Source organism: Crocuta crocuta, unplaced genomic scaffold (genome assembly GCF_008692635.1).
Source record: "Crocuta crocuta isolate KB4526 unplaced genomic scaffold, BGI_CrCroc_1.0 scaffold2023, whole genome shotgun sequence".
NCBI classification, from domain to species: Eukaryota; Metazoa; Chordata; class Mammalia; order Carnivora; family Hyaenidae; genus Crocuta; species Crocuta crocuta.
The window spans coordinates 1-58651 of record NW_027529701.1 but is presented as its reverse complement, the minus strand read 5'-3'; the positions used below and the strand labels follow the sequence as shown (position 1 = coordinate 58651).

Here is a 58651-nt window from a genome sequence, read left to right as displayed (position 1 = left end):
CAAGTACGGAGCTCCTTACTTCTCTGCCATCTTGCCCCCTCCCTCAAGATATCTCTTGATTGATGCCATTATTTGTACTTAGAAGGAAGAATTGAGCCTGGAGAATGTGCACTCAATATTATTTCAGCTTCAAGTTTTGAAATGACAGAAGGAGTGGTGATTTTAACACATGTTAAAGGGTCTGGACTCTGTATGGAAGATAATGAATTCAGTAAACAGTGCAAGTCTAAGTGATTACCTTGATATCTAAGGTGAATGTATTAAAGATAAACTTGAGAAGATAGTTTTTAAAATATTTATTAAGTAATATCTATACCCAGTATGGGACTTGAACTCACAACCCCAGAATCAAGAGCTGCACACTCTTCCAACCGACCTAATCCAGCAACTCAAATTTGAGAAGTTCTCAGAAGAATTTCTTCTTGGAACTTGGTGACTTTGTGATGAATTAGGGCAAATGGGGTTAATGGAAAAGAGGCACTTATGGATGATGTCTAGGTTTAAGATTCATTATACTGGGGTCATTGATTGTTAACACTTTCTGAGAGGAACAGGTTTGGAGGTGGAGACATTGAATTCAGTTGTGGTCATGTTAATATAGGTCATACTGAGGTTGGTATATATTTGGTATTCAACTGAGTATTTAAGTTTTAACTCAGGGGGAAAGTCATGATTTTAAGTGTGTTTTAGGAAATTATCCAGACAGAGAAAGAAAGAGTGAGATGGGAAGTTCATAAGGAGTGAGAAGAGCTATTTGCTAAGGATGGGTTCTTGGAGAACAAGAATATCTAAAGAGAAGAAATAGAAAAGGGATCCTGTGGACAATATTGAGAAAGAAGACTCAGAAAAGACAGGATGTGATAACATAAAGAAGAGAGCAATTGAAGAGTTTATTGACATCACCAGGATGGACATGTGTCAGAACTGAAAAGAACCTATTGTATTTGTAGCAAGAACATTAGAAAACATGTTTCCAGAAAACGAACAAACAAAACCCAGACAGTTTCTATGAGTGATTAAGGGGAGAAAAAATGAGCTTGTCTTATCAGTGACAGAAAAGATGGAAACAGCTAATGTAGTCTAGTCTATCCAATAAACATTAATTCGAAGGAGAAGGAACAGAAGAAATTATACAGAATCCAGGAAGCAACTTTTAGAGGAGGGAGGGACTTGAACAGATGTGGCAAACATCACTTTTCTCCGACTGTTGTGGGCTGAATTGTGTGCCTCAAATTTGGTATGCTGAAGCCCTAACCGCAGTACATCACAATGTGACTCTATTTGGAGATAAGGTATTTAAAGGAGCAATGAAGGGGTGCCTGATTGGCTCAGTTGGTTGTGTCTGACTCCTGATTTCGGCTCAGGTCACAATCCCAGGGCCTTGGGATTGAGCCATGCATAAACTCTGTGCTGAGCATGGAGCCTGCTTAAGATTCTCTTTCTCTCCATCTGCCATTCTCCCTGGCTCATTCTCTCTGTCTCTGTTTCTCTCTCTCTCTCTCTCTCTCTCTCTCCTTATATCTCTCATTTTAATAAAAAAATTAAAGATGCAATTAGGTTAAAAGGAGGGCATTAGAGAGGGCTTTCACCTAACATGTTTGGTATCTTCAAAAGAAGAGCAGAGAACACACAAATACCAGAGGTGCACACATAGACAGACGACCATGTGAAAAGATAGCAAGAGAGTGGCCATCTGCAAGCCAAGAGGAAGCCAACCCTGCCAGCACTATGATTTGGACTTCAGCCTCCAGAATTGTGAGAATATAAATGTCTGTTGTTTAAACGACCCAGTGTATAGTGTTTTGTTTAGCAGGGGACCAATACACCCACTCAGTGGCCTTCCACAAAATCACCTCTACACCACCTTGTTCCTTACTAAAGGAATCCTGTTTTTGGCCAGAACCAGAGTCAGCTCACTCTTTCCGTTTCTCTTCAACTAAGTCAATTCGAGGGTCTCAGTTTCTGAGACACATGAAAAGATGGTCAACATCGCTCATCATCAGGGAAATATAAATAAAACCACAATGAGATACCACCTTATGCTAGTCAAAATGGCGAAAATTAACAACTCGGGAAACAACAGATGCTGGTGAGGATGTGGAGAAAAGTGAACCCTGTTGCCCTCTTGGTGGGAATGCAAACTGGTGCAGCTGCTCTGGAAACCTGTGGAGGTTCCTCAAAAAACTAAAAACCAACCTGCTCTATGACCCAGCAATTCTGCTACTAGGAATTTATCCAAAGGATGCAAAAATGCTGATTTGAGGTGGCACATGCACCCCAATGTTTATAGCAGCACTATCCGCAATAGCCAAATTATGGAAAGAGCTCAAATGTCCATCAGCTAATAAATGGATAAAGAAGATGTGGGGTACATATACAATGGAACACTACTTGGTGTTGAAAAAGAATGAACTCTTGCTATTTGCAATAACGTGGATGGAACAGGAGGGTTTTATGCTAAGTAAAGCAAGTCAGTCAGAAGAAGACATCATATAATTTCACTCATATGTGGAATTTGAGAAACTTAACAGATAATGATAGGGGAAGAGAAGGAAAAATAAGAAAAACAGAGAGGGAGGCTAATTCCAGAGACTCTTAAATACAGAGAACAACCTGAGGGTTGATGGGGTGGGGGCAGTGGGTAATGGGATTTAAGAAGGGCACTTGTTGGGATGAGCACTGGATGTTATATGTAAGTGACGAAGCATTGGGTTCTATTCCTAAAGCCAAGAGTACACTATAGATTAACTACCTTGAGAATAAAAATATAAATAAAAATGAAAAAATAAAGACATAGGAAGATTGATTAATTAATTAATTTTAAAAAGGGAAGGCCCCAGTTTGCTACTTCTCTGTCCACTACTACTTTGTAGTACGGTAGGTTTATTACTCAGCAAAAATTTATTCTCTATTCATCCCGTACCCCTACATCCCCTATTTAGGAAGCACATAGTTCTGTGTGTAATTAGGTTGAGATTGTTCCTTTGACTTGCTTTGGCCAATTGAACATTGAAAGAAAAGACGCAAACAGTAATTTTAAATGTGTTTACTGGGTTTGGCTTGATTTTTGGGTGCTTCAGCTATCCACTGGTCTGAGACTAGAGAGAGGAATAAAAGTGTGTTAAATGAATGTGTTCCAGTGTTTATTATGTAGTAGTATCATAGCAATAAATAACTGATCATAATATCCCTTTATTGACAAAAAGAGAACAAGACTGGTATCAAATATTTGGCAGGGAACCCTGCATTGGAAATGGGGTTTAATAACAACAACAAGTTTTGCTTTCATTGAATTCATTTTTAGTTTCCTGCTTGTGACACCTAAATAATCCCTCCTCATCAGGGAAATACAAGTCAAAACCACACTGAGATACCACCTCACGCCAGTCAGAGTGGCTAAAATGAGCAAATCAGAGAACTCTAGATGCTGGCGAGGATGTGGAGAAACGGGCACCCTCCTACACTGTTGGTGGGAATGTAAACTGGTACAGCCTCTCTGGAAAACAGTGTGGAGGTTCCTCAAAAAATTACAATAGAACTCCTGTATGACCCAAGAATCNGGGGAAAGGGAGAGAGGCAAACCATGAGAGACTCTTGAATGCTGAGAACAGAGGACTGATGGATGTCGGGGAGAGGGGGGAGATGGGCATGGAGAAGGGCACTTGTGGGGATGAGCACTGGGTGTTATATGGAAACCAACTAAATAATAAACTATTTGTGAAAAAATAAAAATATAAAAATATGAGAAAACAAAGAAAAAAATAATTTCTTAATTATAGAGTTTCATTTGGATTACTATGGGGTTTTTTTCTGTTTATTTAATTTTTAAAGGGAATTGATGTAAAGAAGAATGTTGAATAAATAAGAATACAGGTAATAATGCATGGTTTCTAGTAAACAAGAAGGAATAAATAAAAGAGGGAAGGAAGGAAGGAAAGAAAGAAACAAAGAAGTTAAGAAAGAGAAAAGAGGGGCGCCTGGGTGGCTTAGTCGGTTAAGCGTCCGACTTTCGCTTAGGTCATGATCTCGCGGTTCGTGGGTTCGAGCCCCGCGTCGGGCTCTGTGCTGACAGCCAGCTCAGAGCCTAGAGCCTGTTTCAGTCTGTGACTCCCTCTCTCTCTGACCCTCCGCTGCTCACACTGTCTCTCTCTATCTCTCCTAGAAATTAAAAAAAAAAAAAAAAAAGAGAAAAGAAAGGAAGGCAATATCTGGCTGACTAAGACTGAGAAACAGTAACAATGGGGCAGGATTACAGAGAAGACAGGGATGAGACCAAAATTTAAACTTGAAAGAAAAGGCAAGTAGTGTCACCTACCTAAAAGGCAGTAGCTAGCCAAGGATCGGTTGAGAAAGGAGCCAAATTTTATTTTCTATTTGAAGAATATGTTCTTAAGTTTTTCTTTTTTTTTCTTTTTTTTTTTTCAGTGTTTATTGTCAAGTTGGTTTCCATATAACACCCAGGACTCATCCCCACAAGTGCCCTCCTCCATGCCCATTACCCCCTTCCCCTCCCCCACACACTTATCAGTCCTCAGTTCTCAGCATTCAAGAGTCTCTCATGGTGTGCCTCCCTCCCTCTCCCCCACTAATTCCCCCCTTCTCTCCTCCATGGTTCTCCATTATGTTCCTCCTAATCCTCTGATACGTGCAAACATATGGTAGCTGTCCTTCTCTGCCTGACTTATTTCACTCAGCATAACACCCTCAAGTTCCATCCATGTTGCTACACATGGCCCAATGTTCATAGATGCACTCTCAACAATAGCCAAAACATGAAAAGAGCCTAAGTGTCCATCAACAGACAAATGGATCAGGAGATGTGGTTTATCTACACAATGGAATACTACATGGCAATGAGGAATAATAGAATGTTCTTAAGTTTTTCAATTAATATTCCAGTTAGTCATCATGCATTGTAATATTAGTTGCAGGTGTATGATATAGCAATTCATCATTTATTTAAAACAACAGGTTTCCCTTACAACAAGGGACCTCCTTAATCTCCATCATCTATTTCACCCATCACCCTCCCCAACAAGAAAGGGACTCTTAACTATCGAGACCTAACTGATGGTTACCAGAAAGGAGCCAGCCTTTAGAGTTGAAGGTACCAGTGTGAGTTTAGTTTCCTGACTGCAGAGGACTCATCAGGAACCGGTTGTACTCCAATATTGCCACACATGTGTGCAGTAGAGACCCGTGGAGATGAGGCACCTGGTGGACTTGGAGGCATTCACGCAAACCACCAGGAGAGNTCTGGGCGTCTCCAGCAATCTTTGTGGTGACTTCAAGCAGAGGTACTTTTGTCCTTGGTTCATTGGAAGGTGGGAGGGAAAAGGGTCTGGGAGTGTTGGGTCAGTGTCCTGGAGACCTCCGTCCCCCCAACACCACAAAAATATCTCTAGTTGAAAGCTGACAGTACAAGCCACGTTATGCAGCAGTCTGGGCTTATTCAGTGCAGCATCAACATCAACCCAGGCATCTACATGCCTGAGCCAATCGCTGTACAAACTTTACCAGGTGCAGTCCTTTTGAAGGACAAATCTGATTAACAACCCCACGCCTCTGTTTTCCAGATGAGAACATCAAGTGTTAGAAGACGCAAATGACTTCTCCATTTTGTAAGTCATTGAGCCAGCATTTAAGCCCAAGGCCTTGGTATTCTAAAGTCCCTGCATTTTGCTAGTACGCCAAACTATTTTTCTCCAAATCCCAAATTAATAAGAGCAGCCACTATTGATTATGCCAAGCACTGTGCTACATGCTCACCATAAATTATTCCTTCTAATCCTAACAAAGGCAACAAAGACAAGACAACCAGAAGAGACAGGTCTCCTTATTAGCATTCCCATTTTGCACATATAGGTGGCAGATTGGAGACTTAAACTCAGACCTTTCTGCTTCCAGAGCACAGGCTGTAACTCTGAGGCTACACTGCCACTGGGCTGTCACTTAAATGTGAATGTTGGAGGTACAGGGCTGGGAAAGAGAGAAGGTTAGCCGCAGAGAGCTAGTGAGTGTTCTCCATTTGACTTTATTTATTTATTCCCACCACAGGTCATCATCCCACAAGAACTGGGATGATGTTGTATAGTTTGTTTATCCAGCTGATTATCTATCCATGGAGGGCTGTGATTGTATTCTGCCCTTTTCTTTCTGAGCATCTCCTCCTACTTCTAAACCATCCAACTCTTGCCAAGTTCTCTGTCCCAAGGGGCGGGAAGTTCTTTTGTGTATATAGTTCTGAGGACTTTTCTCATCAGAGAGAACTGAATATGCCAAGTTCCCATTTCTCTACCCGTCTAAGACCAAGCCCAGCTCTTGCCTAGACAGTACCAGGTAAGACAGGTGAATGACAGCTTCTTTGTGAGGTATGTGCGTGTGTATCTAGCCAATTCCAAGTTCTGACTGTGTCACTTATAGGTTGGCTGACTTTGGGCAAGGCTCTTAACTCTTTTGGCCCTTTGTTACCTTAATTGCAAGAGGAGAATGGTGATATTGACCGAAAAGTTTAAATGAGAATATACATGTGATACAAAATGTGCAGTAGCCGACATAGAGGGTGATCTGTTTCATCTTAGACAGCACTGAATGTGATGAGCTGTGGAGGAGGGAGAGAGGGAAATAAGAATGACCCAGAGAGCAAACCCTTGAAAGAAAACTCCACTATGCAGATGTTAGTTCCTATTATATAAAGGGAATATCTTTCATTAAAAAATATTTTTAATAGCTAATTGGGGGAGTTGACTTCAAAATTTGCTGTGATTTAGAGAGCACTTTAGTATATATTGACCCCTTATTGTATATTAGACACAATGCTGACAACATATTTATACAGATTATCTCACTAATCCTTGCAGGAAGCCCTATAGTAGACACTACTAGTGTGCTCTTAAAAGTTTATTTTTATTATTTGTTAATGTTTAGTTTTGAGAGTGTGTATGTGGGGGAGGAGCAGGGAGAGAGGGGACAGAGGATCTGAAGTGACCTGACAGCAGAACCTGATGTGAGGCTCAAACTCATGAACCATGAAGTCCTGTCGTGAGCTGAAGTCCAGCCCTCAACTGACTGAGGCTCCCAGGTGCCCCACTAGTGTGCTCTTAGTTCCAGAGACATAAAAACAGTGGCCAAGGGTACTCAGCTAGTATGAGGTAAAAATAAACTTGGCTCTGTAACCCCAAGTCCCTAGTGCCACACTGTGTTGCCTAATAAAATAGCTTTTTGAGTCCACAGCCTTGTGAAATCAGCTCTGTTGGTCGAACTCTTCAAGGCACTGTGTACGTGGGCAAATATGGTGAGCTTAGCCACGTCTCAAAGCCACAACTCCATAGTGACTTCAAAATATACTTGAAAGCACTTCAAAAGGTGTTTCTTTAATTTATTCCTGTTCCTTGTCTTTACACTCTAATCCCAAAGATTAATCAAGTGAGAGTTTCCCCAGAGAGAGTGACAACTAATAATAAGCTCCTGTTTCTGGATCTCTCAACTGCACTGAGTCCTGCCTAACTGCTTTCAGTGGGATGTCATCATTTATCACCACACCTGTAGGAAACAGGTGCTGCCAATATTTCCATATTTTAGAGAGAGGTTAAGAAAATTGCCCAGTTACCTAGGTGATGAGTGAACGGGCTGGAATATGAAGCCATCATGTTTGACTCCTAAGGACACACTCTCAGCTACCACAGTCCTCAGCTGGGCACTGTGTTTGGTCTTCCCATGTGGACATTAATTAGAATTCCAAACACATTTCTAAGGTGATGCCAAAGTCATTTCTTTCTTATTTGATTATGAGAGATATATTCATTTGCTAGGAAATACCATAACAACGTACCACAGACTGTGAGGGCTCCAAAACAGAAATGTCTTTTCTCATAGTTCTGGAGGTGAGAAGTGTGAGATGAAGCTGTCAGCAGTGTTGGTTTCTTCTGAGGCCTCACTCCATGGCTTGTGGATACCTATTTTCACATGTGCATGTCATTTCCCCCCTACTCGGGTCTGTGTCCTAATCTCTTCTTGTAAGGACACAGGTCATATAGGATTTGGGTCCATTTAATGGCTTCATTTTAACTTCATCACCTCTGTAAAGATTCTATCTCCAAACAGAGTCACATTCTGAGGTACTGGGGGTTAGGAATTCAGCATATGAATTTTGAGGGGATGCAATCCAGCCCCTAATAAAGGCTTAACTAATTTCGTCATCATTTCTCTTCCTTGTATTTTTGTCTTCAGCCACTTACTCAGGGGTTCTTAGCACTGACCTGGAGTATTTTAAGGAAGTCTTGAGGCCATTTATATACCTGTGCATAAATATCTTAAAAGAGTCTGGTATTCCTGCTCTGAATCAGTTCATGTTTGTGGAGGCAGGTATGTGTTGGACAAAAGAACAAGGAAGGCAGACTTCTAGAACCAGCTCTGCCACTATAATTTCCTTGCATTTTTTTGAGGAAATCCCTGTCCCTTTGTAAATGTGGGCCTAAATCAACAAATTTAAGCTCAAAATGCAGAGAGGCTTGACAAGTACACTAAGTGGAGAAGCAACCAGGTGTAATAAAATAAGGTATAGTAGAAGCCATGTGAAATTGGAAAACATTTCATTTAAATGAAGTATACAATTATCAGCTTCAGTTAGGTATTGCCAGTTTGAACTCAAGACCCAGTTTTGCCTGATCTCCTACATTTTCATCAGTAACCTTCAAGGCTTTTAAATGAAACCTCCCAAGGTTTAAAAGTTGAGCATTTAAAGCTTCCCTCCAGGGACGCTTTGTCACTTAAGCATCTAGCTCTTGGTTTTACCTCAGGTGATGATCTCACAGCTCACAGCTCACAAGTTGAAACCCCATAACAGGGTTGGGCTCTGTGCTGATAGTGAGGAGCCTGCTTGGAATTCTCTCTGTGCTCCTTCCTCACTCAAGCTCAGTCATTCCTCCCCCACACTCTCTCTCAAATAAATAAGTAAATAAAATAAAATTTTTAAAAAACTGTTAAAAATTCCCTACAAAATCAGAAGCCAACAGGAGTATGTGTAAGGGCCAGGTCTGGGCCAGCTATTCTCTTAGGGTCTTTCTAGTCCTAAAGTGCTCTGATAAAACAAAAGATGGTACTGTTGATTGACAGGAGCTAAAAACAAATGAGACATACTTTATTTAGTTCATGTGGCCCAAGAATCCATGCAGACAAGCAAACTCTAGGGGAAGAACTTTTGAAGTTCCTCTTTTCTGCAGACAGTCATTCAATTGCATATTTAGCAACACCTCCCCTACTATGGTTCTAGGGGCAGCATCAAAATTGGGGTTAGATTATTATTTGTCTAAAGTGCCTGAAAGTAAATTGACCCAGGTTTTATTGATCTATTCTTTGGACTGTCACCATGCAGGTATTATCTGATAGCTGAAACCAAGGGGGAGGAGACTATTGTTTACAGACATAAAGTGCTTACATCGCAAAGCTGTTTGTGAAATGGTTTCCTTCAGTCAGCATTCTCCTGGATAGATAGTCTAGCTTAAGCCAATTTTCACAATCATCTATAATAACAAGTGAACTTTCTGCTCCCATGTAAGGGGTCTTTGTTGGGATCTGGAGTGGCAAACAGTTTAGTTTCATGGGACAACTCTGATGGGTTGGTGATAGCTGCCTGTTGTCCTGGGAATGATTCCTGCCTCTGCCTGGCCAGATCTAAGTCCACTATCACAGGTGTTGTGATATTACCCTCATCAGTTCTGAGTATGGTGCTGTATATTTGTCAATATCCTCATAGTCTCAAGTGACAGGAAACCAATCTCGGGCAGGAAAAATTATTGGCTCATGGAATCCAGGAGAGGATATTAACAAGAGAGGGGTAGAGATGCTGATGGGTCTTGTCTTGTTCATATTCTAGTGAGCTGAAAGAAACCTATTACTCTAACAAAGTCATTGTCTTCATTTTATGGAGAAAATTACTATTCCATGACCAATCTAGTAGCCATCTCTTCCCAGGGCAGGTGACCTGAGAATTCTGTGCCTGCTTCTTGACACCTGCAACACCATGCAGAGGCTGATGAGGCTCCAAGTCCTCTGGGGCATCCGCCATTCCTACAATGGCATTCACCCTTCCCGTTGGTACATTTGCTGCAGGTCTTTATCAAGAGCAGGAGCCCTGAGATGGAATGACGACAATAGACCCGAGGGATTTAACTTTGCAAGTGATGTCCTGGACTATTGGACTCAAATGGAGCAGGTAAGGAGGCACTCACGATGGGAGGTGAGAACAGGATTGGCCTTCCTGACCTTATCATGATCTTAGTAGATTGAGGGGCACAGAACCAGTAATGGCTTCTGCCTCAGCTTAGCAGTGTTGTGGGAAAACCTTACATTTGGGGGTTCGATTCTCAGCGTAGACACTTTCTCAGTCCTGTGAGCCTCAGTGGTTTTACCTATGAAATGGTGATAGTCTCATTTCAAAGACAGGATAGCAGGTGAAAATATCTGGTATACAGTCATATACTTATGACCAAATTTTCTAATGACAAGGTCGGCATGTTGGCCTCAGTTGGAATTCTTACCTTCAACTAATGAGATTATGAACCTAACTGGAATTTGTCTCATTTCATTTGTGCTTAACCTCAGGCTACATTCAGAGGGAAGAGACAGATCACCTGATTGTACACATGAGCATTTGACACATGTAGGTAAATCATGTCATCTGTCATTCTGGGAGAATGGCCTGTGCAGCTGGATTCCTCCCATTCAACTACATACTTGAGTGTAGCTTCAGGGTATTTCCTGAGAAAGTTTCCCTTATGGCCTCTAGAGATTACGCATGTCTACAGAAAAACCCAAGTGCTCAGTTTATCTCTCTCCTTGAGACAGACCAAGAGAGGTGCAAGAGGGACATTAAGAGTTGAGTAGACAGTCCATGGCACCCCAGCTACTAAGTCCCAGCTGGTGATGTTCACAGTGAGAACACTCACCCAACACTGTCTGTGGACAGAATTTATCTGTGAACCAGCCAGAGAGTTCATATAATTTTTAAATTTCCCATGAACCTGCATTTATATGTTAGTATTAAACTAATGTGGGAGCTTCCTCCCCATCTCCTTCTTTTTTCTTTCTCTGAATTCCCCTAATAATGCCAAGGGAGGGCATTTTTTTAATATGTACTTTTTAAAATGCACTTCGGATTTAAAATTTAATCATTTACTATGATTAGAGGATCATTTTCATCATCCCCACTTTCTAGAAGGAACTGAGGAGCCAAGCGTTTAAATAACACACAGAAACCAGCACATATCTAATAAGGGTAAGGACAGGATTTGGGTCCAGGCTATCTAATTCTGCAATACATTATTTAGCCTGGTCTCACAATTTGATGATACCAAACATCTCTTCCTTCAGACCCTAAACTGACTTTCATCACTGCCCTGACCAGAAATCTAGTTAAGATCTTTTGAACCATGAGATGAGCTGGAGAGGGAAGAGATAGTGAGCAACAAGTGATACCATCACGTTCCCCCGATTTCTGGTCTTTATAGGTAATTAATGCATCGACTCATGGAGATAATCCCCAGGGAAGTATTACCCCAGGAGTGCCTCATCTTTGTTGTGTTTTATATCATCATTGTTGATCCTTGGCCATTTCTTCATGTCTCTAAAACTCCCCACCCCCAGCATCCTCATGCCAATAATATTTATTCTTCCAACACTTCTCCTCTGTCTGTTTCCACTTTGCTAATTGCCTTGATCATGATCAGTGTCTCTCTGGTGATGCATGGGGCCTGTCACCTAGCTCTCCCTCAATAAACATTGGTGGAATAAAATGTTGAGCTGGGATACAAGCCCCATGGGTTTTGACATTCTTCCTATGAAAGATCCTCCATAGTGTCCACTGTAGTCCACTCTTCTTGGAGTTCCCTATAAAACTTAACAAGCACCTACCAAGAACTGATCCATGGTCTAACCAGCAATGCCACCCAAACCATAATAGAGTGATAGAATTTATTTTAACCCACATTTAAATATATTTTATTTATAGAATATGTTAGAAAGCCAATATTTTTATGTGAAGTCTTCTGAATGTGTGTGTGTTTATGCGTGTGTATGTGAGCGTGTGTGGTGGTGGCAAATAATCGGTTATAAAACAATCTTCTTTAAACTTTTATGTTTATTTTTGAGAGAGTATGGGCAGGTGAGAGGAGGGGCGGGGCAGAAGATCCCAAGAGGGATCTCTGGTGAAAACAGCAAGCCCAATGTGGGCCTTGAACTCATGAACCGTGAGATCACTCAGATCACCTGAGCCGAAGTTGGACGCTCAAACAACTGAGCCACCCAGTGCCCCAGCAAAGAATTGGTTATACAACAAAAGAAAGTACCTGGTAAGCCAGACAACTTATGTCCACAGGTGTAATAGAGGCCACCGGTTTGTAACCCCTGAGTTCTCTTAGAAATTAAACCCTTTGTAACTCTAGGTTCCTAACATAGTATATACAGCTTCAATTGATTCCTAGAGCAGCCTTCCAAATCTGTTCATGAAAGGTTGCATTCTGTCCAAATTCACTATTCTGTCCCTCTGATACTATCTATCCATTCATTCTTTCATTCAACTAAAGCTTAGTGAGCCCCTAACATGTGCCAATTACTATTCTAGATAATGGAGATAGATAAGTAACCAAAATGTGCAACTCTTCATTTTTCCTCTATAGACTGTGTGATTCCCCACTTCATGTCCTAGGAGAGCTGAGTACAGTGTCAGAGACCTTACATTTTGTTTGTTTTGGCAAAAATCATGACAAACAATTTCTTCCTACCAGCCCCTGATCCAATTTTATATTAAACATGGCTCAGTAAACATAGTCAAATAGATATTGATTGTCGTTGACTCTGGGTCTGGAGTTCTTTCTTGTCCAGCAAGAAAGCTGGACACAGGATTTAAAATGCAAGAGAGGCTAATGTCCAGGAGAAGACAAGAGCCCCAGGTAAGGGTCCTTGTTCTGTTTTTATTAGGATCAGAAGGCTTACAAATGTGGTGATGGGTGTGCAAAAAGAGACAATGAAATTGTGAACATTAACTCATGGGCATGAGGGAAAGGGAGGTATGCGGTGTTAGGGGTTTGATTTAATACAAAACAAAATCCTGGCACTGGGCAGAAGGTTGTTTATAACAGACGTGAGGCCCCACCTCTGTTTACCTAAACTGGTCTAGGGGACAAGAAAGACAGAGCATGCTACCTCAGAGTCAACAAGGCACCTTTCTTTTGTTAATTGACTCCACTTTGGGCAACTTCATCCCAGAGCAGTCTACAGCCCTATTTACTCATTTACCTACTTTGTTCCTTCCTTCCTATGGAAGCAGCTTTCTGATATAGTATTAAGTTGGGGGGCGCTTCCGCCCTAATACCTAATCTTGTTAACTCATCATGGATGTTTTCATCCTGAGAGTCCCTATTGCTATACCTTTGTGCTATCCTGGGGCCTTTGTCCCACTTTACCTATTCTGGGACCTTTTCCCCCCAATTTACCTAATTTTATTTTCCTAATCCTGTTTACCCAAACTTGGATGTGTACATCCTGTAGCCTTCTAATTCTTTATGCTTTTTTATCCCGTCAGTGCAGGCTGAGGAAATTCCTAAGTTTATACCTCACAATCAATCACAAAGCTTAAAAAAACAACCACCGATGAATGCCATTTCCCCACATTGCCTGGCTCTTTGTCCCATAATATTTACCGAATTAAATTAGTGTATGTGCTGCCAAAATTTCCAAGTTCCTTAACATTAAACAGTCAGATCTGCTGAGAGTTCACTGATTCAGTGAGTCTGTGTATTGTGACTCCTGACTTAATTCTGTAATTTTATGTTAGAAATTACAGTTACAGTCTTTATGTAAGACCTGTGCAGTTTAAAAGGGTCTTAAAGTTCCTTTCAAACTATTCAACTTTTGTCCCAGCATCCCATAAAGGAATCTTTCTTGATATTCACAAAAAGGGTATATTATTTATAATTCTAAACACATGTAGGGTCTGTGTCACTAGAATGTAAATTCCATGACTGGAGCTGAAATCAGATGCTTAACCACTTGAGCGACATTTCTTTATCCATTCATCCATCGATGGACATTTGGGCTCTTTCCATACTTTGGCTATTGTCGATAGCGCTGCTATAAACATTAGGGTGCATGTGCACCTCTGAAACAGCATACCTGTCTCCCTTTGTTAAATACCTAGTAGTACAACTGCTGGGTCACAGGTTACTTCTATATTTGATTTTTTGTGGAACCTCCATAGTATTGTTCAGAGTGGCTGCACCAGTTTGCATTCCCACCAGCAATGCAAAGAGATCTTCTTTCTCCACATCCCCACCCACATCTGTAGTTGCCTGAGTTGTTAATGTTTGCCATTCTGACAGGTGTGAGGTGGTATCTCATTGTGGTTTTGAGTTGTATTTCCCTGATGATAAGTGATGTTGAGTATTTTTTCATGTGTCGGTTGGCCATCTGGATGTCCTCTTTGGAGAGGTGTCTATTCATGTCTTTTGCCCATTTCTTCACTGGATTATTTGTATTTTGGGGTTGAGTCTGAGAAGTTCTCTATAGATTTTGGATACTATCCTTTTATCTGATATGTTGTTTGCATATATCTTCTCCCATTCTATCTGGTGCCTTTTAGTTTTGCTGATTGTTTCCTTCACTGTGCAGAAGCTTTTTATTTTATTGAGGTCCCAATAGTTCATTTTTGTTTTTGTTTCCCTTGCCTCTGGAGACATGTTGAGTAAGAAGTTGCTGCAGCCGAGGTCAAAGAGTTTCTTGCCTACTTTCTCCTTGAGGATTTTGATGGCTTCCTGTCTTACATTTAGGTATTTCATCCATTTTGAGTTTAGTTTTGTGTATGGTGTAAGAGTGTAGTCCAGGTTCATTTTTCTGCATGTCACTGCCCAGTCTTCCCAGCACCATTTGCTGAAGATTCTTTCCTGCTTTGTCAAAGACTACTTGGCCATATGTTTGTGGGTCCATTTATGGGTTTTTCTATTCTGCTCCTTTGATCTGAGTATCTGTTTTTGTTCCAGTACCATACTGTCTTTTTGATTACAGCTTTGTAATACATCTTGAAGTCTGGGATTGTGATGCCTCCAGCTTTGGTTTTCTTTTTCAACATTGCTTTGGCTATTTAGGGTCTTTTCTAGTTCCATACAAAGTTTAGTATTGTTTGTTGTAGCTCTATGTAGAATGCTGGTGCTATTTTGATAGTGAATGCCAAATATAGAAATTCTTGATTGACAGATTTTTACCCATCACTTTAAATATGAAATCCCACTGTCTTCTGGCCTACCAACGACTAATAATCTTAGTAAGGATTCCTTATGCATGATGAGTCACTATTCTTTTGCTGCTTTCAAAATTTTGTCTTTGTTTTTTTTTTATTTGATTATATGACCCTGTGTGCTCTCTTTGGGTTTTCTTACTTGGAATTCATTGAGCCTCTTGTATTTGAACATCTATATATTGAATGAATGAATAATTAAATAAATACTATATAAATTAATATTTAATACAAATATAGTTTTGCTTTTTTTCAGCTATTACTCTTTCAAATAAGCTTATGCCCCCTTTCTTTCTCTTCTTCTTCCAGGACTTCCCTAATATGTATGTTTGTCTGCTTATTTCTATACTGTGTGTCATGGGCTCTCTTTACTTTTCTTTTTTTGTTATTTTTCTTCTCATACTCCATAATTTAAAATGGCTTGTGTTCCTGCTAGGAATTTACCCATGGGATACAGNAAAATAAAATAAAATAAAATAAAATAAAATAAAATAAAATAAAATAAAATGGCTTGTGTTCATCTTTACTGATTCTCTCTTCATCCTACTTTAGTCTGCTGTTGAATCCTTCTTGTAAAGTTTTCAATTCAGTTATTGTATTTTTCAGATCCACAATTTCTATTTGGTTCTCTTTTATAATTTCTGTCTCTTTGTTGATATTCTCATTATGTTTATATATTGTTTTTCTGATTTGCTTTGGTTCCTTGTCTATTTTTCTTAGCACTTTCACCATAGTTAAGAGAATCAATTTAAATTCTCAGTCTAGTAACTGAAACCTGTCTCTTTAGGTTAAGATTCTGGAGATTTGTTTTATTCTTTTGAATGTGCAGCATGACCTTGTGATCTCTTGTTGAACATTGGACATTTGATAAATGCAGCCACCTCTGTCTGTCATTGCAGCCTGAATCCATGCTGAGAAAGGCCTCCAGTACTCTACCAGTGTGAAAACTTAAGTCTTTTCAGTTCTTCAGGTCTCAGGCATGTGTCTTTCCTAGGCCTCTGCATGTGTTTTTTTCCCCCTCAAATTTCCCATATGTGATACTGCTTTTACATGTTTTAATTTCATTACAAGTCTCAAATCTGCTTCTTCTTGGGGCCCTAGATATTTTATTGTCTTCCCCTTCCAGTAATCTCCCTTCAAGGTGGCCACAGTTCTACAGTTTCCACTCAATGTGGCATCTGCCGCTGCTTTCAGCCACCTCCAGTCTGATATTCAAACTATGTCATCATTCCTATCTGAGCTCTGAATGGGATGAGGCAGAACCATTCCCTCAGGCTGCCTCCAGACAAGCCAGAATACTGAAACAAATTCCAAAGGAGGGGCTGGGAATAGGGTGGCTTCCTCCTGACCATACTGCACAACACCAGAGAGGGGATGGAGCAAGGGTAAGCAGCAAAAACAATATAAGATTGCTTACTATTTAGAGGATGAGTTTTTATTGTTTGGGCGTTCACTGGTTGCTGCAGATCCCTGACTGTTTCTAGAGTTCTTACACAACTATTTTAGTCTGTTGATGACTTGATGTTTCTGTGAGGGACAAGGATTACCTTGGAGCTTCCAGGTCTGCCTTCTTGCTTATTTTGCCTCCAGGTGTACCTTAATTTTAAAAATACATTCCTCAAATATTCAAGAATTAAATTAGTCTTTGTTGTAATACCAGTAATAATGATAGTAATTTATTTTAATGTTTATTTGTGAGAGAGATCGAGAGAGAACAGTGAGAGAGAGAGAGAGAGAGACAGAGACAGAGAGAACAAGTGGGTGAGGGGCAGAGAGAGAGGGAAACAGGGGATCTGAAGCAGCCAGCCTTCTATGCTGACAGCAGTAAGCCCAATGCGTGGCTCGAACTTATGAACCATGAGATCACGACCTGAGCCGAAGCTGTGCACTCAACAAACTGAGCCACCCAGGTGCCCTAATAATGATACTAATTCCATTGAACACCTACCATGTGTCCAGTGTATCATATAAACTTTATCTCTTTAAATAACTAATTTAAACTTTACTCCTTTCTAGATAGTATTGTACCCATTTCATAGATGAGAAATGTACCCATTTTATATATGATAAAGCTGTGGCACAGAGGGGAAAAAAGTGTCCATATGAAACTAAGACAGACACATGGGGGAATGAACCTTTAAGGCTTTAACAGGTGACATGGATCTATTCATGGTTTGATGTGAGTTGAGAGGAGGTGGCTACAGTAGACCAGAAGAAATTGGCTGGATCATACCCTACCCACTTCTTTGGTTCTATAAATGCTTTAAAAATGGGTCTCAGTTCTTGAGTTACATTTTCATGTCACTATGGTAGCTGATTGGCCAAGTAAGTACCCTTTTCCTTTAACCTAGGAAGTAACACATGCTGTTTGATCTTGACCAGGAGAGAAAGAGAGGTCCAAACCCAGCCCTGTGGTGGGTGAATAACCAAGGGGATGAAGTGAAGTGGAGTTTCAGAGAGATGACAGACTTATCCCACCGTGTAGCCAGCATCTTCACCCAGACCTGTGGCATGCAACAGGGAGACCGTCTAGCCTTGATCCTGCCTCGAGTACCTGAGTGGTGGCTGGTGGTCATAGGCTACATCCGAGCAGGTAGGTAAATCAAAGAGACCCCAACAGATTTTAGGTCTGGCCTAGAGCAGATGGGCCCTGAAATATTAATATTTCCCGACCTTTTTTTCTAATTCTTCATATTCTTTCTCTTTAACAGACTCCTTCAAATACTCTTTTACTCCTCCTCACTCTCTCCTTCATACTTATACGCCCTAAAACACAATGTCATAACCCTTTAATTCATACTCACACATGCACACACTCACATACACACTCATAAACTTTCTCTTGCTGTCTCATTTTTTGTTTTTAAAAATCCATCTATTGCTAACATTTTGCCCCCCTCCCACACTGACTCATTTAAGTATCAGTTGCAGACATTGTGACATCCATAAACACCAGATAAACACCCATAAACCTTACAGCATGCATCTGCTTTGATCCATGACATTCTCCTCACATAACCAGTATGAGTTATCACACAAGAAGTCTAACTTTGATATAATATACATCCATAGCCATAGCCAAAATTCTTTAACTGTCCCAACGGTGTCTTTTGTAGCAATTTTTTGTTGTTGGTTTAAATCCAAAATCCGATAGAGGATCATGCATTTCATTGTGTTATCAGGTCTCCTCAGTCACAATTAATCTAGGCTTTTCTGCATGACAACATCTTGGATATGTCTAAGCCAGTTGTTTTGCAGAAGCTCCCACAAAATTTGTATTTCTGACTCATTCTTCAGGTTTATATTCAGATAACTATTTTTAGTAGGAGCTCTGGAAGGACAACGTGCCTATCTCCGTGCTCTACCTCAGGAGATACGTGAAGTCGGTTTGTTCTATAATTGGTGATATTATTGACAAAAACTTTTCTTACAAGACAGTGTTTCCCTTTGTAATTAGTAAGTAACCTGCACTGTAATACTTATGAGATTGTGTGAATATCCTATCCCACAACTGTCTTTCTCCCTATGACTTGAGAATCCATTGATGATTCTTGATTGATTTGGATATTATTATGGTTGTTTTATATGAGAATTGTCTAATTATGTTATTCCCTCTACACTTACTAGTTAGCATTCTTCTGTGGAGATTTGCCTTCCCTTTTAATTGCCTATCTATCTGTAAAATTTAGAATTGGTGAAGGACTCTTGAATTCTTTTTTGAATTGATTTATAATGCATATATTTCCACACAAATAAAATACTACATTAATCCATCAAGGTCATGTGGAATCAAGAATTAACAGCAACAATGGAGAGAGTATAGAGAAGCCATGTCATCTGTAGAGCTAAGAGATGGCACATGGGAAATCCAAGATATGAACTGAGCCCTCTGGGATAGGTAGCGCAAAAGAAGAATAGAAGGAAAGGAAAGGAATTCCAACAATGTGCATAGCACATGCAAAGAGTTAGAGTCAGGAGAAGCCTGTGTGGAGAGTAGTCATAATGAAATAGAGAATAGATTTGCAAGAGTAAAAAGTGGAAGGTGGGCAGTGCCTTCAGTGTTGGGTGAAGAGTATGGTGCTTTTCTGGAGAGAGGGCCCAGGTGCTGGTGATGAGTAGAAAAGTGGAGGGGGGAAAGTCAGTGTTCTGTGGAACCTGAACAGGTAATAATATGGAAGAGGTTAGTAGCAAGGTTCAGGACAAGGCATCTGGTGGAGAGATTAGAACCCAATAGGGGCACACAAATACTTGAACTAACTATTGGGGATGGAGGATGGAAGGGAATATAGAAATGTTAAGAGAGATAATGTACTTAAATTTGGATTGAGGAGTGAAGAAAAGAAGGAGATTCAAGATGACACAAGGGACTGAAAGAGGAGGAAGTGAGGGGAGGAAAATGGAGGCAGGGATGCAGCTAATCCTGATGTCAAAACACTGTCCCACTTATGTCCATATTCCCAGGTATCATGTAAAGTAAGTCTTACCTGTCTACTGGCTTGATCCATCTAGCATAGAAGAGGTTAGGGCAGGCTTTTCAAATTTCAGTGTGCATAGGAAACCCTTGGAGAGCTTCTGAAAGTGCAAATTCTGGTTCAGTAGGATTGGGATGGGGCATGAGATTTTTGTGTCTTGGGTGGTGCTGATGGTACTGGTCCACGGACCATACATGGCACAGGAAGAAGCTAGCAGCTTTCGCTGCAGGTAAGCCAGGCCTGAAACCCAAAAGTTCCTTTTTTATCCGCAGGTATAATCTTCATGCCAGGAACCACCCAGATGAAGGCCAAGGATATTCTCTACCGATTACAAGTGTCTAAAGCCCAAGGCATCGTGACCATAGATACCCTTGCCCCAGAGGTGGATTCTCTAGTTTCGGAGTGTCCTGCTCTGAAAGCAAAGCTTCTGGTGTCTGACCATAGCCGTCAAGGGTGGCTGGACTTCCAATCCCTGATTAAGTGAGTTTCTCATCTGAAGAGTGTGTTTTCTAAGGAAGGCCAGGAGAAGACCATTCACTCCCAAGTGCTGGGAGACAAACATTCTGCGGGATAAAGGTCACATGGACTGATGCCAGCAGCCTTCTCTTCTCATCTATGCCACTGATTTGTTGTGTGACCCTGAGCTGGTTCCTCCCCCTTTCTTGGATACAATTGCTTTATTTGTAAAATAAGAGTATTGAACTTCTATGCTTTTGTCACTAAAGTATGATCACTTTAGTGTAAAGGAGATGAGTCAGATTGTTATGGTATTGAATCTTCTTTGTAGGTAGGTAATCTGAAATATTATTTTTACATAACAAACAAGTATATGGAGAGGTTGAGTGAAAGATTAAGGTAAGTTTAAAAAATTTTTAAGTTTATTTATTTTTCATATACAGAGAGAGACAGAGCATGAGCAGGGGAGAGGCAGAGAGAGAGGGAGACACCGAATCTGAAGCAGGCTCCAGGCTCTGAGCTTTCAGCACAGAGCCTGATGCAGGGTTTGCACTCATCAACCACGAGATCATGACCTGAGCCGAAGTCGGAGGCTTAACCGACTGAGCCACCCAGGTGCCCCTAAGATGAGTTTTTAAGGAAAAACTTGAGACTGCAAGAAAATTTGAGGCTGGGGCTGGTAGTCAGTAAATGTTTCCATGTCTTAGGTGTTGCATACCTTTAGGGACACCTTCAGGGAAAATTAGGGAAATGTTGAAAGTAAGAAAGACCCCTTCGTCCTCAACCACTCTGACTCTGTAAACCTTCAGGTATTTTTTTCTATCACCTGCAAAGCATGCAGTGTTTGTTTTCTTACAGTAACCCCTCAGAATTAAGGTTCTTTACTTCAGCAACAAAAGGCAAATATTACACTGAAGTCACATCTTTGCTGGATTTTAAAGTCAGAGAACTAAAAGAAAATGGCTTCAATAAAGAATATTCTTGGGGTGCCTGGGTGGCACAGCCAGTTGAGCATCTAACCCTTGATTTCAGCCTAGATCATGATCCCAAGGTTGTGGGACCAATCCCCGCATCAGGCTCTGTGCTCTGAGCGTGGATCCTGCTTAAGATTCTTGGGCTTTCTGTCTCTGTCTGTCTGTCTTTCTCTCTGTGTCTCTCACTGTCTCACTTTAAAATAATTTGAAAAAAGAATATTCTTTAGACTCACTTACATCACCAAAATCAACATGGTACCATTTCTCAGCAAGAGTTGGTATTACCTACAGCCTGGGGATCATTTGCAGTTTCTCTGATTGAACACCATAGGGAGTTGGCATTTTGTAAGCAGACCCAGAGGACAAACTGTCAGTCTGGAAGCCCCCAAGAATCAAGGCATATTGGGGGGACTCCAGGCTATACCTAACATCTCAAGTTTACTCCAGGGTAAGTGTGCATTTATGTTTATTTTATTCTCCCTCATTTTCTCTTCCCTACCCGACCATGCCAAGGTTATAGGGTGAAATTCCTATAAAGTTAGTTCTTGTAAAAAACAACAACAACAACAACAACAACAAAAACAACAAACAAGCTTAGCAGTGTGGTTAAGAGCACAGTTTGTGGATCGGACTGAATTTGAGTCCTGGTTCTGCCACTTGCTGGCTGTATGTCTTCAAGCAACTAATGTATACTTTCTGAACCTCAGTTTCTTACTGCAGAATGGGCACACTAGAATTCCTTCCTCTTTTAGGGTTGCTCTGAAGATTGAATGAGTTCTTATTTGTTAATCACATAGAGCACTGCCTGAAATATAGTAAGTGCTATCACTTACCATCACTTTCAATGTTTATTAAATTAAAAATAGTCCACTGTATTTTCCCCCTTATTTAAATGAAGAAATGTCAGTCTATTTATCCAAGTACTCTCAAATTGCATTTGATTCCTCATACAAGGAGAAATGGTCTTTCCTCCTGTGTTGTAAAGCTCCATTTTACTAACTCCAAGCCCCTCACATTGGATCCCCGGGGATTCAAAAGAAGGAAATGTGACTTCTCTCCTTTTGTACTGAATCCCTTTGCAGATCAGCATCCCCAGATCACACCTGTATTAAGTCAAAGACGCTGGACCCAATCGCCATCTTCTTCACCAGTGGGACAACAGACTTTCCCAAGATGGCAAAACACAGTCATGGACTTGCCTTGCGATCCTCTTTGCCTTCATGGTAGGAAAGAAGGCATTGACTTAGATGCTGGGCCACAGGTCTGGGGTGGTATGTGCATGTGTGTGAGCACACATGTGGGTTGGGAAAAGAGCTCTAGGTAGAATAGAGTCCACCCTGTTTCTTCCATCTGGACTCTTTGGTTCAGACTCCTGATAGTTTTGAGTGGTCGACAGTGGGAATCCTACTGGTTTGCTGACAGAGGCCTCTGGAGACAAAGGAGGCCCATTTAGGTCCTGCCTGAGCACCTTTACAAGAGGTGTGTAGGAATTGTGGGTGGGGACAGCAGGCATTCAGCAAACCACAAAAGTGACAAGCTATTGTGTCCCTGTCAATTGATTCAGGGTTTGGTGGCAAAAGACAGAATATTTTAACAATGTCACCTGAAGTGACCAGTCCTTTCCATTTCCCAGTTATGAATAAATGAAACTTGGAGTTACTTAGTCATGAGCTCTTGGGATAAAGGATAATGGAATCAAGCCACAGTATGCCACTGCCTCTAACCTAGAACAAACAATCATGAAGCTGAAGCTGTAGCCTTGGGTTAATCATTTAATCCATTTTCAACCGAGCCTCTTCTCCTCTCTGTCCCTACCCCAGATAGTAATATTCAGACCTAAAAGTTCTATATACTTTCTAACTTATTATCAGACCAGAGGGCAGACCAGGCTCTTAATGGACAGTGGATCTCTGTACTGATGTAGCATTATGCAGTGGTAGCAATTGAATAGGAAAACCCTGGAGGAATGGGGGTGGAAGGAAGGCAAGGGCTTTCTGTGCAGTCTGAATAACTAGAGCAGAGGCTCAAAGATATTAAACCTGGCATTATAGAACTACAGAGACTTGAGGATAGCTGTTGGTCAGGGATGGGATAAGGGACATATGGAAGGTGTTTGGGAACCAGTGAGCGGGGCCCAGGATCTGTGGGCCTTGGTATAGACTTTAGAGTCTTTTAGGCAAATGATGCGGAGGTACTGGAGCAATGGGATGTATTTCAGCTAGGGAAAGACCTAATCAGATTTGTGTTTTTGGAAGATTACTGTGGCTGAAAGATGAAGGGAGGCAGGACGGAAAAGGATGGGGTCGAGGTGCCTGAGGGACACTGCAGAAGAGATGTTCAGTGGGTACTTGGGTGTGAAGCTGAGAAGACAGGTCTTCCTAGCTAGTAATATTCTGTGGGTGAGCCACAATCCTAAGAGGGCTGTGATGAGGGAGGGTGGATTGTTTATCCAATCCCTTTCCTGCTAACAGTAAAGCTCCTCAGAGCCATAGTCTGCTAATGGGAGGATTGTGTTTTCTCAAGGAGTTACACACAGACATCCCTCAAAAGCAGTAAGATAGAATAGAGAAATGAGAAACCTTTCCCACCCTGCTTTTCATTATTGCCCTAGTGGATAATTGTTTCCAGTCCTTCGCCAAGATGGGATATTAGTTAGTGCATGCTCTCTCTTTCTCTCTCCCTCTCTGTGTCTCTCTCTTCCTCCTCCTCCTCTCTCTTTCCCTTTATCTTTCTCCATCACAAATGACAGAAAGTCCAATCTAACCCTCTTTAGGCCTAAGAGTGAAAAAAGGAATTTATTGCATCATGAGGCAGGGCACTCCAGGGTTTGGCTTCAGACATAACTAGAGTCTGTGGGTCAGGTTTTCAACTCTCCATCTGCTGTGTTTTGATGCACTTCTCAGAAAGGCGTATCCCTTGTTAACCCCAAATGGCTTCCAGCATTTCCTAGGACTGTATAAGTGACAGAGTCAATTCCCAGCCTTAAGGATCATTATAACTAAACCAGTTGAAATCACACATGACCAGAAAATAGGATTTGGCATGTTTTAGGGACCTGGGGTGGGAGTGTGTCTGGATCCCACTCAATCCACATGCACTGAGAATGAGAGGTGAGTCTGCCCTGAAAATCAGAGTCCCCAGCCCTCGATCACATCCTCTCATGATCACCTAGCTGAGGCCACTGTGTTTTGGAGTTAGCAGGCAATTACTGCAACTGAAGACATCTGATGTCCTCTGGGGCTTTTCGGACCCAGGCTGGATTCTGGCTGTCTGGGGGTGCATGTTTGAACCATGGACAGCAGGGTCTACACTCTTCATTCATCATCTGCCCAAGTTTGACCCTAAGGTCATTCTACAGGTAAGAAGATAAACCTTCCAGTACCAACAAACTGACAAATATTTTATTTATCAAAAATGTCTCATTAGCATAATATAACCCTGACTCTGGGTTTCTCATAGTGTGGAGCATGAATTAGTTACTGTATGAGAATCATGTTAGATGAAACCTTAAAGAAAATGCATGCTCAAAGCCCTCTCCCAGACCTATGAATCAGATTTTGTGGGCTTGGGACCCTGATTAAACATTTTAAGAGATTAAACCGAGAACAAGCTCAGGTTCCTGGATCCTGGATCCTGGATCTGCCAGAGCCAGGTGGCTGGTGTGTGTGTGTGTGTGTGTGTGTGTGTGTGTGTGTGTGCATTCTTGCTGTTCTTATTGTTGTTGGTAATTTTAATGAAGTGTTTAAAAACAGAGCCTTTAGAAAATTACAAATCTAGTTTCTTATTACATGTTTCACATTTATTTATAATTTATTTATACTCTGAACCTCAGTTTCCTCATCTGTAAAATGGGAGTTTTAATAAACCCTATGTCACCAAATTGTGGAAATATAAATAAAATGGTACAGGAGAAGTGGGTGAAGTGCTTAACCCTGAGTTGGAACTAAGAGGCACCAAGCAAGCAGTGGTGGGAGCTGCTACTGGTAGGTGTATCTCACAGTAATAACTCAAGTCACCTATGTGAACCCTCTCATTGTACTTCCATTTACCTGAAAATGCTCTTTGCATCTCCACACACACCTTTGCTTTCCATCTCAGAGGTACACCTGCCCCTCCACCTCTCAAAATCCAGTCCCTACTCCCCCACTTCAGCCCTTGCAGATTCTCTTCTTTTTTCTGTCCTTTTAGGAGCCCTTCTCATTATCTTCCATCCATTAAACCTTTTCTTCTGTATTTTCAACCTTTCACTTTCCCCCACTCTATTAATCTTTTATCCTTTAAATGTTTTCTCCTGTGTTTTCAACCTCTTCCTCCTCATTAACTGCATTCCCCCTTAGTCCATTAACATATTCAAAGTTCCTCATCCTAAAAAATACCTTCACGTTACCCTGATACACAGCAGACCAACTGAGTCTTTCCTCCCTTAATATCAAATTTCTCTATAGAACATTCTACACTTGCTGCAGACACATCCTCTTCACCCCCCTTACCGCTGAACACTGCAGTCCTCCAACAGTCTGTCCTCACCGTTCCTCTTCCTTGTAAACAGTCTCCTCTACTTCCATTTCACCAGCACGGACCTCCAGTCAAAGGACTCTCAAAACTGTACCTTGGGTCTAGTCTCCCTCAATGCAAATTCCCCCTTGTTTATCTACCCCAAGTCCATCTGATGATCCCTCCAGCACATCAGACTATATTTCTCGTTTCTCATTCCCCACCCCATGTCAATATCATTGTTCACTGCTCACATGCTGCCAGTCCCCGAGGCTTAAAGCTGCGCAAAGAATGCCAAATCCATCTTTCCCCTCCCCCCTCCACTAAGTACTTGGGTTTCTCCAAAGTGTCAGTGTATTTTAAGTTAAATTATTAATTATACAAATTTACATACATACGCAAACACACACACACACACACACACACACACACACCCATCAGCATTGAAAGTTTAAGTATTTTTATTTATTTTTTACTTCTGAGGTACCTGAGTGGCTCAATCATTTAAGTATCCTACACTTAATCTCAGCTCAGGTCTTGATCTCAGGGCTGTGAGTTCAATCCCCACACTGGGCTCCGTGCTGGGAGTGCAAATATCCCATCACCCAGTGCCTTGCTGCTCCAGCTGTGTATCGGATGATTCTACAGCAGATTTCTACCAGGTATGGTAGAAGTGGTGGGACCTGGTCATAATAATCTTTGGGTAGGAATTTAAGGAATCCAGTGTACTGTGGTCTGACTTTTTAACTGTGGTTCTTTGAGGGGTGTGTGGGTGTGGGAGTGGTAAATTAAGTGTTGGTGGTGACAATTATCATTAGGCAGCCTAATTAATTAATTAATTAAAGCCAGACTCCCAGATCCGATGAAATGCTCAGTGCCCCATACATTATTGTAGGTTTATTATTTTGTGAACATTTTTCTTAGGAAAGGACAAACATACAGAAAAAGACATAACTAAAAAATGTATAGATTAATGAATTGTTGAAAATAAAACACTTATGTCACCACTCACGTGAGTTACAAAAATAGAACATTGTCCACACCCCAGAGATACCTACATGACTCTCTATCTTCCCAAAAGGAACTCATATCTTGACTTATATGGGGTTAATATCCTTATTTTCCCTTATAGAAAACCCTCCTAAATAAATAACTGTAAACAAGTTATTATATTTTACTTACCTTTGAACTTTATGCATATGATCATACATTATTCCATAATATCTAGCTTCCTTTTTCAACTTATGTCTTTAAGATGTGTCTATGTTGCTATATATTGCTATAGTCTATTTTCATTGCTGTGTAATACCCCATTGTATTAAACCATTCCATTTTTTTATCAGTTCTACCATTAATGGACACTTGGGTGTTTTATTTTGGGATTATTGGTGATTAATGCTGCAAAGAATGCTTATACATGTACCCTGGTGCATATAAGCATGCATTTCTGTAATATTTTTCTGGAAGAGGAATTGCTAGTTCACTGTGACACAACATTCTACCACCCAGTTTTCCAAAATATTGAACCAATCTATGCTCCCACTAGCAAGGTAGAATTCCCATTGTTCCATAACATTGGCAATATTTTTTTTGTCAGAGTTTTTAATTTCTGTCCATCTGATGGATATATAGTGTTCCCTTACTATAGTTTTGTTTTTGCATTTTCCCATGTTTGTGAGCTCATCTTAGTTAAACTGGAATCTGCTCTTTGAAACATATGGACATTTACGAATCTTTTAAAGACTCTGAAATTAAGATGGGTCCTCCAAAATTCAGAGTAAGATGTTTTAAATATAGACTTAAAATATTAAGGTGTTTAATGACTATCTTTATGAATCTAAGTTTGAAACACAACTTGACTTTTTTCATGAAGCCTCATGCTAGTTGGACTCCATTTGTGTTTCACAGTTCAGAAGAAGCAACTTTTTGAAGTATTCCTCAGATGAGTATCTTTGTCCAAATCCAATAACTCCCCCAAGTCATAACTAATGACTGTATCAGACTCTGCCCATGTGATCTATTTGGAATAAAGTTGCAGAGGAATGAAGAAGACACTTCAGTAAAACCACCTTCTTGTCCATCTCCCCCATGTATGTACCCAGGGCAGGGTGATGAGGATGGAAAGGTGGACTAGGTGGCTGCTGCCTCTCTTCATAGAAGGGAGTTTATCCTCACATGCTTCTGGGGGTCTTATCACCCACTCATTATGCTTTATAAAATGTCCTTGTTAGCCACCGAGGATGTTAAGGCAAGGTCTGATAAATAAGTCTTTGCCATCTTTTTACATCAGCTTCCAAATTTGATCCAAACCTTTGACCAAACTCATTAGCCTCACCAGCACCACCCACCCGTTGCCAGAAGAGTTGACATGAATCAACAGGAAATGAGGGACTTCCCCTTGTCTTTGACCTCCAGTAAATTGCCCTAAAGTCAAATAAGAATACGAGGAAGCAGAAGGATAAATGATCTAGATGACAAGGTATGCATGAGTTCTTAACACTCTGGGCTGGGGTAGAGCATCCAAGACCTGACTGCAAGCTCTGTTGATACCTTGCCTTCCCCTAGTCTCAGGTTTCTTGCCCTGGAGCACTGCGCTACTGCTGGGGAGGCTCTGCTGCCAGAGGAGCAAGAGGAGTGGAGAAGATGCACGGGTCTTCTGCTCTACCAGGTCTACGGACAGTCAGAAACAGTAGGTAGACAGTCCTTTCTGGGCCCATCAGTGTGTGCTTAGCCACAGAGCCCGCATGTGTGTGCAGAGGCCCCACCCTGTTCACAGCATTGCCTGAAGACAATGGGAGGCGTCTGAGTTTTAGACTAGTTTGCCCCAAATCGATTTGCACAAAGACAATTTACAGCTAATCAATTTGTCAAGAGGCCAATGTGCTGGAAACTATTGGATGAAAACTTTCAAAGGGGTCTAAGGACATGATGCCACTGTCCCTGTGATCATTAAGCTCCTCAGAGATCATGAAGGGTGACTGGATGAGAGGTTCTCTCCAGTAACAGGGAGGCCACCATCCCTAAGTTCTGCCCATTTCACCATCTCTTCCTAGAGTGGCAACAACAAGAGCCAGGATTGGGTCCCAGAAGTTTCTTTCTAGGTGTTTCGGTGGACAGCACTCAGGTTTGATAGTGGGACACTAGCTAGAGTAGAGGAGGGAGCAGAGACTTTCTGTATAGACCACACACACACACACACACACACACACACACACACACGCTGAGTGTGATTCTCAAAAGCATCACTGATTAGCAACACTAGAGCAAAGGGTAAAGAGCTTCCCTTCCCAGGAACTCAAACACCAATTCAAATTTCAGCCTTACCAGTCACAGGCTTCAAGCCCATAATCATAGCTTTGAACCCTCCAGAGTCACTGCTTCTCTGTCTCCGGAATGGGAGTATAACCCAATTTTGCTGGGTTGTATTAAGGGAAATGAAAGGCCATATATAAGTCTTGTACATGCTCACCTTGTAGTCACTCTTGTGTTTAAGCATGTGTTGCACTAGAATGCTGGGAATGGGTACAGAAATGAATGGGACAATCTCTATTCTCGGGATGCTTGTTATCCACTGAGAGAAACAAACAAGCAAATATAAGTATAATGCTCTGATAGCTACAATGGAAGAATGAGGGGAAATGCTATAGAAGGAGAATCTCCCAAACGGCTCTTCTGGAGGCTGAATATTAGCTGATGGTGGTTGTTTATTGAACTAATTTGTTGAGCCTGGCACTGGGTGAAGAGTTTTCCATACACCTAGGTAACCTGAGAGGTAAGTGTTATAATTACCAATTTACAGAGGAGAAATCAAAGAAGATTAATTGGGACACAACTGGAGTGAAGATTCATATCCATGACACAAATCCTAGTCTGACTTAACTTTACAAAAAATGATATTTTAGAGTACCATAAAGGAGGAATGTGGGTCATCAGGAAAATAAAGGGGATGAGGCAGTTCTTTAGAAGAGGGACGAAACAAACAATCAGAATACTCTCAACACAGCTCTAAGTGATTGGGACTAGGTTACTATCCCTGTTCAACAGCCCCAAATAAATGTTAACGGTTTCATGGTCTTACACTACCAAGCAGACACATATCTGACATACAGTGGGCACTCCACACCTCACATTACCTGCCCACAGGTGCAGTGAACATCTGCTGACCAGAGCTGGGTCAATGCCTTGCACCTTACCTTGAATCTGGGCCTTCTAGCTTCCCCATAAGAGCTTTTTGCACAACCTCAAATGACCTTGGTGAGCAAGGATGCTGTGGATAGTTCTTGATGCTTTGTAATCAGTCTGGACTCTTTGAGCAACACCATTTTCTTCTGTTGTAAACAGGGAATAAGTTGTGGCACTTTATGGGGAATGAAGATCAAGCCAGGTTCCATGGGGAAAAGCATCCTCCCCTTCGACATCCAGGTTTGGTCCTAAAGGCATTGGCTGGGAATAGGTAGGGCTCAGCTGGGATCACACAATTGTGACACCAGGTGACAGAACCAGCTGTTCCCACCCCACTCCCCCGCCCCAGTTGCCATCCTTCCTTCTCTCCTCCTATTTTCCCTCTGATTTCCTTAGAGGCTTCTTTTGAGAATTGCAGTATCCTGGGCACAAATGCAGCTGAGCCTGGCAGCTCAAGCTTCACACACAACAGCTGGGACCAGAGCACCTGGAGCACCTGGCTACTCTCTCCATCAGCTGGTGCTTCTAGTTTTTCCTCACCTGTGTCTTCCAGCTTGCCGACACATTTGCAATGCTTGTATATCCATGAAACAAATAGACCCATGACATTGGCTTCACCATTCGCTGATTTCAAAGACTTTTGACAATTGTAATTTATTTTCTGACAGGGCTCCCACCCCCAACTTATTCTCACCAGGTTCACATGAATAGTCAGCTAACGTTTGGGTGGGGCATGCGTGTTGGGGTGGCCCTGCTGGGTGGGATTCACAGGCCTCTTGCTCCAGATCATTGATGACAAGGGTAACATCCTGCCGCTCAACACTGAAGGCAACATTGGCATCAGGATCAAGCCCACCAAGCCCATAGGCCTCTTCATGTGCTATGAAGTAAGTGGTGACCCTCACCTGGCCCCTTCCAGGCCCTGAAAATCCCTGCAGGGAGTAGTGTGGGGTGAGTGGGGACAATTCACCTCTGCACCCTGAGCCTTCTTCATACCTCCCGTCATTCACTCCAATTCAGTGAAGCTTCTTCTTAAAATAATTTTTTTAATGTTTCTTTGAGAGAGATGGAGGAGGAAGGAGCAGAGAGCAGGGAGACAGGGAATCCAAAACAGGCTCAAGGCTCTGACCTGTCCACACAGAGCCCCAGAAAGGAGCTCGAACTCAGAAATCGTGAACTCATGACTTGAGCCGAAGTCGGAGGCGTAACCAATTGAGCCACCCAGGTGCCCCAATGAAGCGTCTTGTAATTAATCTCCAGTGTTCCCATGTCCCTTCCTGTCCTAAGCCATCTGGCATTTCAGTGCTGATGGGGGAGAAAGAAGTCTGGTTCCAGAAGTACCATGCTTGGGTTCCAATGATCTTTTACAGTTGAGAGTGCAAGCTTTAACTGGGTTCACATCCTAATAGTCCCACTTACCAATGGGGTGTGCACATCTGTTAATATTGCTGAGCCTCCAGGGGGCACCTTTGTCTACACTTCACAAAGAAAGAATCTGCATATTGGAGGAACTGTATGTCTTCCCATGTCAAATAAGTGGCAGCTCTAGGATTCAGCCCCACATCTATTTGGTCCCCAAACCCTATATAAGAAATCCAGGGATTACATAAAACTGTGATAGACTCTAAGGATACCTGAAACTCTTACCCCGTCAAATCCAGGCCTGGTTAGTAGTGGCCACTAGGAAGAAAATCTCTGCTTCCAAGATTGGCCAGGGGAGGGTAGACAGACCTTGAATTGATCTCAGACCCATGTCCTTTATCCACAGTAGCAACCATTCATGTCACTGTTGTCACTCTATGACCTGTGGTGAGGGTGAGGGAGAGTGGGGCACTGCTTCTTTTGTGATATTATTGCCCAAAAGCATGTATGCAGACCCTAGCCTTTATTACTGTAGCACAATTTTAAATGTGTATAAAAGAGAAACTTGTAAACAAAGAGGAACACATTTATAGTTCAGTGGTTCTCAGCCCTGCTTGCATGTTAGAATCATTTGAGGAGTTTAAAAAAATTAATTTTTTGATCCAACCACAGAGTCTGATTAAATTAAACTGGAAAGGTTCAGAGCAATGACATTTTTTTCTTAATTGGAAATAACATATTTTGTTTTACAAAGATGTCCTCAGTCAATGCCCAAACCTATGTATGTACATCTTTTTACATGCTCTCATGACTCTATGTTGTCACCCAGCAACTAAGATTTGTTTGCTTTTTTCCTTTATTATTTTTATTGAGATAAAATATATATAACATAGAAGTTACCCTTTTCACCATTTGTATGCACACAATTCAGTGGCATTGAGTAAATTCACAATATTGTCCAACAATTACCACCATGCATCTGCAAAATTTTTCTCAACCCGACTAGAAACTCTGTTCTCTTTAAAAAACACCTTGCTCTTCATCATATTCCTAGCATTTGGTAACTTTTATGTACTTTTTGGCTTTAAGAATATGTGTATTTTAGGGATGCCTGAGTGGCTCAATTGGTAAGCATCTGACTTCCACTCAGGTCATGGTCTCATGGTTTGTGAGTTCAGTCCCCATGTTGGGCTCTGTGCTGACAAATCAGAGCCTGGATTCTGCTTCAGATTCTGTGTCTCCCTACCTCTCTGCCCCTCCCCTGTTTGCCCTCTGTCTCTCTCTCTCCAACATAAATAAACATTTAAAAATATTAAAAAAAAGAACTGGCCTATTTTAGGCACTTCAATTAAGTGGAATTGTACTATATTTGCCCTTTTGTGTATGCCTTAATTTCACCTAACACAGGTTTTCAAGGCTACTCCATGTCATAGCATGTAATCAAATGTCATTTTAAAAATATTTTTATATTTATATTTTTTATTTTATAGTTTATTGTCAAGCTGGTTTCCATATAATACCCAGTGCTCATCCCCACAAGTGCCTTCATCCATGCCCATCACCCATTTTCCCCTCTCCCTCACCCCCATCAGCTCTCAGTTTGTTCTCGGCATTCAAGAGACTCTCATGGTTTACCTCCCTCCCTCTCTCCAACTATTTTTTTCCCCTTCTCCTCCCCAAGGTCCTCTCTTACGTTTCTCCTGATCCACTTATAAAGGAAAACATTGTATCTCTCCTTCACTGCCTGACTTATTTCGCTCAGCATAACACCCTTGAGTTCCATCCACGTTGCTACACATGGCCAGATTTCATTCTTTCTCATTGCCATGTAGTATTCCATTGTATAGATAAACCATATCTTCTTGATCCATTCATCAGTTGATGGACATATAAGCTCTTTCCATGATTTGGCTATACTTGAAAGTGCTGCTATGAACATTGGGGTATATATGTGCCTCTGTGAATCAGCACTCCTGTATCCCTTGGGTAAATTCCTAGCAGTGCCAGTGCTGGGTCCTAGGGGCATTCTAGTGTTAATTTTTTGAGGAGCCGTCACAGTGTTTGCCATAGGGGCTGCACCAGTTTACATTCCCACCAACAGTGTAGGAGGGTGCCCATTTCTCCACATCCTCGTAAGCATCTAGAATCCTCTGATTTGTTTATTTTAGCCACATTAACCGGCATGAAGTGGTATCTCAGAGTGGTTTTGATTTCTTTTCTCTGGTGATGAGTGACACTGATCATGTGTCTGTTGGCCATCTGGATGTCCTCTTTAAGAAGTGTCTGTTCATGTCTTCTGCGCGTTTCTTCATGGGATTATTATTTTTTTTTCAGGTGTGGAGTTTGGTGAGTTCCTTATAGATTTCGGATACTAGCCCTTAATCTGATATGTCATTTGCAACTATCTTTTCCCATTCCATTGGTTACCTATTAGTTTTATCGATTGTTTCCTTTGCTGTGCAGAAGCTTTTTAATTTGATGAGGTCCCAATAGTTTATTTTTGCTTGATTCTCTTGCCTTTAGGGATGTGTCAAGTAAGAAATTGCTGTGGTGGAGGTCAAGGAGGTTGTTTCCTGCTTTGTCATCTATGGTTTTTGATGGCTTCCTGTCTCATATTCAGGTCCTTTATCCATTTTGAATTTATTTTTGTATATGGTATAAGAAAGTGGCATAGTTTAAATCTTTTGCACGTTGGTGTCCACTTCTCCCGGCACCATCTCTTAAAGAGGCTGTCTTTTTTCCATTGGATACTGTTTCCTGCTTTGTCAACAATTAATTGGCCATACATTTGTGGGTCCAATTCTGGATTATCTATTCTATTCCATTAGTCTATGTATCTGGTCTTGTGCCAACACCATGTTGTCTTGATGACTACAGCTTTGTAGTAGAGGCTAAAGTCTGGGATTGTGATGCCTCCCGTTTTGGTTTCTTTTGTGGTTCCATACAAATTTTAGGATTGTTTGTTCTAACTTTGAGAAAAATGCTGGTGCAATTTTGATTGGAATTCCATTGAATGTGTGGATTCCTTTGGGTAGTAATGACATTTTAACTATATGTATTCTTTGTTCCATGGAATTTTTTTCCATTTCTTTGTGTCTTCTTCAATTTCCTTAGATGTTTTCTATAGTTTCATCATACAGATCTTTCACATCTTTGGTTAGGTTTATTCCTAGGTATTTTGTGGGTTTTTTTTTTTTTTGTGCAATTGTGAATGGGATCAGTTTCTTGATTTCTCTTTCTGTTGCTTCATTATTGGTGTATAAATATGCAACCAATTTCCGTATGTTGATTTAGTACCATGCGACTTTGCTATTTGAATGGATCAGTTCTAGCAGATTTTTGGTGGAGTCTGTCGGGTTTTCCATGTAGAGTATCATGTCATCTGCGAAAAGTGAAAGTTTGACTTCTTTGCCAATTCTGATGCCTTTTATTTACTTTTGTTGTCTGATTACTGATGCTAGTTTCTATCACTGTGTTAAACAACAGGGGTGAGAGTGTACATCCCTGTCATCGTCTTCATCTCAGGGGTAAAGCTCTCAGTTTCTCCCCATTGAGGATTATGTTAGCTGAGGGCTTCTTGTAGATGGCTTTTATGATGTTTAAGTAAGTTTCTTCTAACCCGACTTTCTCTAGGGTCTTCATTAAGAAAAGGTGTTGTATTTATCAAATGCTTTTTTCTGAATTTATCAACAGGATCATATGACTTTTATATTTTCTATTGTTAATGTGATGTATTACATTGGTTGATTTGTGAATATTGAACCAATCCTGTAATCCAGGGATGCATCCACTTGATTGTGGTGAATAATTCTATGCTGTTGAATTCAAATTACAAGTATCTTGTTGAGGAATTTTGTATCAGTATTAATCAAGGATATTAGCCTGTAGCTCTCTTCTTTTGCTGGGCCTCTGTCTGGTTGGGGAATCAAAGTGATGCTGGCCTTCATAGAATGAGTCTGGAAGTTTTCGATTTCTATTTTTTGGAATAGCTTGAGAAGATAGAGTATTAACTGTCATTTAAATGTCTGGTAGAATTCCCCAGAGAAGCCATCTGGCCCAGGGCTCTTATTTGTTGGGAGATTTTTGATAACAGATTCAATATCATCACTAGATATGGGTCTGTTCAGATTTTCTATCTCTTCCTATTTGAATTTTGGTAGTGAGTGTGTGATTTAGGAATTTGTCCAATTCCTCTAAGTAATCCAGTTTGTTGGCATATAATTTTTCATAGTATTCCCTGATAATTGCTGGTATTACTGAGGGGTTGATTGTAGTAAATCCATTTTAATTCATGATTTTGCCTATTTTGGTGTTCTCTCTTTTCTTTTTGATGAGCCTGGCTACAGGTTTATCAATTTTGTTTATTTTTTCAAAAAAACACGTCTTGGTTTCATTGATCTGTTCAACTGGGTTTTTTTTTATTCAATATTATTTATTTCTGCCCTGATCTTTATTATTTCTGTTCTTCTGCTGGGTTTGGGGTGCTCTTTCTGCTCTGCTTTTAGTTCTTGTTGGTACGCTGTTAGATTTTTCTATTTGCAGTTTTTCTAATTTCTTGAAATAGGACTGGCGTGCAATAAACTTTCCTCTTAGGGCTTCCTTTGCTGCATCCAAAAGAGTTTGGTTTGTTGTGTTTTCATTTTCATTTGTTGCCATATATTTTTAAATTTCTTCTATAATTGCCTGATTGGCCCATTCATTCCTTTTCGGGTGTTCTTTAACCTCCTTGCTTTCGGAGGTTTTCCAGACTTTTTCCTGTGATTGATTTTAAGTTTCATAGCGTTGTGATCTGAAAGTGTGCATGGTATGATCTCCATTCTTTCATATTTATTGAGGGCTGCTTTATGTCCCAGTATGTGATCTATCTTGGAGAATGTGCCATGCACACTTGAGAATAAAGTGAATTCCATGGCCTCAGGATATACGGTTCTACATATATCTGTCAAATCCATCTGGTCCAATGTGTCGTTCAGGTCTATTGTTTCTTTAGTGATTTTCTGTCTAGTTGATCTATCCATTGCTTTAAGTGAAGTATTAAAGCCCCCTGCTATTAGCACATTCTTATCCATAATATTGTTTCTGTTTGTGATTAATTGTTTTATGTATTTGGGTGCTGCTGAATTCAGTGCATAGACATTTATAATTGTGAGCTCTTCCTAATGGATAAACCCTGTAATTATTACATAATGCCCTTCCTCATCCCTTGTTACTGCCTTTACTTTAAAGTCCAGTTTGTCTGATATGTAAGTATGGCTAATCCAGCTTTCTTTTGACCTCCAGTAACATGACAGATACTTCTCATCCCCTTACTTTCAATCTGAAGGCGTCCTCAGGTCTAAGATGAGTCTCTTGTAGACAGCAAACAGATGGATTATTTTTAATCCATTCTGCTATCTATGTCTTTTCTTGGAACATTTAGTCCCTTTGCATTCAGTGTTATTATTGAAAAATATGAGTTTAGAGTCTTTGTGTTCTCTGTAGGATTCCTGCTTGTAGTGGTGTCTCTGGTACCTTGTGTTCCCTGCAACATTTCTATCATAGATTTCTCCCTCAGGATTTCTTGTAGGGTTTGTTTAGTGGTGACAAGTTCTTTCAAATTTTCTTCATTTGGGAAGACTTTTATATCTCCTTCTATTCTGAATGACAGGTTTGCTGGATAAAGGATTCATGACTGTATATTTTTTCTGTTCATCACATTAAGATGTTGTGCCTGAATTGGGAGTCCCCAGAGACCTCCAAGGAGCTGACACCAATGCAAGTACATAAGGGTTTTTATTACACGCTCAAGCAGGGGCTCACCCATCTACCGGTGCAGTGGCAGAATGGTGAAGCCCGGAACAATAGCGAGTAGGGTTTTTATCGGGTAAGGGACTGGGGTGTTACAGTGCACACGTTGTATGTATAGCATCATCAAATAAGCACCAATCATAATTGTACAGCACCCATGGTAACAGTTTTGACCATTCAGTATCTGTGAGGTGTCCGTTACTTTTGGCGGGACCCAATCATGACCTTTGAGAATCCTTTGAAAATGACCACTTATGAGGTGAGCTCAAAGGGCCTACGTGCAGTTTAGGCAAGCGGTGAGTGATTGGCTAGTTTGTATAGAGTAACTACCTGCAGTTCCCAGCCCTGACTCAGACCACAGGAATGTTACACATTTCTTTTGATTGGCTGATCCGAGGGTGGTCTGAGGGTGGCTTTTGCTGAAGCTTTTCCTGGAACTGGGGCTATATGCAGCCGAGGTTGCTCTTAATGGAGGACTTAATTTCAGGCTCCTCAAAGATTTCCTGCCATTCCTTTCTGGCCTATGAAGTTTCAGCAGATAGATCTACCACTAATCTGATAGGTCTCCCTTTGTAGAATAGGGTCCTTTTATCCCTAACTGCTTTCAGAATTCTCTCTTTGTCCTTGTATTTTGCCAGTTTCACTATGATATATCCTGCAGGAGATCGATTCAAGCTACGTCTGAGGGAAGTTCTCTGTACCTCCTGGATTTCACTGTGCGTTTTCTGTCTCCAGATTGGGGAAGTTCTCTGCTATGATTTGTTCAAGTACTCCTTCAGTGCCTTTACCTCTCTCTTCCTCTTCTGTAAATCCTATGATAAGGATATTGTTCCATTGGATTTTATCACTCAGTTCTCCTTTTGTGCTCCTGGATCAGTTTATCTCTCTTTTTCTCAGCTTCCCCTTTTGCTATAATTGTGTCTTCTAATTCACCTATTCTCCTCTCTGCCTCTTCAATCCGTGCATTGGACGCCTCCATTTTATTATGCACTTCATTTATAGCCTATTTTAATTCATCACAACTATTTTTAAGCTCCATAGTCTTTGTAGCAATAGCTTCTCTGATGTCTTCTGTGCCTTTTAAAGCCCAGTGACTAATTTTAGGACTACTTTTCTAAATTCTTGTTCAGTTATGTTGCTTATGTCTCTTTTGAACAGTTCTTTAGCTGTCATTCTTCCTGGAATTTATTTTGAGAGGAGTTCTTCTGTTTCTCATTTTGGCTAGCTTTCTATCTCTTGTTAATTTTAAAAGCTTGTTATATGCTCTGCACCTGCAAGTACTGTTCTCTTAAAGGAGGCTTATTGACTGTCCAGGGCCTGTCCATTCAGGTACAGTTCTTTTAATGGTGTCTCTTGGTCTCTCTTGTTGACACTTTGGGTATTTTATTTCCCTACTAGTAGTATTAGTTGGGACTCTCCACCCTGTGTACTTTGGCTTGTTTCTTGCGTTAGCCCTGGAAAGGAAAACAGACAGACAAACAAATAGGGAACAAAAGTACGCACAAAAACAGACAAATCAAACAAATCAGTAAGCCGAAAGGGATAAAAGAAAAAATAAAAATAAAACAGCAAAAGACAAAGGACAGTGTAAAAGCATAAAACCAGAAATCCCATCTACAAATAAAGAGTAGTGTGCTGATGGAGGAGCATATACAAAAAGAGGAATAACAGGGGTGGGGAGAAAGAGAAGTTGAACATTGACCAGGTAGAGAGACTAAAAGGCTTACTTCACGTAAAGAGAAAGGAGATTACAGCCCGAGGTAAGACTAGGAAAGGAAAGAAAGAAGAAAAGAAAAAGAAGGAAATAAAACGAAGATAGTGTTACCCAGAGAAACTATATAGTCTGATTATTTCAGAGAGAAAGGAAGGTAAGATGAAGATAGAACATGGATCAAGTGAATGGATTATATATGCCTGTTTAAGTGAACCTGTAACCAGAAAACTGGGTCCAGAGGAGGAGAGAGAAATGGACAAGATAAGGGAGAATATCTGAATAGCAAGAGTTGATCTAGAGTCAATCCTGGCAATGAGTCAGTGTTGATCTTGGGGAAGGGGCTGCTTCTGTATCCAGGCTCAGGTATCCAAGCAACTATATAAGGAAGATGGGTGTGGTTTGGTGTAGGTGGGACTAGGCTTCACTATGAGTCCCCTGGCCCCACCTCAGTGGTTGTGGGGAGAAAGATGGCAAACCCCCTCTCCCCCTTTCCCTCTCAAACCAGTTGCTGTTGCACACCACTCTTGTGGCTCCGATCTCACTGTGTCCGGACGCAGCCAAGGTGGGCCATGTTTTATATCCTGAGCCCAGCCTCATTTCCAGATCTTATTCAGTTTTCGATAATACCGCCCGGAGTGTAATCCTGCAAGCCCGGGTGCTTCCTACCAGGGGATCAGAGGACTGAGTATGGGACCAGCTCCTCTTGAATCCGACTGTAACTTCGATCCTCCAGCTCACGGCCCAAAGAAATCTACGTGGCTAGAGGCCAGATTTCTCTCCGAAAGCCCGCAGCTAGAGATGGGATGATACAATTTCTCTCTGTCCCGGCTGCACTTTTTTCTCCCTTCCAGGGACCGTTCTAAGATTCCGCCCCCAGACGCTTTTTTTTTATTTCTTTTTGCCTCTCTGCAAATGGGGCTCCCTCTCCTCTCTCCCCCATGCCTTCGTGGGCAGGCCTGTTTTTCTCTTCCCCAGTTCGCATTCATGCACCTATTAGGGCTATCTTTCTAATGGACGCAGTCTTTTTTCCTCCCAGCCGCTAGCGGTTCAGAGATGTTTGGCTTCATCCCTTCATTGTTTGAAAGATGCAGGCAGGAGATAGCGAACTCCCTACTTCTCGGCCATCTTGCTGTCCCTCCTAACCAGAATAAAACCTCAAATGTCATTTTTTAAGGCCAAATGATATTCCATTATATTTCGTACATTTTGTATATCCATCAATTTCTTAATAGACATTTGGTTTATTTCCACCTTTGGCTACTATGAATCATGCTGTGATGAACATTGGTGTCCAAGTATCTGTTTGAGTTCCTGCTTTCACTTCTTTTGGGTAGATACCCAAGGTAGAATTGCTGGATCATATGGTAATTTTATATTTAATTTTTTGAAGCATTTTCAAAATGTTTGGCATAAGTGACTATACCATTTTGTATTTCCATCAGCCATGTACAAGTGTTCCAGTTTCCCCATATCTTTGCCAATATTTGTTATTTTCAGGTTTGTTTTTATGTATACAATGGTCATTTTAATGGGTGTGAAGTGGTATAGTATCTCATTGAGGTTTTGATTTGCATTTCCCTAATGACTAAGGATGTGGAGCATCTATCCATATTCATATTCTTTTTTCAAACAACTTCTTAAGTCTATTTATTTATTTCTTAGAGAGTGTGTGTGAGCAGGGGAGGGACAGAGAGAGAGGGAGAGAGAAAGAATCCCAAGCAGGCCCCGCACTGTTAGTGTGGAGCCTGATGTGGGGCTCGAAATCACAAACTGTGAAATCATGAGCGACCTGAACCTCAGCCTGAGCTGAATCACGATCTGAAGTCAGACACTTAACTAACTGAGCCACCCAGGCCCCCTTTCATATTCTTATTGATCATTTGTGTATCTTCTCTGGCCAATTGTCTATTGAAGTCTTTGCTTATTTTTGAAATTGGGTTTTTGTTGTTGATTTGTAAGAGCTCTTTATACATTCTGGATATGAAACACTTATTAGATATATGCTTTGCAAATATTTACTACCTTTCTGTCCTTTTACTCTCTTGATAGTATCTTTTGATGTAAAATTTAAAATTTTTATAAGAATCATTTTATCTATTTTTTCCTTTGTTTCATGTGCTTTTGGTGTCATAGTCAACAAGCAATTGCCAAAAACAAAATCATGAAGACTTTCCCCTATGTTTTCTTCTAAGAGTTCCAGAATTTCAGCTCTTATGTTTAGATTTTTGACCCATTTTGAGTTAATTTGTGTGTGTGGCATATGACAGTTTCATTCATTTGCATGTGGACTGCCTAGTTTCTCTGTGCCATTTGTTGAAAAGATTGACTTTCCCACTGAAAGGTCTTGGCATTCTTGCATAAAATCCAGTTGGAAGGGAACCTGAAAAGAGATATCATTCAATGTTTTAAAAATGTTAATGAGGGAGGCACCTGGGTGGCTCAATCCAACTCTTGATTTTTGCTCATCATGATCTTACAGTTGTGAGTTTGAGCCCTACTTCAGGCTCTTTTCTATGCAAGGAGGCTGCATAGGTTTCTCTCTCTGTCTCTCTCTCTCTCCCTCTCCCTCTCTCTCTCCTTCTTTCTCTGCCTCTTTCTGTCTCACTCTGAAAAAAAATTAAAATTAAAAAAATAAAACTTTTTTTTCCCCATGGAACCCATACAATCATTTCATGTTCCTTTAGATGGATGACGCTAACACATTGCTAAGTGCTTGCGTGGAGTGCAGAGGTTGGAAAGCAAGATTTTAAATTCAAATACTAGCCTTGCCACTGACGAGCTGAGTGATGTTGAGCAAGCTATTGTGCTTTTCTGAGCATTCATTTCTTCTGATAAAAGGGCTGTAAAAATCTAACCCCACATAAAACCTGTACATGAATGTTCAGAGCAGCTTTATTCACAGCAACTTAAAGGTGGGACCAACCCAAATGTCCTTCAGTAGTTAGACATCCGAACTGGGGTTCATTCATAATATGAAACACCATTCAGCAATAACTAGGATCAAAGTTCTAGTGAATGCAAGAAACTGGATGAATTTCCAGACAATTATACTGAATGAAAAAATAAAAAGAGAGCTAGACCCAAAAGTTTACAAACTATTACAGGATTCTATTTATGTAACATTCTTAAAACGACAAAATTATAAAACTAGGGAATAGATTAGCCATTGTCAAGGCATTAGGGATTTGAAGGGAGTAGGGAGGGAAAAAAGGAGAGAGGTGAGTATGGATATAAAAGAGCAACACAAGGGATCCTTGGGATTATGGGAACCTTCAGAGTCTTGACTATGGTGGTGGATGCATGAACCTGCACATGTGATAAAATTGCAAAGTACTAAATACACCGGACACACACACACAAGTACAAGTAAACCATTGGGAAATCTGATATTGGTGGAATGTAGCAATGTCAATACCTTGGTTGTGATATTGAAGTACAGTTTTTCAAGAAGCTACTACGGGGGAAACTGAGTAAATGGTACACAGGATCTCTGTGTCATTTCTTATAACTGCAAGCAAATCTACAATTATCTTAAACAGTTAAGTTAGAAAAATAACAGCCTTATAGTCTTTATGGGAGGGTCGGGTGAGGTAGTATTGGGGGAATGAAATTCATATAACAAAAGTTTTTCGACAATTCTCATTTTTTCAGACACCGTTTAAATGCAAGGCAGAAAATTATAAATAAACAGGGTCCATGCTCTACCGGAAATTTTATTCTGCTAGAGTGCCACACAAAAATGTATCCTTAAAATTGTCCTTAAAATTGGTTTGATATTATCTGCTAATTGTCAAGTAGTGTGCATTGAGTACTTCGATGTAGTGAAAATAGACTCGGAAAGACTACAGAATTTGTCTAGGTGCCAGCTAGAACAAGGAAGAGAATTTGAACCTAGATCTGAGCACCAGGTTTTGGATCATCATCGCTGAACTGATTGCCTTTATGGATACCTGGGTGGCTAAGTCAGTTGGGAATGTGACTTCAGGTCACGTCAGATTCTCACTGTTTGTGAGTTCGAGCCCCATGACAGGCTCTGTGCTGAAATGCAAGAATGGAAGAAACTGGATTGTGTGTGTGTGTGTGTGTGTGTGTCTGTCTGTCTGTCTGTCTGTCTGTCTGTCCCTCCCCCGCTCACGCTCTGTCTCTCTCTCAAAAATCAGTCAACATTAAAAAAAATTTTAATTTAAGCTAATTATCTTCAACAAAAGGGTGCTGTTATCTTTTCAGGACAACCCAAAAAAGACTGTCGAAGTGGAGTGTGGGGACTTTTACAACACCGGGGATAGAGCAACTATGGATGAAGAGGGCTACATCTGGTTCTTTGGGAGGAGGGACGATATCATCCATACCTCTGGGTAGGTATCGCTGACCTGCACCTGGAAGCATCACCCTCACATGCCTGAATGCATCCAGCTTGACCAGATGTATGTCCATGCATTGGTGCTTTGACCCTCAGGCTAATTCTGAACAAAGCTTTGTCAAGAGGTCCTTTCCTAGGGGTATCTGTGTATCTTCCCCAAGCCCTGCATCCAGAAGAATCAATCTAAGTGAAGTTCAGTAGGGTCTTCAAGAGGAACATAAGACATTACACAATTCAGGGACGCCTGGGTAACTCAGTCGGTTAAGCATCTGACTTCTGCTTGGGTCATGATCTCGTGGTCTTTGAGTTTGAGCCCTGTGTCAGGTGCTGTGCTGACAGCTCAGAGCCTAGAGCTTGCTCCAGAATCTGTGTCTTCCTCTCCCTGTCTCTCTCCCTATCTTGTGCTCTGTCTCTCTCTCAAAAATAAATAGAGCATTAAAAAAGTCATTATACAATTTAAAGGATTTGGCAGGAAGACTTTAATTTGGCGTCTATTGGTTGAGGAACTTTATTCTATGTTTGGCTTCTCTGATGGGACACAACATTTCACAGAAAAACTTAATAACAAACAATAGCAATTAACCTCTGTGGACCACTTACTATGTGGAAGCATTCTGTGCTGCGCTTTATATAACCCGCCTCTGAATGCTAGAAGATAAATGCAATTATGCCCATTTCCTCAGATGAGGAAACTGAGGTAGTGACCAATGAGGAAAGTTCCCTAAAGTTTCATAGAGAACTGGCTTCATCCCTGAGTTGAACCAAAGTCATCGGGCTCCAAGTCTGTTGTCCCTAAACAGTCACATGATTTAAAAGATTTTTGGCACATTACACTAGAGTAACAAGTTCTCTTGGATATTTCAGGGCGTGAGTTTGTTTCCTTTCTTAATTTCTAAAACATGCTAATCTAGTGAGGAACAGAATGCAGAATCTGCATGCATGTTTAAGGTAAAGGTTGAGGCTGCCAATAGGTTTCATGCCAGGGGAAGGTGCTGGAACCAAGCCCCGAGGCTCACGGAGGACTAGACATCGGCCCTCTTCCCAGAGCAGAGGCAGTGAGGTGAGAAACCCTGGGGAGCATGTGAGTGTCCTATTGCGTCCAGGAAGTGCAAGGCAGAGGCAGCACACAGGTATCTGGGCTCCCTGAGACAGTTATGTGACATATCTAAGGAAGATGTGGCTCTTCAGAGTATGACACTTGAAGCCCTAGGTCACCCAGCCCTGACAGCTGCTCAGAAACCAAGAAGGAGTCATTGACCTTCCAGGTACCGAATCGGGCCGGCAGAGGTGGAGAATGCCCTGGCGGAACATCCAGCAGTGGCTGAATCAGCTGCGGTGAGCAGCCCGGACCCGATTCGAAGGGAGGTAAGGAGGACACGGAGGTCACCGTGTCTATGTGCAGGCACCAGGAAGGCAGGAGCAGCAAAGATCCTCCAGGCCATATTTCCCCAGCCTCCCACCTAGGGTGAGGGAGGGCTGAGTGCAAGCGCACGTGCATTTACACAGTGTGGTCACCAGAGGACACTGTGGCCCCAACTGTAACAAAATGGTGCTTGAGATCCCACCGCCTGTCTGCCAACCTCTTAGTGAATAACCCCTTACAGTGTGCCAGCTCATTTCCCACTCACAACAGCCTAATTCATTAAGGATTCTGATAACCTTTTTTAGTGTATAGAAACAAGCGTAAAGAGGTTAAATAACTTGCCTGATCACAAAGCCCTTAGGGGGTGGAGGTGGAATGGGAATCTGAGTCATCCTTCTCTGGATCATGTTTTCATTGATTCAGCAAGTATGTGCTGACTACCTACTATGTCCAAGGCCCTGTGCCTGCAATAGGGACATACATAATAAAAAATAGTTAATGACCAACATTTATTTCATGCCCACAGAACTCTATTTACGGTCATAGTAAAAATGGTGATGTAATTATATTAATACAAATAATTTAAAATTGCCTCATGTTTTTCATATATTATCTCAATGAATCTTGACATAAATGCAATGATGGGTGAAGGTACGCTATCCCCACATCACATAGAAGGAAATGGAGGCTGACAGGTCATGTTATTTTCTAAGGTAAAGAGTAGAAATTGGAAGTATGGAAACTGGTCCTGTTTTTTCCAAAGGCTCAACTCTCAACTTGTTTTGCCGTTTACTTAAGAAGCATTTGTTTTTTCAGCTATACAGCTGGTTACCACTCATGCTGAGCCTGCACTCTGGTTCTGCACTGCAGGTGGTGAAGGCGTTTATTGTCCTGACCCCGGAATACCTCTCCCATGACTGGGACCAGCTCACCCAGGAGCTGCAGCAGCATGTGAAGTCAGTGACAGCCCCGTATAAGTACCCGAGGAAGGTGAGTGAAGGCTCATGGAAGGGATGGAGTCCCCGCCATGGTTCCTGGGGCTCTGCTGCCCCAAATCCCCTCCTGTGGCCTGGGTGAAGCTGATGTAGCCAACGGAATGAACATTTTCTGATGCAGAAACAGGAGTTCAACTTAGGGATATGGGAGAGCCAACTTAGTCAGATGGAACCTTTATTCGGTGTCAAAAGCATGGCTGGCAGGTCAACGTAAAGAAAACCATGAGACCAGTGTCCAGAGATCAAGATTATTTGTAATCTTTCAAAATTTGAAAAAGAAATTCAGATCAACACCTACCACACATTTTAGAAACATTATTTCTAATAAGAAATACATTCTAAATTGCAACCCAATACATGTATAGATACATAACAAATAGGGTTAACAAAGTAATACTTATTCTAGCAAACCATACATTCTACTTCATTTGTTTTCAGGGCCATGTGCAACCTCTGGAAATGTTCAGGAATAAAGAAATGATTACGTTATTTCTAAATTCACTTAATGTTGTCCTATAATTTAAAACGACAATGCAAATCTTTCACTTGCAACATCAAAATATCACAATATCTTATTAAGAGACAAGAGCAGGCCATAAACGAATATACATAATATCCTATTTGTTGAAAAACACTTTTTGAAAGGATACATATGCTGTAAATTTAACATTTCCTTCCTTTGAAAGAATACGTTGCTGCATTTTCTGAATGTTTACAATCAGGACATAGAGTTATACTGCTAACATTTATTTTGCATTCACCATGTGTGACAGGCCCTGGACTCAAAGAGTTACTTTGTTGTTGTTGTTGTTGTTGTTTCATGTAATCCACTTCAAACCTGAGATGGTGTAACCATCCATTTTTGGAGTGGAAATGGAGGCTCAGAGACGCCCAGTAAATTGCCTGAGCTTGGAGTTCATAAAAGGATGGAGCTGGATCTCAAACCCACGTGTATCTGACACGAGATCATGCTTCGAATGTTAGGGTGTGCTGCCTCATAGAGAGGAAAACAAGGGTGCATACCGGTTAGGGTGGACTCAATGTTATGGTGGGTAACAGATAGCCCCAAAATCGTAGGGCCTTATAATAAGGGAAGTATCTTCCTTGCTCATGCCACATGTCCACCATGGTCCTCCTGGGAGCGGGATAAAAGAGCACCACCAGTAACTACCAGGTGCTATAAGTGATGGACAGAGAGGTGACCAGGCTCAGTTGTCCCCAAGTGTTGTGTTCGAGGTGGCACATTTCACTCCCACTCCCATTTCACTGGTCAGAGAATGTCACAGGGCTGCGACCAGCTTCCCAGGTCAGAGGACAATGTGACGTGCTTGGTGGAGCCTAGTGAGGCCACCACATGGTGTCAGCCTGTCTGGGAGACTGCGCAGGGGCAAAGGAGGGACGTGGTGCATTGGCAGGAAATGACAGCAGGGCTAAGTCAGGACGGGTTTGCTTCATCCTCAACCAGGTGGAATTTGTCCCAGAGCTGCCCAAAACCATCACTGGCAAGATTAAGAGAAGTGAACTTCGGAGAAAGGAGTTTGGTCAGAAGAAATCAGTAAAAACTCAGAAACCACTGTGTGATCTTGCTCTAATCCCAGGCTGCCTCAGTTTCCCCACTGTGGAAAGGGTGAGCAGGGGAATGTAGAGCATTGTTTTGTAAGAGCATCAAGAGTCTCCACATTCTAGGTTTCTGATTCTTTCAGTTAGCATCAGTTATTGTCCTCGCGTCACATCCCTGGGTCAGTGCTCTGAATGTGGCCTGGGTAATAAAACACTGACATCAGCATCCAAGGTGACCTTGTGTTGTGCTTTTCTTCTGTGAATGAACTGGCACTAAAAGCTATCCCTCCATAATTCTCCCCATGTCCCATCAGAGAAGGCTCTGGAGCCAGATTCTCCCTCTGGTTCCTAGCACCCTGGGTGACTCCTTATTCCCATTCCACAGCTAGGACACAGAGGTCAGGGGTGACACTCCTGGGGCCCCAGGTGACCACCTCTGCCTGGCTTGCCCATGCTCTGCTGGAGGGTGAGGCCTGGGGCAGATCTATTGAGGTGGCTGGGGAAGGGGGCAGGGGCTGAGGGCAGCCCAGAGTGGTGATTCCACTTGCTTGCACGACCATGGCTCACTGCTCCATCCACCATCCCATGGATCTGCTGCGTCTGCTGCCTCTAACTGCTGCTGCTGCCTCCAGGCCCCCAACCTGCACCAGCACAGGTGAGTGAGGGATCTGCCCTTTGGGGACCCGTGAGTCCCTCAGGACTCCCGCTCAATCCCGCATTACTTTCCAGGGTGCCCAGGAGCTCTGTTCCTCAGCCCTCTCAAGGGGCCCCCACTCATCACCCCTCCCAGAGCCCAGGAATCCCTCGGCCTCGCCAGGGGCCCAGAGCCCTCCCCACATGTTATCACCTCCTCCTGCCATCTGCTGGCCTGTGGTCCTGTGAGCTGCCCCTTCACTCCATCCATCCTTGGGGACCGAGGTGGCACCACAAGGAAGGACACTGGAGGTCAGGTGAAAAATGGGCAGAGGGAGCTGGGCCTCAAGGTGGGGGAAGCACATAGTGTCCCTGCTCACCCACCCCAGGAGTTACCCTCGAAGGGCCCCCTTTGCAGCTGCTTATTTCTGAGGTGCACAGACACACACGGGCAGAGAAGGAAACAGGCACCACAACCACAGGGACACACAGGCATGGAGCCACCCACAGGTTCATATGGGGACTCAGGTATGGGGCTCATGGACAGGCTCACACACAGACCCTCACAGCAGACATAGACACCCTGATGGGAACACACTCTCATGCACACACACGTGCAGGTACATACACACACACACATACACACCCGCAGATACATATGCAAACTCAAGGATACACACATTTAGAGTCATGTGAAACAGACCCATGAATCAAACTCTACATATACTGGACAAACCCAGAGAACACACACACACACACACACACACACACACACGTATGATCAGAAAAACCCAAAGTGGCAGCAAATTCACACATAAAAATCAATAGACACACAGACATGAAACACAGATACGTACAGATAGTCCTACAGGGAGATACGTACTCAGGACACACAGATAATACAGTCACAGACAAAAAAGATTTTCACAGATGATATATCCTTATTGAGAGACACAGACAGAGATACACATGCATATAGATGATCGGGAGGAAAATGCTGAGAGAGTCTAAGGCAAGCTGCCAGGCCTGAAACCCCTGCTCTCCTCGCAGGCGGGATAGGTGTACCTCCTGGCTGCCCGAGAACAAAGGAAACAGAAAAAAACCAATTGGTTAACTCATAGAGGTCATGGCCTGCAAGACCTAAGTCTCCATCTATTTACAAATATCTTTGTAAATCACAAGAATAAGGCAATCTTATCAATAGCCTAATCTCCAGAAACCTATAGACTGGTTTCCTGAGCCCCAACATCATCCCTCCATAGTGATATGGGAAACAAAGGCAGAAGGAAATGGCAGACAGAACTAAATTTCCTTATAACCTGTAGCCCAACAATAAATATTTAAGGCAGGAAGAGGACTCCCTACTGTCTTAATGCTAATACTTTGCTAGAGGGCAAACAACCCTAGCTAGCCTCCAGTATTCTGGAAGTCTTCTTTAGCATATGGAAACCTCACTGGAAACTTCCCCTGGACTTTACCTCCCCCCAGGTCAATAGTATATAACTTGCCTCTCCTATTGGTGCCCAGGTAGCTCCTCCTGCCTACGGGTCCTGTTACCTTGCTTTAATAAAATCACCTTTTTGCACCAAAGATGTCTTCAAGAAATCTTTCTTGATCCTGGGCTCTGAATCCCATGAACCCCACTGTCACCCCAACATGAAAACAACCAAAAAACAGGAAAGTCATGTCCACAGTCAATATACCCACAGACACAGAACTCCACTCACAGGTGCATAATGCAGATTACACACAGACACACACAAACACACACACACAGAAAACACACACTCCAGGACAGCTTTGACACTTCAGTGGCGGCCATGACAAGAAGGGGTGCACAGGTCCTGGCATGACCTGCCCATTTAAGTTGTCATGGAAGGGGGTGTTTTCATGGATCCAACCCACTGCTGGGCATCTGCCCCATGTCAGTGCCTTATGGAGGGTTGTGCCCAGGCCTGGATTCCAGAGAGTGGCCAGGGTAGGGTGGCCATAGTGACAGGGGCACAGGGTAGGGACAGGGGACACTTAGGTGGGGGTTTGAATGAAGCCTGTTCAAGAGAGGGAGACAGGGGAGTCTCCCCAGGACCCTTGGGGTGTGTAGAGTGGACAGTACCCTTTCCCACAACATTAGCACTAATGGCATCATCAGAACTAGTATATGACAGTATTCTTGTCACCACAGTGATTAATGACCATAAGCCTAAAGTGGAGGATCCAGGCTGTGACCTTGCTGTCTGGTTAGGCCTCATCTTCTGTACGGACTGACCTGGAGCAAAGCTGGGCTGTGGGGCCAAGAAAGTCTGTGGCCCTTGCTCCCTCTGGAGTCTCCAGGCCCCAGCTTCCCCCTCTCCCAATATCCCCTCCCAGACTCAAGTCAGCAGTGAGCCTTTTCTCATCCTGGGTCCATCCTTCTCCTTGAGGGCTTTGAACGTGGCTCCCGATCTTTGCAAGGAGTTAGAGATGCTACGGACCTCTGAGTCCTGAGAGATGATGTCTGCAAAAGAAAAGGCTTAGTTAGCACAGGCCTGAACCAGGAGGGAGCTGTGGTTTTCACCTTTGTTGCTTTAACAGCTTTGCACCTTTTAAAGCAACAGATTGGGAAGACACATGCCCCATGTGGGTGATGACGTTGATATCCACTAGTGCTCAGCATGTGACTTCCTCTTGTTCTGAGCACAGTTCTGGACACAGGTATGGACACTTCCATTTTACTGAAGGAAACCAGCCCAGGGTCACACACCTGGTATGCAGCACAGCTGGATCTCAAACTCTAGGCTCCAGTCCCTGCCCCCAGGGGCCACGAAGGGCTCCCCAGATGGGAGGCTGACATTGACTTTGGGGCCACTTCCTCACCTCTGTGAACGATCTCACTTGTTCAAGGCCTCCAAAACTCTGTTCACTCCTTCTTTTTTCCCTGGTCCCTGCTGCAGTTACAATCGGGGTGGCCCTGGCCACCCTTCATGGAATTCCCTAGGCCCCATTAGAATCAGGGCCTCTCTCCCATTCACTTTTGGACCAGTCTGACTCCATCCTTTCGTAGCTGGTCTCTCCTTGTATAACCAGGACAGCACAAACCTGGGCTCTTTAGGCAGGCAGCAGCATATAAAGGGAATGTAACACTATTGGTTTTTCACTCCTTTTTTGTTTTGGTTGTGCTTGTTTTTTCATGGTTTCTTTGTATTTAGGTTGGAGGCCTTGCTTTGCTATTTTAGCAGTGCCAGAATGGTTCCAACTGTTACAGTAAATTCACATACAAATAAAAGTGAGGAGATCCAGAGCAATGATCTTCAGCTGCCTTGGGCCTGAAGGAGTTGGGGAAACATTGTGTCAGTCATGTAGGTAAACTATTTAAGAAGCTCATCTCAGAACAGAGTCCAGGAGAGGAGATCGCAGTGGGTTTGTCTAGTCACCTGGGTCTCTGGTCCCTGCGCACCTGCTTGGCCCTCCCCACCCAGCACACCTGGCATTGCCAATAATCTATGTGTTGTTCCTGGTCCTCCAGGAGAAAAGCTGATGAACTATTTCTCTTAAAGTGCTCTTATTCCTGGAGATCTCATGTGAGTTAGCTGAATTTCCCCCCTGCAAGGGTCCTAATGTACAGCCCATGCTAATAGTTAGGAGGGTCACACAGGGAAGTGACAAAACTACCACTGTTTGTGGTTTTTAAATGTCTGCATAAATTAGGGATGATCTGGGAAGCAGACAGTCTTCTCACACCAATATACCAGGATATTCCAGGCCAGGAGACATGTTTTTTACAATTTTATCATGCTCATATCATTGAGTTCAAATGTTACTCTTTTTCTTTGGGATTTCTTGACTCATATTCTACTCAGTGAGGGACTTCTCAATTTCTGAACATATGGGAATTTCTTCTACCCTTTTATGAGTGATTTCTAGCACATTCTTTACCAAAACATGCTCTGTGTGACTTAATTCTTCTGAATTCATTTCCTTGCTTTGAAATTTCCCTTTTGATAACAATAAATAGGGTGAATTTTTATGACTGTATCCTCTGGGCCTAAAGTTAATGTGTCCTCTACAGTGTTATGTACCAGTTCTAATAGGCTTCTGGTGAAGTCTGTCGGGTTTTCTAGGTAGAGTGTCATGTCACCTGCGATGAAGTGTATGCCATCTGTGAAAAGTGCAAGTTTGACTTCTTCTTTGCCAATTCTGATGCTTTGATTTCCTATTGTTGTCTGATAGCTGATGCTAAGAATTCCAGCACTATGTTAACAACAGTGGTGAGAGTGGACATCCCTGTCGTGTTCCTGATCTCAGGGGGAAAGCTCTCAGTTTTTCCCCGTTGAGGATGATGTTAGCTGAGGGCTAATCATAGATGGCTTTTATGATGTGTAAGTAAGTTCCTTCTATCCCGACTTCCTTGAGGGTCTTTATTAAGAAGGGATGAAGTATTTGGTCAAATGCTTTTTCTGCTTCTGTCGACAGGATCAGATGGTTTTTTTTTCTTTTCTTTAGTTGATGTGATATATCACAATGATTGATTTGCGAATATTGAACCAGCCCGGTAACCCAGGAATGAATCCCACTTGATCTTGGTGATAATTCTTTTATGTGCTGTTGGATTCGATTTACAAGTATCTTGTTGTGGATTTTTGCATCTTTATTCAACAAGGATATTGGCCTGTAGTTCTCTTTTTTTGCTGGATCTCTGTCTGGCTTGGGAATCAGAGTGATGCTGGCTTCGCAGAATGAGTCCGGGAGTTTTCCTTCAGTTTCTATTTTTTTAATAGCTTGAGAAGAATGGGTATTAATTCCATTTTAAATGTTTGGTAGAATTCCTCAGGGAAGCCANTTGAGAAGTCTGGCTAGAGATTTGTCAATTTTGTTTATTTTTTCAATAAAACAACTCTTGGTTTCATTAATCTGCCCATCTGTTTCNGGGTATTAATTCCATTTTAAATGTTTGGTAGAATTCCTCAGGGAAGCCATCTGGTCCAGGGCTCTTATTTGTTGGGAGATATTTGATAACTGATTCAATTTCCTCACTCGTTATGGGTCTGTTCAGGTTTTCTATATCTTCCCATTTGAATTTTGGTACTGTGTATGTGTTTAGGAATTTGTCCATTTCACCTAAGTTGTCCAATTTGTTGGCATATAAGTTTTCATAGTATTCTCTGTTAATTGCTTGTATTTCTGAGGGGTTGGTTGTAATAAGTCCATTTTCATTCATGATTTTGTCTATTTGAGTGCTCTCTCTTTTCTTTTTGAGAAGTCTGGCTAGAGATTTGTCAATTTTGTTTATTTTTTCAATAAAACAACTCTTGGTTTCATTAATCTGCCCATCTGTTTCTTTGGTTTCAATATTGTTTATTTCTGCCCTGATTTTTATTATTTCTCTCCTTCTACTGGGTTTGGGGTGCTCTTGTTGCTTTCCCTCTAGTTTAGTTGCGCTGTTAGATTTTGCACTTGCGCTTTTTCTAATTTCTTGAAATAGGCCTGGAGTGCAATGTACTTTCCTCTTAGGACTGACTTGACCCATAGAGTTTGAATTGTTGTATTTTCATTTTCATTTGTTTCCATATATTTTCTAATTTCTTCTCTAATTGCCTGATTGGCCCAATTGTTCCTTAGTAGGGTGTTCTTTAACCTCCATGTTTTTGGAGGTATTCCAGACATCTTCCTGTGATTGATTTTGAGTTTCATAGCATAGTGATCTGAAAGTGTGCATGGTATGATCTCAGTTCTTCTATATTTATTGAGGGCTGCTTTCTGTCCCGGTATGTGATCTATCTTGGAGAATGTGCCATGTGCACTTGAGAAGAACGTGAATTCTATAGCCTCAGGAAATCGAGTTCTAAATATATCTGTCAAATCCGTCTGGTCCAATGTGTCATTAAGTCCATTGTGTCTTTATTGATTCGGTCTAGCTGATCTATCCATTGCTGTACATGTGGACACATATATGGATATAGCTGTGGGATCCAGATGGTTTGTGTTCAAGATCTGGATGTTCTATCTCCTTTGACTTACTGAGAGAGGGTTAAACCTTCCTCTCTGCTTGTGTATTTGGTGTTCTTGCAGTTCTGCCCTCCTTTGCCTTCTCTGTTGTTCAGCTTTTGCCCATGGGAATGGGAGTTCAGAAAGGAAGGGGAGAGCGCCAAGAAGAGGTGACAGGGAGCTGGGTTGGGATGGCCCAGAAACCAGAAGTTCTCTCAAGTTTCCAGGGAGGAACTGCTGTTGGGATGACATAAGGTGGTGCACCAGGCAGGAAGAGGCTCTTTAAAAATGAGGTCATGTGAGGTGTCCATATTGCTCTACCAGAGGCAAAGGTGGCTGACTGGGGAGAGAGAAAATAAAGGTTCCACGCTGTTAAGGAAATGCTCAGACAGTTGAAGGCTTGAAGGTAGATGGATCCTCCTCTGCCCCACCTGCTACTTTGCCCTGCTCACCTACTGGTTGATTGACCTGCTGACCAACTAACCTGACTGAACCACACCCCCTTTTTTACCCTCTAGTACTTGATCGGATCCTGGTACGGTCCCTGACTCCCTTCTTCTCCTGTTGCACCCCCTCCCCAATCCCATCCCTATTTAAACCCTGCCCCCATCCGTAACTAACACCTTCACTTTCCCAACACCTCCCCACCCCTTCTTTGTTTCCAGGTCGACCCTGGCACCCTAGTGCTCTCTGAAAGGACCAGGACATGGAGGTGCAGTGGCTACTCTTCTGGTTCCTCTTGCTCAGGTGTCCTAGTTACCTAAACACAAATGTGAGTAAACATGGAACCTTGGTGGATTCTTCCTCCTTACAATGTTATTTCACACTGTGGTTAAAAAACAGCTTTTCCATGGGGGTTTTGATGGGAACTTTAGAAGAACTTCATTTCTTCCTAAAGACTGAGGACCACAGGGCAGGTTTCTCCACCAGCCTGAAGTGGTTGTGGCCACAGCTGTCCACGTCAAGTTCTGGGTCCTGACTGTGCTGCTTTGGCATAAGAGCAGGGTTGGCAGGATGAAAACCTGAACTTAGTAGATTTATACTGTCAAGAAGGAAGGATTTGTGAAGATACTAAAAGCTATTCAGCTGATTGTCCTAATAGGTGTTTCTGTGATGTGAATTGTTTTATTAAAGTTGTTTATAAAAATGTCAGGAAGTCTTATTTCGTAGGAACTATGGGTATTAGACTGGCTCCTGGAAGCCCTGTCCAGATCTTGCTTCAAGGTTTGTAAGTTCAAGGTCCATCTTACATGTAGTTCCCTTCCTATCAGCACATTGTTCCTATTTGTGAAGTTTGGCAGCCCCAAAACTGGTATCTGGAGCACTGGTGTTGGTGCTAGAGTGTTAGAAAGTGAAATGTCCTCTGTACTCTGTGCTTCCTGGTTTGTTGACTTTTAGCAAATGTTGCGTCAGCCCTTTGCTTCTGGTCTTGGAGGCTGCCCCATGGACACTGTGTCCATCTGTTTTGATGGGAGCCTCATAAGCCCAGCAGAAACTAAGTGGCCACATCCTGCTTGGACATTTACAATAGGAAAATCACTAGGCATGATGTGATCAGGAAATGAGTGAATTGTTGTCCTTTCTTTAGCCAAGTATGTGTACAATATTGATTTTCCCAAAGCAAAAGGTCCTGAGTGCCTTTAGAATTGACCAGACATAAAGAAATATCTTGTTTCCAGTGTGAAATTTTCACTCAATCATTAAAATGAAAAACCTGTATCCCCAGGAGATACCAGCAGACAGACAGACAGACAGGAAATACCCATAGAGATGGTAGACTTCTTTAGATGGGCACGCACCAGATTCTTAAGTGGAATCTGAAAGCCCCAGTAGTCAGGAATAGCCCTTGTATTGAGGTAGAATCATCCCACATGAATACCTCCAGTCTAAATAAAATCTATTTTGTTTCTTTTTAGTCTACAAAAGAAGAAATCTTTTGGTCATCTTTTTTAGAATTTTTCTCCTCTACATGGGCTACATCCTGTAGATCAGTTCATCTCTCTCTCTCTCCCTACCTCATCTCTCAATGCCTGCATACACTAACTTGTCGTGCATTTCCCACCTCCACCTGATCATGGCCATTGTCTGTGAGAACTTAGTGTTACTGGCCCCATTGGATCTAATCTACTGATTTTAGCATTCACATAGCTGCCATATGCACCAAGAGGGCCCACGACTGGGGATGTTTTACTTTCATGAGAAGAGGACCTCTGTCTTCTGTGACTTTGATCCCCAAGTCTAACAATTGTACTACATACAGCTACTTCTCTCTTTCAGACAGTGGCGACTCAAAGACAGGGTATATTTCCCTCCAGCACACATTTTAGTGACCTCATCTCTGAGAGCTGAAGATGAAAATGTTATACATTACAGAGGCTACTTTCTAGAGTAGTTCATTTGCACAAAATTCAGCTAGGTATGTGAATTAGTGTGAATGTCATTGTGAGTGTATATGCTCCTAAAATACTGGTAAGTCTAGTTTTTGTAAAATGATATGTGTTCTTTTCAAAAATCCAAGAATTTTGTATTCTTTTAGAAGTTAAGTTTCAGGGCTGCTATTGATTCATGTCGGTACAATCCTGGGAAATAGGAACATGATTTCCTGTTATTGCGTATTTCAAGATGTGTGTTCAAGGAGCTTAAGATCTCATACGTATGATCACAATATACAAGATTACCTGATTCTGCAAATCTTTATGTACCTCAGAAATTTGACATTTTGGGTTGTGGTTCAGAATCAAAGTGGACATTGAAAGAAAACCTCAATACTTAAAAACTAAACAATAATGTATAATTTATTTTGGTTGGAGTAGTTATCGTATATTCTTATAATAGCAGGTGTCCATCTCTCCCACTTATGTCCTTACCTATAACCATCTGCCTATAGAACATTCTCATTTGTATCTTTAGTACCATTTTATTGTTACTTTCTCCCTTTCTGCCATAAATTTCTGGTGTGTTCTTAGAGATTTCCAAAGGATTTTATCCAGGTCCTTCATGAATGTACAATAGAAGTCATTGACTTCTTACTACTATAAGTTTGCATTTCCTTACATTTCCTATTTTTGGTTGGCTTATAAATTCTTAAGATCTGTTAACACATGGTTGCAATGTGTTTGTCAGCAAAATAAAATCTCTAAGAGTGGTCTATTAGGGTTTTTCTAAAGTGTAAGTGTGGTATAATTTATATATAAAACACCACCTTTTTATAGAATATAGTTTGCTGATTTGTGACATGCGTAAGCAGTGGTGAAACCATCACCACAGTAAGATAGTCAACATACTCATCACTCTCAAAAGATTGTCCCTGCTCCATTGTAAGCCTTCTGTCCTCCTTCCCCATGAAGAATCATTTGGGAGGTTTGCTTACCTCCTGGAAACTGGTTTAGGGTTTGTAAAGATGATTCTTTGTGACAGATATATTGTATATGTCTTTGAGATTCCTCTTTATCTCCAACATTATTTCAGTTTCTCCATTGTTTGCCTGACCATTTCTGTCCTGGCTCTGATGTATCTGTAATTCTGTGGAAATATGACATTATTATGACCTCCTTGGGAATTTGTGCGTTTCTAATTTACCTCTGGTGAACTGTCCTTAGCACTTCATGCGTGTGCGTATAGAGGGACTTGGAATCCCTCAACATGGGTTTTTCAATGTTGGCTTTTTCAGATCACGGTTCATGAGAAGAAAGCTCAGGACAACTGGGTAAGTGTTTTCTTTTTCTTCCTCTCCCTCTTTGGTGCATAGTCTGGCATGACTGACTATTTCATATATATATGAAATATTTATCATCCTTTCAGGGAAAAGTGACCTTGAACACAAAAGGTCATTTCAGAGCTCAGTTTTTTATTTACCTTGCAAGTACCATATTGCTACTATCACATTATAGTCCATCTTTAATGTACATATGAAATATAGTCCATCTTTCATGTACATATGAAATATAGTCCATCTTTCATGTACATATGAAATATAGNTATAGTCCATCTTTCATGTACATATGAGGTATAGTCCATCTTTCATGTACATATGAGGTATAGTCCATCTTTCATGTACATATGAGGTATAGTCCATCTTTCATGTACATATGAGGTATAGTCCATCTTTCATGTACATATGAGGTATAGTCCATCTTTCATGTACATATGAGGTATAGTCCATCTTTCATGTACATATGAGGTATAGTCCATCTTTCATGTACATATGAGGTATAGTCCATCTTTCATGTACATATGAGGTATAGTCCATCTTTCATGTACATATGAGGTATAGTCCATCTTTCATGTACATATGAGGTATAGTCCATCTTTCATGTACATATGAGGTATAGTCCATCTTTCATGTACATATGAGGTATAGTCCATCTTTCATGTACATATGAGGTATAGTCCATCTTTCATGTACATATGAGGTATAGTCCATCTTTCATGTACATATGAGGTATAGTCCATCTTTCATGTACATATGAGGTATAGTCCATCTTTCATGTACATATGAGGTATAGTCCATCTTTCATGTACATATGAGGTATAGTCCATCTTTCATGTACATATGAGGTATAGTCCATCTTTCATGTACATATGAGGTATAGTCCATCTTTCATGTACATATGAAATATAGTCCATCTTTCATGTACATATGAAATATAGTCCATCTTTCATGTATATATGAAAAATTTATCATCCTTTCAGGGAAAAGTGACCTTGAACATAAAAGGTCATTTCATAGCTCAGTTTTTTATTTACCTTGCAAGTACCATATTGCTACATTCACATTATAGTCCGTCTTTCATATATATATGAAATATAGTCCATCTTTCATGTATATATGAAATATAGTCCATCTTTCATGTATATATGAAATATAGTCCATCTTTCATGTATAAAGGAAATATAGTCCATCTTTCATGTATATAGGAAATATAGTCCATCTTTCATGTACATAGGAAATATAGTCCATCTTTCATGTACATAGGAAGTACAGTCCATCTTTCATGTATATATGAAGTATAGTCCATCTTTCATGTACATATGAAATATAGTCCATCTTTC

The 58651-nt window shown here is 41.6% G+C and overlaps 1 protein-coding gene across 1 annotated transcript; it reads left to right on the top strand.

Annotated features, from left to right (window-relative positions):
• Nucleotides 1–10021: 10021 nt before the first annotated feature.
• LOC144230740 (acyl-coenzyme A synthetase ACSM1, mitochondrial-like) lies at nt 10022–47236 on the top strand. The gene is made up of 13 exons (XM_077763076.1): nt 10022–10213; nt 17669–17879; nt 20031–20238; nt 22271–22411; nt 24387–24546; nt 26271–26344; nt 28248–28371; nt 30024–30104; nt 30650–30751; nt 42955–43082; nt 44353–44452; nt 45321–45440; nt 46911–47236. Exons 1-13 carry the CDS (start codon nt 10022–10024, stop codon nt 47088–47090), a joined length of 1821 nt encoding a protein of 606 aa, XP_077619202.1. The 3' UTR covers nt 47091–47236.
• Nucleotides 47237–58651: the final 11415 nt, after the last annotated feature.

Coding starts and splice junctions, on each gene's coding strand:
- LOC144230740 (XM_077763076.1), top strand. CDS start 10,022: ATGCAGAGGCTGATGAGGCTCCAAGTCCTCTGGGGCATCCGCCATTCC. Junction 30,752..42,954: donor GCCTCTTCATGTGCTATGAA/GTAAGTGGTGAC, acceptor TTATCTTTTCAG/GACAACCCAAAAAAGACTGT. Junction 43,083..44,352: donor GATATCATCCATACCTCTGG/GTAGGTATCGCT, acceptor TTGACCTTCCAG/GTACCGAATCGGGCCGGCAG.